The sequence below is a fragment of the Silurus aristotelis genome (assembly GCF_946808225.1).
Source record: "Silurus aristotelis genome assembly, chromosome: 8".
NCBI lineage: Eukaryota > Metazoa > Chordata > Actinopteri > Siluriformes > Siluridae > Silurus > Silurus aristotelis.
In genome coordinates, this window is record NC_139581.1 from 22077492 (window position 1) to 22141371 (window position 63880).

Here is a 63880-nt window from a genome sequence, read left to right on the forward strand (position 1 = left end):
GAACACAGCGCCTTAGACTGCTCGACCATTCTGAAGCCATTTTTTGAACTCTCTTGGCTTGGTGACCATTTCTAGGCCATATGAACACACGCAAATGTAGCAGATGTATTTCGTTCACTGTTTAATTATAAGTTCTGCTGCAGTGTTAAAGAGCTGTGTTTTGGCAGAACAATCTGCAGGGAATTTGTAAGAAACTAACATCACAAATGTAGTGGGCAGGATTTTACCATGGCGCAGAGAGACCCCAACAGATTTCAGGTCCGTCGTCTTATCCACTTAGCCATGATTATGGAAGGTTTTCCATGACCTCTGCACATCCATCAATGAGTCGAATGGTGCTTGCCTGCATCAAAAGGAAACCAATGCCAATCTTTTTGTTTGGTGCACAAAGTAGGCAGGTCATTTGAATCCAGCATTTGTCCTCTTCACCCATGAACTGATCACATCCAGACATTAAAGTAATAGTATTTTTAAATAGGTTTTATTTTTCTCCACTCTGAAGCGATACTCATCCTTATCTGTGATCTCAATCGATGTCCACCTCTCTGCTAATCACATGCAAGCACTACATTCTTACCCTTATTCCCAATAATATAGAATAAAGTTATGTGACATTTATTAAATGTATGATTAAAAATGACTTTGGCCTAACTGTCCTTAGGCTGGCTAAAAATGTGCATATAGGAAGATCTTGAACACAAAATTATGATATCTCGATTGCATCAGATTGCCATGGAGGAATACTTGATCGCAATTTCCTTGTAGAGCTGTATTTTCATCTGTAGGGATATTTTGTTGGTTGTTCTGTTTAATTCAACTTGCAAAATAGTCCAACCAATAAAAAAGATAATGGTTTCAGTCGATTCCCCACTCTGAGCTGGAAATGGGACTGAGGTATGAAACAGGTAACATTTAGCAGATAATTTTTTTTTTTTATCGCTCTCTGGGTTATGTAACCCAACCATTAGGGAGGCACAAGCCAGTGCACTCTTAGTGCCGGTCCCAAGCCCGGATAAATGGGGAGGGTTGCATTAGGAAGGGCATCCAGCGTAAAACAATCGAATATGCGGGTCACGATTAAGAATTTCATACTGGATCGGTCGAGGCCCGGGAGAGGAGAAGGAGAGAAGGAAGACATCTACGGACGGCAGGAAAAGGAGAAGTGTAGGAGAGTGGAGGTTAGGGTTGGTACTTTAAATGTTGGCACTATGACTGGTAAAGAGATAGAGGAAGATAATATGATGGAGAGGAGAAAGGTAGATGTGTTGTGTGTTCAGGAGAACAAGTGGAAAGGGAGTAAGGCCATGAACATTGGAGGTGGGTTTAAACTGTTCTATCATGGTGTGGATGGAAAGAGAAATGGTGTAGGGGTGATTCTAAAGGAAGAGTACAGTAAGAGTGTAGTGGAGGTGAAGAGAGTTTCTGATAGGGTGATGATCGTGAAGGTGGAAGTTGAAGGAATGATGATAAATGTCATCAGTGCTTATGCTCCACAAGTTGGCTGTGAGATGAAGGAGAAGGAAAGATTCTGGAGTGAATTAGATGAAGTGGTAGATGGTGTAACTAGAAATGAAAGATTGGTGATTGGGGCAGACTTTAATGGGCATGTAGGTGAAGGGAACAGAAGTGATGAGGAGGTTATGGGTAGGTATGGCCTTAAGGAGAGGAATGTGGAAGGGCAGATTGTGGTAGGAAGGATGGAAATGGCAGTGCTGAATACATATTTTAAGAAGAAGGAGGGTCATAGGGTGACCTGTGGAGGAAGGTGCACACAGGTGGACACAGGTGGACTATGTTCTGTGTAGGAGATGCAACCTGAAGGAGATTGTAGACTGTAAGCCACGTGTCAAAGTCAAGGCCCGCGGGCCAAATGTTTTCAGCGAGAGCTGAAAAGGTCTGATTATCTTATTAATAAATAAGTCAAAAGGGTGCATTGACCATAAACTACATTTCCCATAATGCATGCCGATCATGTTACCCGTTAAGTGACGGCATCCCACCTCTAGATTGCAGTGTTTCCACATCAGTGCCATTTTCTGAATTAAGAAATACAACAATCCCAAAATGTCCAGGAAGAGAAAAATTGATGCAGATGGAGGCTGTTTCAAGAAAGATGGGAAGGCGAATATATGTTCGTGCTTCAAGGAGAAAAAAAACGGGTGCCTTTTGTGTTATGAGGCAGTGGAGGTTGTCAAAGAGTACAATTTTGACACCAAACACGGAGCGAAGTATGCCAAAGTGAGCCTTTAAGAAAAAAAAAAAATAGTGCAAGAATTAAAAGGCAAATTGCGATTGCAGCAGGATGTGTTCAAGAGAGCCACAACCAAAAAGTAAAAGCTAGCTTTATTGTGGCTGAAGAAATTGCCTGCGCTGCAAAGTCTTTTTCCGAGGGTGCATTTTTGAAGCAGTGCATGCTGAAGGTATGTGAACAGGTGTGTCCCGACCAGATTCAGACTTTTAAAAATGTCAGTTTATCAAGAAACACCATCGTGGATCGAGTTAAGGAACTAGCAGGAAACCTGGCAACACAGCTGGCTGAAGAGACACGCAGCTACATAGCTTTTTCATTAGCTCTTGATGAAAGCACAGACAACATGGATACAGCGCAGCTCTCTATTTTTATTAGAGGCGTCAAGTCGGACCTTTCTGTCACTGAGGAGCTGTTGGATGTAGCTGCCATGCATGGGACCACAACAGGACGGGACATTTTTGATGCGGTGGAGAAGTCCATTAGTAAAAATGCATTGCCCTGGGAAAAGTTGGTGGGTTTAACTACAGACGGTGCACCTGCAATGTGTGGAGGAAAAGCGGGCTTTGTTGGACTAATGAAGGAGAAACTGCAAAAAAGTAACTGTCACACGCCTCTGATAACGTATCATTGCATTATCCATCAAGAAGCTTTGTGTGGGAAGGTGCTGGGGATGAATGATATAGTGACCACAGTCATGAAAACAGTGAACTTCATTCGGGCTTGTGGCCTAAATTATTGTCAGTTTCAGCTGTTCTTGCAGGAGATGGGCTCGGAGCATGGCGACGTGCCGTACCATACAGAAGTACGGTGGCTGAGTAGGAGCAAAGTCCTTAAACGATTTTTTTGAGCTTAGGGAAGATATTGCTCTTGTAGGAACCTTTAAAAATGTGCTTTGTTTCCAATGTTTTATAATGTCAATTTATTCATTTTATTTCTATTTCAAAATGTAATGTTACATGCCACATTGTTTTTTTTGTTCAGATATGGGTTTGTTTTATAGCCAGAAAATTTATTTTTAAAATGTATTATTGTTGGCCAATGACTGTTGACCAAAAGGTTAAAGGTCATAAGAGTTACAACGCGGGAGAGAGCAACGCACATGGCATGAATTATATATATATATATATATATATATATATATATATATATATATATATATATATATATATATATATATATATATATATATATACAGTGGGTACGGAAAGTATTCAGACCCCCTTAAATTTTTCACTCTTTGTTATATTGCAGCCATTTGCTAAAATCATTTAGGTTCATTCTTCTTCCTCATGAATGTACACACAGCACCCCATACTGACAGAAAAACACAGAATTGTTGACATTGTTGCAGATTTATTAAAAGAGAAAAACTGAAATATCACATGGTCCTAAGTATTCAGACCCTTTGCTCAGTATTTAGTAGAAGCCCCCTTTTGATCTAATACAGCCAGGAGTCTTTTTGGGAAAGATGCAACAAGTCTTTCACACCTGGATTTGGGGATCCTCTGCCATTCCTCCTTGCAGGTCCTCTCCAGTTCTGTCAGGTTGGATGGTAAACATTGGTGGACAGCCATTTTTAGGTCTCTCCAGAGATGCTCAATTGGATTTAAGTCAGGGCTCTGGCTGGGCCATTCAAGAACAGTCACGGAGTTGTTGTGAAGCCACTCCTTCGTTATTTTAGCTGTGTGCTTAGGGTCATTGTCTTGTTGAAAGGTAAACCTTCGGCCCAGTCTGAGGTCCAGAGCACTCTGGAGAAGGTTTTTGTCCAGGATATCCCTGTACTTGGCCGCATTCATCTTTCCCTCGATTGCAACCAGTCGTCCTGTCCCTGCAGCTGAAAAACACCCCCACAGCATGATGCTTCCACCACCATGCTTCACTGTTGGGACTGTATTGGACAGGTGATGAGCAGTGCCTGGTTTTCTCCACACATACCGCTTAGAATTAAGGCCAAAAAGTTCTATTTTGGTCTCATCAGACCAGAGAATCTTATTTTTCACCATCTTGGAGTCCTTCAGGTGTTTTTTAGCAAACTCCATGAGGGCTTTCATGTGTCTTACACTGAGGAGAGGCTTCCGTTGGGCCACTCTGCCATAAATCCCCGACTGGTGGAGGGCTGCAGTGATGGTTGACTTTCTACAACTTTCTCCCATCTCCTGACTGCATCTCTGGAGCTCAGCCACAGTGATCTTTGGGTTCTTCTTTACCTCTTTTACCAAGGTTCTTCTCCCCCGATAGCTCAGTTTGGCCAGACGGCCAGCTCTAGGAAGGGTTCTGGTCGTCCCAAACGTCTTCCATTTGAGGATTATGGAGGCCACTGTGCTCTTAGGAACCTTAAGTGCAGCAGAAATCTTTTTGTAACCTTGGCCAGATCTGTGCCTTGCCACAATTCTGTCTCTGAGCTCTTCAGGCAGTTCCTTTGACCTCATGATTCTCATTTGCTCTGACATGCATTGTGATCTGGAGGGTCTTATATAGACAGGTGTGTGGCTTTCCTAATCAAGTCCAATCAGTATAATCAAACACAGCTGGACTCAAATGAAGGTGTAGAACCATCTTAAGGATGATCAGAAGAAATGGAGAGCACCTGAGTTAAATATATGAGTGTCACAGCAAAGGGTCTGAATGTGAAGGACCATGTGATATTTCAGTTTTTCTTTTTTAATAAATCTGCAACAATGTCAACAATTCTGTGTTTTTCTGTCAGTATGGGGTGCTATGTGTACATTCATGAGGAAGAAGAATGAACTTAAATGATTTTAGCAAATGGCTGCAATATAACAAAGAGTGAAAAATTTAAGGGGGTCTGAATACTTTCCGTACCCACTGTATATATATATATATATATATATATATATATATATATATATATATATATATATATATATATATATATATAATTATATTCTTGAAAATATTACGGCCCAAATTGTAACGGAACTGTATTAGTTTTATATCGTTTGAATTCTTTTCAAAGTTAAAGGTTATTTAATGTCACCACCTGATTTTTAGACATTATCTCTGCTATCACGTGTAATCAAGGCCTAGCGGCTATCGCATTAGCAAGGTGTGTGAACAGTGAATGCAGACGGGATCTAGTTGGATCTGGGATTTTTTTTGCGCCTGGATGTGTTGCGGCTGCTGTAAAGATCGCAGGGTTACACTGTGCTTGGATCGGCCTGACTCTTCACGCTAAGGGAATTATTCACTACGCTAACCGTGAGTTGATGCTGTTCGTGGTTCATCTTGGTTTCCTTGATTGGATGTGAGTGGATCTATTTTCTAAGTTTCTGCTTAAAAGGATTTATTAACTCTTCACACTGCGAATGTGCACCAACTGGGCACCAACAACAACATAGTGTATGTGACTGAGTTGATGGTTCATATATATTGCATACAGAACTAAGTTTCCTGATAGACTGTGTAATATTGTGCACTTGGATTTTTGTTGTATTGTTTTTGTATTTCTTTATATGTTTTGAGGGCTTTAATTTTACTTTTCATACCATTTAAATACCAGTATTTTATTTTCTAATTTCTAAATATTTCAACCTCTACTGTTTAATGGTTTCATTTTGTTTGTTTGTTTGTTTTAAACTACAACTACAGCAAACTAAAATAACACTAAAACTTCAGAATAAGGAAAATAAACAAGTTGTTAATTTGCTAATTTGAATTTGTATTCTGGTGTTTCATTCATTGGGGTTCGTTATTATAATAAGAGACTGGTGTAAAAAGAAGAATACTACCGGCCAATTCACCATTCAACTGCCGGGAATCCAGGTTTTCTGAGTTACGTTAAAAATATAAAATTGTAACCTTTTGGGTTAAAAATAGGGTTACACTCTTTTCATGCAGAGTAAAGGAAAACCTTTGTCTGGGTTAGGGTTAGGGTTAGGGATCCAAACTGGCTGTGTGACTTTGCTATGTTGTGTGACATAACTGAGCATCTCGCCCAACTGAATCAGAAGCTGCAGGGACGCAAACAAGTCATCACCCAGATGTCCGACATGATCACAGCTTTCCAGCATAAACTTGATCTGTGGATGTACCAAGTGAAACTGGACAATCTTGCCCACTTTCCTGTTTGTCAGAGCTGCATTTCCTGGTACTTTTTCATGTACTCAGCTAGATACCAAACAGAGCCGGGTAATTAATAAGTTTGATTGGCGCTTCTCTGACTTTAGAGGACAGCACTCAGGCTTTGCCATCTTTGCCAATCCTTTCACCACCGACGTCTGCACTGCACCCCAACATCTTCAGATGGACTTAATAGAGCTTCAAAGCGATAGTGTCCTGAGAGCAAAGTTCCAGGATGCTGCAATCCAGGACTTTTACTGTCAACTCCCCCCTGGTTTGATGCCACAGCTTCGACTTTATGCTGCCCGTGTTCTGTCTATGTTTGGGAGCACCTATCTGTGCGAGCAGATGTTTTCAATCATGAATCTAAACAAGACCAGAAAACACACAGGTAAGCATTTATAAAAACCTAATTCAAATATAATAAAATGTATTTCAACCAAGAACAAGAATATTTAAACTGTGTACAATTTAATGATTGTGCTTGCATTTTGCTTTGTGTTTATTTTTAGAACATGATCAATGGATGAGAATGGTGGAGAGGGGATTCATGTGGTGTGTTAAAGGACAGGCAGCATCTCCTCATCAACTTCACCTTGAAACTTGACCAATATAGTTATGAACTGAGACAACCCTTGTGTTGATATTTTGAGTTTATTACATATACTACGTTATATGTGTAGCGATGTATTTAGTGTTTGAAGGTTTATGTGTTTATGCAGACAAATGTTCACTGTGGGTTTCATAAGATGACAAATTAAAAGTATTTGTTAGCGCAACAAGCAAATATTTATTTTTACATTTATAAGTTGAATAATAAAAATCCAGAGTTACTTAATATTAAGGAGTAGTTGCATTTATTTTACATTACATTCAGCTACATTTATACTGCCTCACAGTTACATCTGGCCCTTTGAGGGCAACCATTGTGCTAATGTGGCCCTTGGTAAAAATGAGTTTGACACCCCTGCTGTAAGGTGTTGGCAGGGGACAGTGTAGCTAGACAGCATCGGATGGTGGTCTGTAGGATGGTTTTGGAGGCAAAGAAGAAGAGGAGGAGAGTGAGGACTGAAAGAAGAATAAGATGGTGGAAACTGAAGGAGGAAGAGTGTAGTGTGAGGTTCAGGGAAGAGGTAAGACAGAGGCTTGGTGGTGGTGAAGAGGTGCTGGATGATTGGGAAACTACTGCAGGAGTGATGAGGGAGGCAGCTAGAAAAGTACTTGGTGTGACATCTGGAAATAGAAAGGAAGACAAAGAGATGTGGTGGTGGAATGAGGAAGTGCAGGAGAGCATAAGGGGAAAGAGGTTGGCAAAACAGAACTGTGATCGACAGGGTGATGAGAAAAGTAGGCAGGAGTAAAAGGGGATGCAGCAGCAGGTTAAGAGGGATGTGTCGAAAGCCAAGGAAAAGGCATATGAGAAGCTGTATGAGAGGTTGAACATTAAGGAAGGAGAAAAGGATTTGTACCGATTGGCCAGGCAGAGGGAAGGATGGGACCTAGCTGGGAAGGATGTACTGCAAGTTAGAGCAATAAAGGATGGAGATGGAAATGTGTTGACTAGTGAGGCGAGTGTGTTTAGAAGGTGGAGGGAGTATTTTGAGCTGATGAATGAGGAAAATGAGAGAGAGAGAGAAGGTTGGATGATGTGTAGTTAGTTAAACAGGAAGTGGATAGAATTAGTAAGGAGGAAGTGAGAGCAGCGATTGAGAGGATGAAGAGTGGAAAGTCGGTTGGACCAGATGACATATCGGTAGAAGCATGGAGATGTTTAGGAGAGATGGCAGTGGAGTTTTTAACCAGATTGTTTAACAGGATTTTGAAAGGTGAGAAGATGCCTGAGGAATGAAGAAAAAGTGTGCTAGTACGGATCTTTATGCATAAAGAAGATGTGCAGTCTTGCAGTAACTACAGGGGAATTAAATTGATCAGTCACACCATGAAGTTATGGGAAAGAGTAGTGGAGGCCAGGCTAAGAGAAGAGGTGACCATCTGTGTGCAACAGTATGATTTCATGCCGAGGAAGAGCACCACAGATGCCTTATTTGCTTTTAGAATGTTGATGGAGAAGTATAGAGAAGGTCAGAAGGAGTTGCATTGTGTATTTGTGGATTTAGAGAAAGCGTACAACAGGGTGCCAAGAGAGGAGTTGTGATATTGTATGAGGAAGTCAGGTGTGTCAGAGAAGTATGTGAGTTTGGTGCAGGACATGTATGAGAACAGTGTGACAGCAGTGAAGTGTGCAGTAGGAACAACAGACTGGTTCAAAGTGAAGGTTGGACTGCATCAAGGATCGGCTCTGAGCCCTTTCCTGTTTGCAGTGGTGTTGGACAGGTTGACGGACGAGGTCAGACAGGAGTCTCCCTGGACTATAATGTTTGCGAATGATATTGTGATTTGTGGTGAGAGTAGTGAGCCGGTTAAGAAGTGCCTGGAGAGGTGGAGGTATGCGCTGGAGAGAAGGGGAATGAAAGTCAGTAAGAGTAAGAGAGAGTACATGTGTGTGAATGAGAGGGAGGGCAGTGAAGTGGTGCGGTTACAGGGAGAAGAGGTGGAGAAGGTGGTGGAGTTCAGGTACCTGGGGTCAACAATGCAAAGTAATGGAGAGTGTGTTAGGGAAGTGAAGAAAAGAGTGCAGGCAGGGTGGAGTGGGTGGGGAAGAGTGACAGGATTGATTTGTGATAGAAGAATATTGACAATTGTCAATGTGACCTCTGCGTTACAATTCAAATGTTTCTATAACTAATGCAGTTCTTCTTCTTCTTCTTCTTCTTCTTCTTCTTCTTCTTCTTCCTCTTATTATTATTATTAGTTTCTTTTACTCCAAGCTTTGATCAACACAATATAGAACTACTGCAACATTTCAGTGGTAACATACAGTATGTTTTTGTAAAGTAAGTGACTAAAAACCTCAAAGGAATTTTCCTGGCACTTTATGAGTTGTGATAAAAAAAGCATCAATTTAATGCAGAGAAGCCCCTTTTTTTAATAACACGGTATTTGGTCCTGTGTATTTGCGTGTGTTTTAATTTTAGAGCATGTTGTATTTAATAAACTCTTTGCATGTTTTTAAGTGCTTTTCATTTTCATGTTTTCTCTATGAAGCATTTACTAAGCGTTTACGAGCACCTGGGCTTTGTTTTGCAACTGATCCTGAAGCAGAACAAGATCACATTCAAGTGAGTTCCCTCAGCTGTCACCAAGTGCCTTGGATCAGCTTCCTCTATCATAACATAAAGCCTAAAAATTTAATATCTTTATATATATTTTTTTTATAGATCATATTTATAACATTGTATATTTTTACATTGTGTACATTGTATTTATCTGCACAGCGTTACTCGTTGTCTCATAGTTTATACAGTGGCAGGTCTTCAGTCCCAATACACCTCTTAATAACATCATTATGATGCCACAGCTACAGAACTATACAGATATGCAGTATAACAGAGCACTTTTTTGTGTTACCTCAGAAATCATTACTTTTTTTGTTTCCTCAGAAATCATTACCTTTTTGTGTTACCACGTAAATCATTACTTTTTTGTTACCTCAGAAATCAGTCCGGTGCTGATCATCATTCCTGAGGTAACAAAAAAAAAAAAAAAACGCTATTAGCACACCGGTTTCTCAAACACAAGGGAATCCACTCTATTTTAATCTCCTGATAGTTATTCACACTGCACCAACACCAAACACACACACACATTCTCTGAACTTGTCTTTTGTTTGTAGTTTTTGCTATTCTGTGTACATTTTCTTTTCTCAATGATTTTTCTCTTTGCTGGGACTGTTCATCTCTCGAGCACTGTAAATAAACTTTCACTTTTCAACAGCACATCTGTGAGTATTGCCATCAATTTTTGGGATTTTTTTTTTTAACCGGTGTGGATGAACCCTTTTTTTTTTCTCCTGTCAACTAACCAAAGACTCATCTCACAGTCCACTTGGGTGATAAACAATATACCGTATTTTTCGGACTATAAGCCGCTACATTTTTCCCCACGTTTTGCACCCCGCGGCTTAAACAACGAAGCGGCTTATTTATGAATTTTTCCCGGTTTCACAAACTTCAAGCCAAAAAACTGTTCATTAAATACAATTTTATACTAATTAATTAAATGAAAACATTCAAGTCAAAAGAGACAAAGCAGGAATAATTTTTATTATTATTATTTATTTATTTGTTTTATTAAAATGAATAAATACAAATGATCAGCCCATATAAAGAATTACATTTGTTTTAAATTAATACAATTAATTATTTATTGAATTATTCTTTCGATAAATACATTTGTTTGCGTCTATAATCTGGTTCTTGGTTCTATATGTTGCTGTTCATGTTTTCATTATTGATAATCGGACTCGATTGCTGCAGCATTTGGTTAACGTATGAAACTCTGTAGACTTCTCAATACACAGAATTAATGCAGAAATATTGGAGATATGAAATGGTCAGTGTGAACTATGATTGTTACCCTGAGCCTGGTGAGAAAGACAGATTATTAGGTCATACAGCATGTGTTTCCTCAAAATTCAGGAGATATCGGAGTTAAAGTGGAAAGACCAATCTTTTGACTTGAAACGTCACTGTTTTCTAAAATGAGGGAAAGAACAGTAATTGTGAGGGTTGCCAGTGTTATTTACTTCAAAGCTCATAATGGTATAATGTCAATGTTATGCCTAATCAGTCTGTGTACCTATAAATAAACAAATTCAATTCAGAACATTCATTTACTTTTCTAATATTTTAAATTGGTTGCTCGAAGCATTTTTGAGGGTTTTAGTGAATCATTAGCTAATGTATCTCCACAGACGAAACCATATTTGAGATGTCATGAAAGTTTTGGCTTCCCCCTCTTTGCTCATCAGTATCATTCATTCATTCATTCATACTTTCTTTCTTTCTTTTTCTTTCTTTCTTTCTTTCTTTCTTTCTTTCTTTCTTTCTTTCTTTCTTTCTTTCTTTCTTTCTTTCTTTCTTTCTTTCTTTCTTTCTCTCTCCCTCCCTCCCTCCCCCTCCATCCATCCTCATCGTCACTTTTCGTCTTTCCCTACCTTTTCTACTGAAGATACTTTCCTAGAGTTTTTTTTGTTTCGTGCACATGTTAATAATTAGCTAAACCTGTTGTCAACAGTTTTTTCTAATATAGTGGCATATGTGAATTTGGTTGGTGGCTTTTCTGTAGACATTTTCCCCCAGAACCTTCTTGTCATGTGGTAGGAACTCTTCCACAGCACAGTACTGGGTAGTGACCTGGTGGTTGAGGACCTCTATTGCATATTACATTAAATAAACAGTATATTTTCCTTAAACAGACCCAGTTTGAAGTTATGTTGTGTTTTAAAGCTAATCACAGCCTCATCCTTAGCCTTTGTAAAGCTATGCAGGTCTAAGCTTAGCAAACTCATTGTTTTGGCTGAGCACAGGATGGAAGTGAGGTCAGGTTTAGCAAGTTGGAATTGTCATCAGCTAAGCCAGTCACAGGCAGGTACACAAATATTTATAAAGGTTAATTTGCTTATAGATAAGCTAAGTATGTACAATCCAGCTAAGTTTTTAGCTATCACACACAGGTCCACACCCATTTAGGTGTCTAGCTACGTAAAGGATCCTGACATGCTAGGTAAGCTTAGCATGTACTAAACAAATCAATGGTCATTTAAAGCTAATTTGCTGTTAATCTAAGCTCTGGGTGCACTTGGAAATGAGGTGGATGTTAACAAGGCTAAACTCGTACAGTTTTAGACCTATTTAACATGTACTTGGTGTTGGTGGTGTTTCAGAGTCAGATGTATTTAAGCAAAACCACAAGGTCAAAGGTCATTAAAGTGTATATTTTTGATTGATTTTATCACCTTTACGTAAACACAGAGCCACAGTGAGAACCACGGCAATGGTGATGATGGCGATGCAGCAACCTCCGAACAGCAGCCACGTGCACGTTGAGTCTGAATGACCTTGTAGTGAGAGAATATATTATATATATATATATATATATATATACAGTGAGGAAAATAAGTATTTGAACACCCTGCTATTTTGCAAGTTCTCCCACTTAGAAATCATGGAGGGGTCTGAAATTGTCATCGTAGGTGCATGTCCACTGTGAGAGACATAATCTAAAAAAAAAAAAACAGAAATCACAAAATATGATTTTTAAACTATTTATTTGTATGATACAGCTGCAAAAAAGTATTTGAACACCTGTCTATCAGCTAGAATTCTGACCCTCAAAGACCTGTTAGTCTGCCTTTAAAATGTCCACCTCCACTACATTTATTATCCTAAATTAGATGCACCTGTTTGAGGTCGTTAGCTGCATAAAGACACCTGTCCACCCCATACAATCAGTAAGAATCCAACTACTAACATGGCCAAGACCAAAGAGCTGTCCAAAGACACTAAAGACAGAATTGTACACCTCCACAAGGCTGGAAAGGGCTACGGGGAAATTGCCAAGCAGCTTGGTGAAAAAAGGTCCACTGTTGGAGCAATCATTCGAAAATGGAAGAAGCTAAACATGACTGTCAATCTCCCTCGGACTGGGGCTCCATGCAAGATCTCACCTCGTGGGGTCTCAATGATCCTAAGGAAGGTGAGAAATCAGCCCAGAACTACATGGGAGGAGCTGGTCAATGACCTGAAAAGAGCTGGGACCACCGTTTCCAAGGTTACTGTTGGTAATACACTAAGACGTCATGGTTTGAAATCATGCATGGCACGGAAGGTTCCCCTGCTTAAACCAGCACATGTCCAGGCACGTCTTAAGTTTGCCAATGACCATTTGGATGATCCAGAGGAGTCATGAGAGAAAGTCATGTGGTCAGATAAGACCAAAATATAACTTTTGGGTCATAATTTCACTAAACGTGTTTGGAGGAAGAAGAATGATGAGTACCATCCCAAGAACACCATCCCTACTGTGAAGCATGGGGGTGGTAGCATCATGCTTTGGGGGTGTTTTTCTGCACATGGGACAGGGCGACTGCACTGTATTAAGGAGAGGATAACCGGGGCCATGTATTGCGAGATTTTGAGGAACAACCTCCTTCCCTCAGTTAGAGCATTGAAGATGGGTCGAGGCTGGGTCTTCCAACATGACAATGACCCGAAGCACACAGCCAGGATAACCAAGGAGTGGCTCTGTAAGAAGCATCTCAAGGTTCTGGCATGGCCTAGCCAGTCTCCAGATCTAAACCCAATAGAGAATCTTTGGAGGGAGCTCAAACTCCTTGTTTCTTAGCGACAGGCCAGAAACCTGACTGATCTAGAGAAGATCTGTGTGGAGGAGTGGGCCAAAATCCCTCCTGCAGTGTGTGCAAACCTGGTAAAAAACTACAGGAAACGTTTGACCTCTGTAATTGCAAACAATGGCTGCTGTACCAAATATTAACATTGACTTTCTCAGGTGTTCAAATACTTATTTGCAGCTGTATCATACAAATAAATAGTTAAAAAATCATACATTTTGATTTCTGGATTTTTTTTTTTAGATTATGTCTCTCACAGTGGACATGCACCTACGATGACAATTTCAGACCCCTCCATGATTTCTAAGTGGGAGAACTTGCAAAATAGCAGGGTGTTCAAATACTTATTTTCCTCACTGTATATATATATATATATATATATATATATATATATATATATATATATATATATATACACACACTGGCGATCAAAATTAGAGAACAATTTATAAACAATTGAACAATTCTGAAATAATGTCATCTTAAATGCTCAACAGTTTAAGGAGTTTTTGTCCTGTCTATAGCATGCTTCCAGAACACCTTTTCCACAAAATACCTGAAGCATTTAAAAAAAAAAAAAACATTATTTTGCAGAAAACACACTGATCAAAATTAGAGAACACTTTTAGATACCTCCCAGTTATTGGTGTTAATCTGGTACCTGGTGCTAATTTCCTTGATTATCTGTTAACCTCTATTTAACTGGCAGCCTAACTTCCAGTTTTACTGACTCTGCAAGATGGTGGGCCGTTCTAAAGTGACTGAAAGCCTCCGGCAGCAGGTTGTCCAGATGAAGGCCAAAGGAATGACCCTATCGCCAGTGTATATAGATACGTATATATATACCTATCACATACAGTACATGTTCCTTTTGTTTCTATGCAGCAAACTCAGTAAAGGACAAAAACACAGTATTGTGTCCATTTTTAATTTTTAATCTTTTTTACCTCCTCATCAACAAGTGGGAACCTTACAGTTTTACATTTTCTTTTAAGGGACATGTGTCAAGTATGCTGTTGTAAAATAAATAAATAAAGTCAAGATTTAGTTAGTATATTCTGAAAAGCGATGGGTTACTGAACATAATCCTGGGTTCTTTGATAACAAAGTAAGGTGTTTCACTATGGGAATCGCTTTGGGCGTAACCAACTACGGAAGCTATTCTTGACAGAAAGGTCGACCTGGGATCAGGCTCCGCCCCACCTTTATTCCTCAGGTTGACCATGACTGGTCCCACGTTCGGTGGCGGAATCTAATGACGGCCCGCACGATGAACAGTTAAGCAGAAGCCAGCTGAACACTGGATGTGATGAGAGAGCTTAATGTAGTCCCTTACGGGAAAAAAGCGCAAATGATATTAGAAGGGGTCGACCTGAGGAATAACGGTGGGGCGGAGCCTGATCTCAGGTCCACCTGTCTGTCAAGGAGCTTTCGTAGTTGGTCACGCCCAGAGCGATTCCCATAGAAAAACACAGAGCGAAGTTAGAAAAAGAACCCATTTTAGTGTTATGAAACACTACATTAACACTGATTTGTTTGGGTTGCAGATCAGCGTGTTAGTAAAAAGCTCATATTTGTTCAAATAGTTGCTTCACAGCTGAGGATGCAGTCTGACTTTCAGAGAGTTCTTCACTTTGGTTCTTTTTCAGGTCACAGACAATTTGAATTAATGTATCTTGCTTCTTAAAAGATTTCCAAAAAAAATCTGTGTGATCATGTGATCTGTGAGACCAACACTGGCACTTTTCCCAACAACTTCACAAACCTAAGACATAGCAGTTAGTCAGAAGCAGATCATCACATTCTTTTAAACACAGAGAACTAATAGGCAGATCACACAGAAGGCGTAGATTAGTTTGATTATATTGTAAATTATTTGGTGAACATGCACTAGACGGACATAATCAGTGCAGTAGGCTAAAGTGTTTGCATTTAGGTGCAGTGACGTCAAGACGCTCTTTTAGACACACATCCAGACATAGCAACAAAAATTCATACATAATGAAGCTAATTACTAATTGTTACTAATTAAATAATGTCATGTACAGTCCCTGTAAAACTTTATACACTTTTAATTTGGTAAATATCAACATAAAACTCACCTTTGAATTTTCTCTTTTCTTCATCTAATAATTACAGTTCAGACTTTAATAGCAGTTCTTCTGAAGACAAAGAGACAAAGTCATGGTTGTGCTGCTTGTAATCTGCTTCCTGCTCTCTTTCCTCATGAAAGATTTGGTTAATGGCTTCAGTGACAGTGACAGTAATATATATATATATATATATTTTAATATAAATAGGAAATTATTTATAACATTACTATTTCATAATTTCATAATTTTTGTTCATAGAGATTGTATGTTATTTGTAAATGTAATAAAGAGGGAGTTTTAAGGTTAAGGTTGCCCTTCATATGAGAACAATCGTATACCTTAATTTCAATTGTACCTTAAAAGGCACTGAACAGTATAATCTAGCGTACCAGTTTAGATTCATTTATTGTTAGAGACTCAAAGCATTTTTTATACGTGGCTCGGAACAAGGGCTTCTGCTAAATGCTGCAAATGTAAATGTAAATGTTTTAAATAATCTTTTCACATCTACATACAGCATTCTTTAATATGGCAATATAAGTTTTATATTGGAAAAAATCAACACTAGCTAAGTAAATTGCAAACTCACGATACAATCAGTTTAAAACTCTGTTGGGAGGAAAAATTTTGCACTTTTTTTAACAAAGAGGTAAAACAGGGAAATGTAACACACTATATCTAACAGGAAGTAATTAAAGAGTGGCCTACAGTGGATTTGGTTATGAGGGTCATTCTGAAACTCTGCTTTCTATGATTTACACCTCTGTGGAATGTTTCATTGCCTTTATGGCCGAGTGGTGGGATGAGATGGTGGATGAACCTGGGAAAAGTGAATTTTAGGGTCCCACACCAGTGTACAATTTTACTAATGACAAGGATAAAGAGTGAGAACATGTGATAGGAATGGACCAAGCAGAATAAAAAATAAAAGTTTCTTATTTTCTAGTTTTTTTCTTCAAGATAAACCTTTATTTGTCCCACAGTTCGGAAATTTCCAAAAAGTGGTGCATAACGAAAGAAAGAAGAGTAAATAAAATTTCATAAATTTTTTTTTTTTTTTTTATGTATGTAAAAACATGCTAGTTTTATAGGTGTTTTTGTAGGAAGCATTATTCATACAGGGTTGTTCAAAAATAATTAACCGATTTCATTACACAATATTCAATAAAAGTAATTTAATAAAATTTATAAAAGTAATAACTCCAGCCAAGTCACAAGTATTATATTCACAATTAACTTCTATTTTCTGTCATATATATATACATACAGTACAGACCAAAAGTTTGGACACACCTTCTCATTCAAAGAGTTTTCTTTCTTTTCATGACTATGAAAATTGTAGAGTCACACTGAAGGCATCAAGGGCTATTTGACCAAGAAGGAGAGTGATGGGGTGCTGCGCCAGATGACCTGGCCTCCACAGTCACCGGACCCGAACCCAATCGAGATGGTTTAGGGGTGAGCTGGACCAAGCATCTCTCGGGGAACTCCTTCAAGACTATTGGAAGTCCATTTCAGGTGACTACCTCTTGAAGCTCATCAAGAGAATGCCAAGAGTGTGCAAAGCAGTAATCAAAGCAAAAGGTGGCTACTTTGAAGAACCTAGAATATGACATTTTTCAGTTGTTTCACATTTTTTTGTTATGTATATAATTCCATATATAATTCCACGTGTTAATTCATAGTTTTGATGCCTTCAGTGTGAATCTACAAAAAGCAGTTAAGCATGTCCCATAAAACATCGTTGACCAGGGCCTGGAACACAGCAGGAGCGTTGGTCAGGCCGAACGGCATTACCAAGTATTCATAATGTCCGGAAGGAGTGTTAAACACAGGCTTCCACTCATTTCCCTCCCGAATACGAACAAGATGGTAGGCATTTCTCAAGTCCAGCTTCGTGAAGATAGAGGACCCCTGGAGGAGTTCAAATGCAGAAGCCATGAGTGGTAGGGGATAGCGATTCTCGACAGTAATGGTGTTAAGTCCCCAATAGCCTATACTTGGGTGTAGGGTTTTGTCTTTCTTCTCCAAGAAGAAGAACCCAGCCCCAGCAGGGAAGGAGGAAGGGTAAATAATCCTGGCAGAAAGAGACACCTGAATATACTGGTGCATGGCCTCCTGCTCGAGTCCAGACAGATGGTACAAACGTCCACGGGGAGGAGAGGTTCCAGGCAACAGGTCGATAGCACATTCATAAGGCCAGTGTGGTGGAAGGGAGGATGCTTTGACCTTGCTGAAGACGGCCCCCAGGTCATGGTAGACCACCAGGATGGAGCTGAGATCAGGTTGAGGCTCCTGACGTGGCGGGACAGGTGAAGGATTACCGCCAATTCGTGGGTCTGGTCTCTAATGCAGATCTTTACTTTGAGAAGTGGTTTGGAGGAAACAGGCAGTGGTTGGCTCGACATGGGCTCCTCCCTCAACGGCGATCCCTGATTTTTGCTGGGCACCAGGCCGCCATGTGCCCTGGTTCCCCACAATAGGGGCAGAGTCCCCCTCCTTCTGTGTGAGGCGGCGCCCTATCTCCGTAGGCTGAGGTGAAGTCAGGGGTTCTGGACAAGGGGCTGTTCGTGGAGGGGTCTTCTGACAAGCAGGGAACTAAGGACCATGCTTAAAGTGTTGGAACTGCCTTTCAACGCGCTGCTCCCGAATCCTCCGGTCAATCCTGGTGGCCAGAGTGATTAGACCATCTAAGTCAACTGGTAACTCCCGGGCAGCCAGCTCATCCTTCACCCCTGTAGCAAGGCCTTGCAGGAAGGTGTCGTACAACGCGAAACGATCCCAACCGCTGTCGACGGCGTCTGTGCGGAAATCCACAGCGCATTCGGCAACCAAGTGACTACCCTGGGTAGCTGAGAGAAGAGACCGTGCAGCAACTGTGGAGTGGAAGTATTGAAGGTCTTACGGAGCTCCTCCGAGAAGGCGGACTGAAGAAGAACAGAAGGCGGACTGGCTCTCCCACTCGGCAGTCGCCCATCGCAGGGCCTTAACGGTCAGCAAGGATATCACATATGCCACCTCGGCTTTCTCGGTCAGGGATTAAGAAGGCTGGAGCTGGAAGATGACATTGCACTGTGTGAGGAAGGAGCGCAAGTTCCGGGTTCCCCAAAGAAACGTGCAGGCGGGGCTAGGTGAGGCTCTCCAGGGGTAGCCGTAGCTAGGACTGGTTGCGATTGTGGAACTGTCAATGGCTGCTGTGAGGTGATCTCAGTCGGCATAGCCGCCGCAGCTGGGGTGGTGAACCGGTCCAGGCGTTGCATGAGCTCCCGAAGTGCTGAGGCCAGATCCTGAAGTTGTTGGCCGTGGGAAGCCGATACCTGAGCTAGGGTGTTTAGAGTAACCCGGCGAATAGACAAAGAACAAATCCAAAACAACTGCAAATCCCAACAAACGATACAGGAAACAAAAACCCAACAAAAGTCCCAAAAAACATCAAATAAGTCCAAGCATGCAGCAAAGAAATTCAGGCAAAAACACAGAACAAAGATAATCAAAACCAAAAGGCAGAGCAGGGAAACAAAACTGAGACACAAGCCAAAAAAACATCCAAAAAACAAGCAGGCAATCTGGGAAAAAGGGCAGGAGTAATATCAGAAAATATCTGGGAAGAACAAAAATATAATCCGGCAGAGAGGGAGAGTTCATAGAGTCCTTAAATACAGGGCAGCGTGGGAAAACCTCAAAATAGCCGCTGACCGGGAAGTGCACGTTGCAAAACTGAAAGTGCGTGCCACGAACCCGGAAGACTGTGACAGTATCATAAAGATATAAACTCTTAAATACTAACTAAAGGACAAAGAAATACATGTGATTTGGACTCCTGCTCTGGGCTTTTCACATCAACTCCTCAGATGTCAGTCCTGTAGATAAACGTGTTCTCGGTTTGCAGAAATGCAGGAACACTGGAGTCTTCACACACAATTGTTTATTACCATTAAATTCTACAAGAGAAAGAATTGAATCAGTATTCTTCTATTCTAGAAGAATAAATTCTTCATGCTTATATAATATTTTTGGTAGAACATTTAGCGAGAACAAATGAGAAGGTGCAAAGATGGAAAAGGACCATTAGCATATATTTGCATCACATCACTGCACTTCAGCATTTATATGAATATTAAATCAACACCAAATAGCATTAAAGTTCATAATTCATCAAAATCCGAATCTATAATATATTATATTATATATTAAATATAGTGGTATTTTAACCCTGTGATCTGATATTTACTGGAATGGAAAGGAACCTAAATAATGCTAATGTGCTAATTGATGCTAATAATGCTAATTTATTAAACAATGCTAATGTACAAAATAACACTAAACTGCTAAATAATGCTAATGTGCTGAATAACGCTAATCATGACATTAGTTTCAGTGTTTATCTAAAACAGATTTTATACTCACTCCACTGTCTGTAGTTTGTAACATTTATCATCCTTCAGAGCAGAAAGACACTTTATTCCTAAATCTCCTATTTTATTCCGAGTCAGATTCAGATATCGCAGGTGTGAGGGGTTTGATCTCAGAGCTGAAGCGAGAGCAGCACAGCCTTCGTCTGATACTCCACAATCCTGCAACCTGCATATACACAATGAAATACACACTTCACTCTCTTAGTTTATGAACCGAAATATTTTGTGTTTTCAAATGTGTGCAGTTAAAGGGTGGGTGGGTGTTTAGGAAGGTATGTGATTACAGCAGGAATATAAACAATAGATTGCGTGTGGGTGTATGAGAGAGCCTTTTTTTTTTACTTTTTACAATCCTTTATTAGACATGTCATGTTATGTCCTAATGGGAGCAGCTGAAAGAATAATAAGAAGAATACAGTTAAAAGATGTGGGTAGGTGTGATTATTTAGCCAAACTCTGGTGCAAAGTAGAATTCTTTCTCTTTTACTGAACAAAGAGCTTCTCCACAAACACCACACAGCCTCAAACATCTTTAGAAAGTATCTTAAAAGTAAAAATTAACAACATTCCTGGATTTTGTAAGCCTGGAGAAGATTCTGTTTCCATGACAGTCAACATTTTGAGCCAATTTGTTTTTCCTGCCCAGGTATATGGTCAGTTTCGCTTGAACAAAAATAAAATTAATTAGTTGGCACCTGTTACTACTGACTCACTTAAATACAAGCATAAAACAGTGAAGATAAAAAGTCACATTAAAAAACCTTAAAATACGTTTTAAAAGCAAAAACAGTGACTGTAACCTGGAGCAGTGAATTAAATCAAGAAAAACAGTTTCTTTCTGTGAACAGAACGGACAGTCCTGTAAAACATCAGGGTTTAACATACAAATAAAAGAGTTCACAGAGATGATACAATGTAAAATCCTCCACTGGAGGTTGGCAGCTTTTTTAGTTAACGGTGGTTTGTACAGCATCTCCACTCTGGTTTAATATCATCATCCAGCACTGCTCCAAAGTCCACTGTCTAGACAAAAAAACTAATTGCACTGTTTATGCAGAATGTAGAGACAATGTTCTCATGTCGCCCCACATTTCCAATCACTAACACACACTCCTCTATACTCGCCCCGCATACCGTGCCGGCGAGTCAAACTCTCCTACAGCCTTGTGTTTGGAGAAGGCATGTTTCTCCTGCACGCTACTCACACACACACACACACACACACACACACACACACACACACACACACACACACACACACACACACACACACACACACACACACAGAGAGTTATTCTGAAATGTATTACGGAAAATATTTGCCAAAAAAATTGCCAACAAGCCAACCACTCTCTCACTCTTGATGTCACCCAAATGAGGATAGGTTCCCCTTTTTGAGTTTGGTTCCTCTCAAGGTTTCTTCCTCATTACATCTAAGGGAGTTTTTCCTTGCCACAGTCGCCGCGGCTGCTCATCAGGGATAAATGCACACCGTTCACCTTAACTGTTGATTTCTGTAAAGCTGCTTTGAGACAATGTCTGTTGTGAAAAGCGCTATAAAAATAATCTTGACTTGACTCTACACAATGTAAAATCCTTCACTGGAGGTTGGCAGCTTTTTTAGTTAACGGTGGTTTGTACAGTGTCTCCACTCTGGTTTAATATCATCATGCAGCACTGCTCCAAAGTCCACTGTGACTTTATTGGGTTAACAAAGATTTTTCCGGGTCCGGTTCAGCCGAGCAGGGCTTCTCCTGGTCAGGTTTTGCTGAGCAGGACTTTTCTAGGCCCAGTTTAGCCGAGCAGGGCTTCTCCTCAACCGGTTCGGCCGGGCAGGACTTCTCCCAGTCCGGTTTAGACAAGCAGGAGTTTCTCTGAGGTGGGTACGTCACTAATGGAGCTCTGGGCTGCAGTCTGAGTTTGGGGATCACCCTTAATAGGCCATGGTGCCCTGTGTTAAAGTGTGGTATTTTCATGTAAAAACAGGAGTCCATATTCTTTGAACTGACCAACGTGGTCTGCCTTTATTATACAGTCTGCAAAACACAGTGTCCTAACCAAGACTCACTTCTTCTCTCACCCTCCGCCTCCCCGCCTAGCATGGCCCTTGTTCGCCCCCTAGTGGCAGGTATAACCTGAACAGACATTACAATAATTCCATATTGTTACATCCTTTCTCTTTTAGAAAGTTTTCTTTTCCCTGAAACACATTTGCAAACAGTAAATGCAAATAGAAATTTACTTTCCAATGTACAAAAAGTTTTTTTTTTTTCCTTTTTTTACATAAATGCCATTACCCAACATAACAAAATGGCTTTAACATCTCAAAACTTTACATTCCATTTTTTTTTTTTTTTTCTCTTTTTTTTTTTTTTTTTTAAACGTCACTGAAATGCCAGTTCAAGTAGTAAAGTCCTTGTAGCGTTGAGGCTGACGAACAACTCTACCACATCTGGTCATCTTCATCACATCACTGCTACAGTTATCGCTCTGAGTTTGAGGGCACTGCTGGGATATTACAGTGTCTGTATGGGTACCCGGAGTGTTTACTGTCTCTATATCAACCACCTCCGTTTGAGGAACAACATGGGCGCGTCTGAGGTGTCTACGGTTCCTCCTGAGAACTGCACCCGAATCCATTTCAACCTCGTATGATCTAGAGTCCACCGGTCTTTTCACCTTGCCCAGCTTCCATTTGGTGTGCGGCTCAAATAGCTGCACTCTGACCGTGTCACCTGATCGTAGGGCATCTAGATCCCTGGCTGATCGGTTGTAGTATGTACATTGATGCTGTTGGTTGCTAAACAGTGCCTGCTCCACTTGAACCACTTGAGGCTGAAGAAGGCTGTTTTTCGCCGGCAACAGAGACCTCGTTCGACGGTTCAGCAATCTTTGAGCTGGGCTGCTCTCCAGTCCTTGTGATGGTGTGTTACGATGGTCCAAGAGCGCGAGATAGGGGTCTTGTCCAGAAGCTTTGGCTTTGTATAACAGTCTCTTTGCCGTTTTAACGGCAGACTCTGCCTTGCCGTTACTCTGTGGGTAACCTGGTGATGAGGTTTTGTGGTCAAATTCCCACCGTTGGCTGAATCTTTGGAGCTCTTGAGATGAATATTGAGGTCCATTGTCTGAGACTACTGTGTTGGGAATGCCGTATCTAGCAAAATGTGCTTTTAGCTTCTTTATCACCGTAGTGGCTTTTGTGTCTGGCAAAAAGTCTATTTCCCAAAAATTGGAATAGTAGTCGACTGTTGCAAGGTAGTTTTTGTTATCAAAATGAAATAGGTCAACACCTACTTTGGCCCATGGCCTGCTTGGCACATCGTGTGGGATGAGCGTTTCTCTGTGCTGTTTGTCATCCACTGACCTGCAGATGTCACAGCAAGCTATGTGTGTCTTTATGTGGTCGTTCATACCAATCCAGTAGACACATTCTCTGGCCCTTCGTAGACATCCTTCTGCCCCGAGATGTGAGGAGTGCAGGCGGGTGATGTCTTTCTGCAGTGATAATGGAATAACAGCACGTTCACCCCGAAACACAATGCCGTCCTGATAACTTAATTCCTCCTGGAATGAGAAGTAAGGTTTGATTTCCTGAGGCATGGCCCTTTTGTCCGATGGCCAACCCTGGTTCATTAGTCGGATCACAGTTTGTAGAGTTTTGTCATCTTTTGTAGCTGTCCTGATCTGGCTTAAACTGTCACCAGAAATGGGTAAGTGTTGTACCATATTAACCGTCTCTAATTCAGCTTCTACAGAGCTCCGAGATGTGCATTCTGGGAGATATGCTCTGCTTAAGGTGTCTGCCAGTAACATGTCTTTGCCAGGAACATACACTACAGTCAGGTCATATTTCTGAATACGTAGCATCATTCTCTGAAGTCTCTTGGGCGCGCTCAAAAGAGGTTTTCTAACTATGGACTCCAACGGCTTATGGTCAGATTGCACAGTAACTTTGCGACCATACGTGTACTGATGAAACTTCTCTACACTGAACACCATAGCTAGAAACTCTTTCTCAATCTGGGCATAACCCCGCTCAGTCTGTGTGAGTGCTCTGCTTGCAAAGGCGATGGGCTTACCCTTTTGCATGAGTGCAGCTCCCAAACCTGTGTCCGATGCATCACATTGCACTACGAGGTCCTCCTCTGGGCAGTAGTACTTCAAAACAGGAGCATATACAATAGTCTTTTTTAATTTCACATAAGCATTCTCATGTTGCTCCGACCAGTCCCAGTCTGTGTCTTTGTGTGTCAACTGCCGCAACACTTCACACTGGTCTGAAAGGTGTGGGCAAAACTTAGCCAAGTAGTTTACCATACCTAAGAGTCTCTGTACTGCTTTCAAATCTGTAGGTCCCGGCATGCGTTCAATAGCAAGGACCTTGTCTGGATCCACTTTCAGTCCATTTGCTGTCAGGCGGTGCCCAATGTATGTACACTCCCTCTTCCTCAGCTTGAACTTGTCTGGGTTCAGCTTGATGTTCTTTTGTCTGCACCGCTCCAGGAACAATTTCAGCTTCGCATCATGGTCTCCCTCTGCCACCTTCTGCGTCTCCCCCTGACCTGTAATGAGCACATCATCCGCAATAATGTATAGGCCCGGTAACCTGTCCAGTGCTTGGGTCAGTTTTCGCTGGAAAACGTCCGGTGCCGGACTTATTCCCATGGGCATCCTTAGCCATCTGAAGCGGCCAAACGGGGTGGAGAACGTAGTCAGATAACTGGATTTCTCTTCAAGCTTGACATGCCAAAACCCGCTTTTGACGTCACACACTGTGAACACTTTAGCTTTAGACATATCGGGTAGTACATCCTCAATGGTTTGTAGTGGGAAGTGACTGCGCTTGAGTGCCTTGTTGAGGGGCTTTGGATCAATGCACACTCTAGGTTTACCGTTTTGCTTTTGCACCACCACCATGCTACTGATCCAGTCCGTGCTGCAGTCTACTGGTGTGATAATACCTCTGTGCTCAAGGTCCCGAAGCTCCTCTTTCAGCGGTTTCATCAGGGCGACCGGAACACGCCGCTTTGGAAGTTGCACAGGTTTCACACTCTCATCTACTTCCATTTTGTATTCCCCTTCCAGACAACCGTCTCCTGTGAACACATCTGCAAAATCTGTCTTTATTTGTTCTATTGTCCATTGTCCTTTTGTGTCTCTCACTGTTGTCACAATGCTGTCAATAGCCATAATGTTTTCATAGTGTACTTTTATGAGTTTCATGGCCTCACTGGCTCTCTTACCAATCAGTGGTACATTACAACCTCTGTCCACAACCTGAAACTCTAGCTGGTACAGTTTTTTGTTTCTAGGGTGTCTTAATTTCACTTTACATCTACCCAGTGGCTTCACTTGGCTTCCATTGTACATCACTAACACAGAATTTGTGTCCTCAAGCTTAGCATCTGTGTTCAGCATGTTAATAGGCAAAACATTACATGTAGCTCCACAATCGATCTGAAATTTTATAATATCTTTCCCTAGGAGCATGCCTGCAAATAACTGGGAGTCATTACTTTTGTTAGAGTCAACAGCATTCACATTTTCACTTTCTGCTACATCTCTAACACACAGTATGTCCTCATATTTACTTTCACATTCAGTAACCTTATGCACAGATTTCATCTTCTTTGGTTTAATGTGGGCTTTACACTTAACCGCAAAGTGGTTTTCCTTACCACACTTTTTGCATTTCTTCCCAAATGCTGGACATTTCTGTTTGCTCCTCTCATGTGTCTTGCCGCAAAACTTGCAATCCACGGTGCTTTCTTTCTGCTGTAGGCGCGAAGCTCCTTGCACTGCGTGAACTTCTTCCACTGTGTGTCCCGCTATGGCCTTGCAGTTTTCCCACGACCACTCAGCAGCTCTGCAAAGTTGAACGCAAATGTCCAATGTCATGTCTTTCTCCCGTAACAGTCTCTCTCGCATGTTGCTGCTGTCAATCCCACATACGATCCTGTCCCGAATGAGTGAGTCTCTCAATGTCCCAAAGTTGCATGTTTTTGCTAGCACTTGAGTTCAGTAACATAGCCATCTATGGATTCACTGGGACCTTGATTTCTTGTGAAGAATTTGTACCGCTCCACTGTCTCGTTCACTTTAGGACTGCAGTAGTTATTAAACTTTTCAACGACATCCTTAATTGTCCAGTTCGACTGCGCTGTGTCTCCCATTAAGGTATCCAGTAGCTCTCTGCCACTCTCACCGACCAGATAACTGAAAAGCCTGACCTTTTTCTTCTCGTCGTCCTCGGCAACAGTTAACCCAATGTAGAGTTCAAACTCGTCTCTCCAAGACTTCCACGTTTTAGACAGGTTACTGGAGTCCAGACACAACGTCCGTGGAGGTCTAAGTCCGTCCATGTCGTTAGCGTTAGCTTGTTTAATCCGATGCTGATCCACGCTACACGTTAGCACTTAACCGTTTTCGGACTTCGCTAGCGCCTCTGCAACGAACCACTCAGACTTGGGCAAAAATCCACTTACGCTGCCACCATGTTAAAGTGTGGTATTTTCATGTAAAAACAGGAGTCCATATTCTTTGAACTGACCAACGTGGTCTGCCTTTATTATACAGTCTGCAAAACACAGTGTCCTAACCGAGACTCACTTCTTCTCTCACCCTCCGCCTCCCCGCCTAGCATGGCCCTTGTTCGCCCCCTAGTGGCAGGTATAACCTGAACAGACATTACAATAATTCCATATTGTTACACCCTGCAGTAGCAGTTGCAGTTTCCATGCTTTGGAGATCCTCCTGAAGCTAGTGTCACCCTCTCTGTCCAACTCTTTGGCTACTGACTCTGGGAGCTTAAGCAGGTCCTTGAGGAAGCTCCCCTCCACTTCATGTGCTCCTGATCTCTCACTGCTATACAGCTTTGAATAGAAGCTGACTGTCTGCTGGCGAATTTCAGAAGGCTCTGACACGAGATCCCCTAATTCTGTTCGCACAGCATGCAAAATCTTTCCTGTCCATTCTTTTGTTCTAAACTGAAAAATAACTTAGAACGAGCATCCATCTCAGTGCCTCTTGTCCAACAGGTCATTCATTTTGGCTTTTTTATTTTTGAGGGCTTCAATATGCCCTTGATTTCCTGTGGCCTCCAAATGCTGGAGTTGCACTGTCTCTATCTTTAGAGTTTTTAGAGATCTTGCAATGTCACTTGTGACATCGAGAGTGCACTGTTGACAAAAAACATTTATTTGTGCTTTTGTTAAATCCCACCAAGTCAAGTCAAGAAGATTTTATTGTCATTTCAACCATATATACACTCACCGGCCACTTTATTAGGTACACCTTACTAGTACCGGGTTGGACCCCCTTTTGCCTTTAGAACTGCCTTAATCCTTCGTGGCATAGATTCAACAAGGTACTTGAAACATTCCTCAAAGATTTTGGTCTATATTGACATGATAGCATCACACAGTTGCTGCAGATTTGTCGGCTGCACATTCATGCTGCAAATCTCCCGTTCCACCACATCCCAAAGGTGCTCTATCGGATTGAAATCTGGTGACTGTGGAGGCCATTTAAGTACAGTAAACTCATTGTCATGTTTAGTCCCAACCATCAGAAGATGGGTAGACTGTGGTCATAAAGGGATGGACATGGTCAGCATGGTAATGGTCAAGTTCAGTCCCAGCCTTTAGAAGATGGGTACACTGTGGTCAAAAAGGGATGGACATGGTCAGCAACAATACTGCCGCTCACTGGATATTTTTTCATTTTCGGACCATTCTCTGTAAACCCTAAAGATGGTTGTATGTGAAAATCCCAGTAGATCAGCAGTTTCTGAAATACTTAGACCAGCCCGTCGGACACCAACAACCATGCCAAGTTCAAAGTAACTTAAATCACCTTTCTTTCCCATTCTGACGCTCGGGTTTGAACTGCAGCAGATCATCTTGACCATGTCTACATACCTAAATGCATTGAGTTGCTGCCATGTGATTGGCTGATTAGAAATTTGCGTTAATGAGCAGTTGAACAGGTGTACTTAATAAAGTGGCCGGTGAGTGTAGCTAACGCAATACACAGTGAAATGAAACAACGTTCCTCCAGAACCCTGATGCTACATTAAACAACAATTACAGAAACAGAAAACAGACGGCTAAGGACTAGTAAGTGTCCTTGCCACATATATTGCATGTGTGCAACCTGGTGTAAACAGTGCAAAGGCAACACAAGACAGTTCAAGACAACACGGCAGTTTAAGACAACACAAGACAGCTCCGCCAGTAAACCTGTTGTAACGAGACAAAGTAAACAGTAGCCAAAATGTAAACAAAATGTTGTGCAAAAGAGCAATATAGCAGCAGTTCAGAAAAGATGTGTAAAAAAAAAAGGCATGTAAACAGTTTATAGTAATGAAGTGATGTAACTTGAGTGGTACTGAAGTCATGGGTGTGCGAAGTGAGAACGAGTGTGTGTTGAGTCCGGGTTGTACAGATCAGTCACACATGTGTGTGTGTGTGTGTGTGTGTGTGTGTGTGTGTGTGTGAGAGAGAGAGTTCAGTTTAGTTCATTTCAGTTCAGTTCTTGGTTAGGAAGCCTGATGGCTTGAGGAAAGAAGCTGTTACACAGTCTGGAATGCTTCGGAACCGCTTTCCTGAAGGCAGGAGGGTGAAGAGTGTGTGTGATGGGTGTGTGGGGTCGTCCACAATGCTGTTGGCTTTGCGGATGCAGCATGTGGTGTAAATGTCCATGATAGAGGGGAGAGAGACTCCGATGATTTTCTCAGCTGTCCTCACTCTCCTCTGTAGGGTCTTGAGAGCCGAGACGGTGCAGTTCCCAAACCAGGAAGTGATGCTCTCACTGGTCCCTCTGTAGAACGTCGTCAGGATGGGGGGGAGAGAGATGGGCTTTCCTCAGCCTTCTCAGGAAGTAGAGACCCTGCTGGTGCTCTTGACGATCTCCACGGAGGATCAGTGAAGAATGGTCACTCTGTGTTCTCCTGAAGTCAACAACCATCTCTTTAGTTTTGTCAACGTTTAGAGACAGGTTGTTGGCTCCACAACAACAGGGTGTTAACTGTTGCACCTCCTCTCTGTATGCTGACTCATCGTTTTTGCTGATGATGCCCACCACAGTCGTGTCATCCGCAAACTTAATGATGTGATTTGAGCTGTGCATTGCTACACAGTCATAAGTCAGCAGAGTGAACAGCAGTGGACTCAGCACACAGCCCTGAGGTGCTACAGTGCTCAGTGTGGTGGTGCTGGAGATGATGTTTCCGATCCGGAGTGACTAAGGTCTCAAAGTCAGGAAGTCCAGGATCCAATTACAGAAGAGAAGTGTTCAGGCCCAGTAGGTTCAGCTTCTCAATCAGGTGCTGAGGGATGATCGTGTTGAATGCTGAGCTGAAGTCTATGAAAAGCATCCGTACATAAGAGTCCTTGTTGTCCAGGTGGGTGAGGGCCAGATGAAGGGTCGTGTAGATGGCATCGTCCGTGGACTAGTTTGGATGTTACGCGAACTGCATGGGGTCCAGTGCGGGTGGAAGCTGGGTCTTGATGTGCCTCATGACGAGCCTCTCAAAGCACTTCATTACGATGGATGTGAGCACGACGGGACGATAGTCATTGAGGCAGGAGACAATAGACTTGATAGTCGTCGTCTTGAGGCATGTGGGAACAATGGCGCTGCTCAGGGAGATGTTGAAGATGTCGGTGAAGACATCCGCTAGCTGTTGTGCACATTCCCTAAACACTCTGCCAAGAATGTTGTATGGTGCAGCAGACTTCTGTGGGTTAACTCTGCATAGAGTTTTCCTCACTTCAGCTGTGGTTAGACAGAGCACCTGGTCACTGGGAGGTGCTGCACCTTGTTGTTCTGCACCTTAAACTGGGCATAGAAGTCGTTCAGTGCATCTGGGAGGGAGGCATCACGGTCACAAATCAGGTGATGTCGTCTTCTAGTTTGTGATCACCTGGATGCCCTGCCACATGCGCCGGGTGTCTCCGATGTCCTAGAAGTGACTATGATTTCTCTTGCCGTGTGTGAGCTTCGCCTCTCTGATGGCACGGGACAGTTTGGCCCTTGATGTCTTTAAGGCCATCTTGTCCCCTGCTCTGAAGGGGAAGTCTCTTTTTTTTTTAGCAGCGCACGCACCTTGGCGGTCATCCATGGCTTCTGATTAGAGCGTGTAGTAAAGGTCTTGGGGGTGGTCACGTCATCAATGCACTTGCCGATCTAGCTGGTCACTGTTGACGTGTACTTCTCCAAGTTGATGAAATCGCAGTTGGTTGCAGCTTCCCTGAACATGTCCCAGTCAGTGCATTCAAAGCAGTCCTGGAGAGCAGACATGGATCCTGCTAGCCAGGTTCTTACCTGCTTTCGAGCTGGTCTTGAACGCCTGATGAGTGGTCTGTATGGTGGTATCAGCAAAACAGAAATGTGGTCTGAGTACCCAAGGTGGGGGCGGGGCTTTGCCCAGTATGCGCCCCGGATGTTTGTGTAAACAACATCCATCGTGTTTTCTCCTCTGGTTGAAAAGTCCACATTCTTATGAAATTTAGGAAGCACAGTCCTGAGATTTGCATGGTTGAAATCTCCGGTGACAATAAAAAATCTGTCAGGGTGTGTGTTTTGTAGTTCGCTAATGGTCCCGTAGAGTACACTGAGCGCTTCTTTAGCATTAGCGCTAGGTGGTATGTACACTCCGAACACAATAGCGGTGGTAAATTCACGGGGTAAATTAAAAGGTCTACATCTCACAACCATAAACTCCAACAGCGATGAGCAGTAACTGGAAATAAGGACAGAGTTATTACACCATTCTGTGTTAATGTAAACACACAGACCGCGGCTAGCCCGTCCAGCTGATTGGTGGTGTCAGGAACTCTGTTGCTCCTTCTCACTATTAGAGAATGTGTGTTATTGAGGAGCAGGTCATGTGACTCTCAGAGAGATGATCTTACCCCAGTTTTTCCAGTTTACAGTGACAATTCTCCAGTACAGCAGAGAGAAACTTCACTCCTGAGTCTCCTACTTTATTCATATACAGATTCAGTTCTCTCAGGTGTGGGGGGTTTGATCTCAGAGCTGAAGCAAGAGCAGCACAGCCTTCATCTGATACTCCACAATACTGCAACCTGCAGATACACAAAAACACACACTTCACTCTCTTTGTTTCTACACATTACACATCCTTTGTGTAATTTGAAATATGTGTTTGTGTGTGTGTGTGTGTGTGTGTGTGTGTGTGTGTGTGTGAGTGAAAGAGAGAGAGAGAGAGAGAGAGAGAGAGAGAGAGAGAGAGAGAGAGAGAGAAATAGAGTGTGTGTGTTTGTGTGAGAGTTTGAGTGTTTGTGAGATAGAGACAGAGAGAGAGAGAGAGAGAGAGAGAGAGAGAGAGAGAGTGTGTGTGTGTGTGTGTGTGTGTGTAAGAGAGAAAACAGGACATGTATGTAGTTTGTGTTACTGAAAATGACAGTTTCACAGTCATTTCAGACACATTGCAGTGGTTTTAAGTCACGTTTTGTGCTGCAGCTTTACACATACACTGGAGATCAAAATTAGAGAACAATTTATAAACAATTGAACAATTCTGAGATAATGGAGAAAGACTGAACCCAAAGTGTGTAAAGAAGTCAGTGAAAAGGTAGTGGAAGTGTCATGGTTTGGGGCATGTTTTCTGCAGCAGGAGTTGGGCCTCTTATACAGCTACATGGCAGAGTGAATGCAAATGTTTATTAAAACCTTCTTCAACAATATTTGGTTCCTTCCCTGCGTTCATCACCCAATCAGCCCACAGTGTTCATGCAGGACAACGCTCCATGTCACACAGCAAAATGGGTAAAGCAGTTACTTGAAACTGAAAACATTGAAATAATGACATGGCCTGCCCAGAGTCCTGATCTCAACCCAATAGAGAACCTCTGGAAAATCATTGGAGACAAAGTTATGGCCAAGAAACCCACTACAGTCACCGAACTGTGGAGGAGACTGGAAGAAAAGTGGACCAAAATCACACCAGAGCAGTGTGAGAGACTAGTGATGTCCTGTGGCCGCAGGTGTGCTGAAGTCATTCAGAGCAGAGGCCTGTACACTTCCTACTAATTGCTGACTGTTGTAACCTTCAGAAAATTTTGTTGTAATCTTTTTCCATGCTACAGTCATTGTTCTCTAATTTTGATCAGTGTGTTTTCTGCAAAATAATGTTTTTTTTTTTTTATGCCTTAGTTATTTTGTGGAAAAGGTGTTCTGGTAGCATGGTATGGACAGGACAAAAACTCCTTCAACTGTTAAACAGTGAAGATGACATTATTTCAGAATTGTTCAATTGTTTATAAATTGTTCTCTAATTTTGATCTCCAGTTTACGTATATCGTACTCAAAGCCTCTGTGACAAATCATCAGTGTGCAGTAAAAAGGAACAAACTTCCTCCTCAGAACATTGATGCTGAAACGAAAAGTTCTGCTTCAGTCTCATTGTTAAAGAATGTACGTTACTGAGGAGCAGGTCATGTAACTTTTAGAGAGACGATCTTACCCCAGTTTCTCCAGTTTACATTGAGGATTCTCCAGTACAGAAGAGAGACACTTCACTCCTGAGTCTCCTACATTATTCCAAGACAGATTCTCTCAGGTGTGAGGGGTTTAATCTCAGAGCTGAAGCGAGAGCAGCACAGCCTTCATCTGATACTCCACAACACACCAACCTGCAGATACACAATTACATACACTTCACTCTCTCAGTTTCTACACATTAAACATACTTTGTGTGTTTTGAAATGATTGGTGTGTGTGTGTGAGAGAGAGAGAAAGGATCATTCAGTTTTGTCATTTTCTATTTTAAATAATTTTTTAATAGTTTAGTCCCCTCTAGTTCTACAATTTTTGCTCCAACTATCAGGAAATATCTCATGAAGTGGCTTCAGTATTTACATGTGCGATCGATCGATAGATACAAAAAATCAAATGACCAGTAGGCAGTGTAATGTGTATTACAGCTCATAGGCACAGCGGGGGATTAGAATGTATGAATGTAGAGGAAAAAACAGAACTAAATATAGGATTTTTTTACTCTTAGAAAAGCTTAAAAATTTGCAGTTCAACAAAGAAGTTGTAAAAGAACATAAGATGAATAAGAGCAGCAGCGCAAACACACGTCGCTCTGAAAAACAGAAAATGGAACTGGGAAGTCCAGAGCAATGCAAGCTGGCACACACTTCAGAATTCTGCAGATGGAGCAGAGGGGAATCTCTGACAATGAAAAATAATATGGTAAGACGTCTCCCTTCTCTTGTTCAATCACAAGATAATATTAAACCTGACTAATGATTATTGCTGTGAATGAGATTCCTGTCATTATGTGTACAAGAGGTGTCAAGGTATTGCTGGTTTCTGTTCAAAGTCATGAATCAGGTTCTTTCTCTCTGTGTAACTGGATTTTTATTCACACATGGATCTAATTCTCAGTGCATTAATGATTAGTGGAAGTGAAAAGTTTTATCACTGATAGATTTGTTCTGGATGTTGTACTGCTACAGCAAATTTCACCTGAAAAACAACACTGTATACAACAATTCACTGCAGCTTTAGAGAGTTCTTGTGTCTCTTAGAGAGATGATCTTACCCCAGATCTTGCACTTTACACTCAGGATTCTCCAGTAGAGTAGAGAGACGCTTCATGTCCAATGCTCTCATATAATCACCAGACAGTTTCAGCGTATTGACAGTCAGATGCAGTTCTCTCAGATTGGAGGTTTCTGAGTTGAGAACTGAGGTCAGAGCTTTTCCACTTTTCCATGTAATTTCACTGCACCAGATACTGAACGAAATAAAAAATAATGAACAGTAATGCAAAAGATCAAACAAGTCCTTAAAGCTCACTTTCAACATCACACACATCAGTTGAACACAATGATTAAATGGTGGAATAATAATAATTGACAGTCGGAGCTGTTCAGATTTGGCTTGGCGAGAGTTTCAGTTAAGGAACATCATGAAGTGTCCTGCAGAGTTCGATTCATCTCTATAGCCGTTTAATTTGTTCTCAACACTGTATCAGTAGAACAATTTCATTCAGCTTCATTTACATTGCTTTTCTGGATGCTGCAATCACAGGCATTACTCTCACAAGAATCTCGTCTCTGATCTTATCTGGAGTGATGTATTTATTCAGGTCAAATTCCTCCAGATCCTGTGCTGATGTCAGTAACACAAATGCCAGAGCAGACCACTGTGAAGGAGAAAGTTCATTTTGTGCTCCAGATTTCAGATACTGCTGGATTTCCTCCACTAGAGAATCATCACCCAGTTCATTCAGACAGTGGAACAGATTGATGGATTTCTCTGCAGAAAGATCTTCACTGATCTTCTTCTTGATGTACTGAACTGTTTCCATTTTGTTTTGGGAGCTACGTTCTGTCTGTGTTACTAAGGAATGTAGAAGTTTCTGATTGAATTTGAGTGAGAGACCCAGAAGAAAGCGGAGGAAAAGATCCAGATGTCCAGTCTGACTTTTTAAAGCATGATCTACAGCACACCAATGTACAACTGAAAGTTTCCTACAGACCTGATGCTGTTCAAGAACATTTCTCTGTTCCTTCATGGCGGTCAGGTGCACATACAGAGCTGCAAGATGTTCCTGAATGCTCAGATGAACAAAGCAGTACACTTTACTCTGGAGAAGCCCAAACTCCTCTCTGAAGATCTGCGTACACACACCTGAATACACTGCTGCTTCTGTCACATCAATGCCACACTCTCTCAGGTCTTCCTCATAGAAGATCAGGTTTTGTTTCTTCAGCTGCTGGAAAGCCAGTTTCCCCAGTTTGAGAAGCATTTCTTCATCGCTCTCCTGCTTCTGTAGGTACTTCTCTCTTATGATGTTGGTCTGAATGATGAGGAAGTGTGTGTACATTCGAGTCAGAGTCTTGGGGATCTCTCCACTCTCTGCTTCACCCAACATTCTCTCTAGAACTGCAGCTGAAATCCAGCAGAACACTGGGATGTGGCACATGATGTAGAGGCTTCTTAATGACTTCAGGTGTGTGATGATCTTACTGGCCAGGTTCTGATCACTGATCCCCTTCCTGAAGTACTCCTCCTTCTGAGGGTTATTGAACCCTCGTATCTCTGTGACTCGATGGACACACTCAAAGGGGATTTGATCAGCTGCTGCTGGTCGGGAGGTGATCCAGATGAGAGCACAGGGAAGCAGGTTCCCTTTGATCAGGTTCATCAGCAGCACATGCACTGGTGCTGATTCAGTTACATCACACACTCTCACTGTCTTCTGGAAATCCAGAGGAAAACGACACTCATCCAAACCATCAAAAATAAACAAAATCTTTTCTAACCTGAAAATGTCTATTTCTTTCATCTCCTTAAAGAACACACGAAGGAGCTCTATCAGACTCAGTTTCTGCTCCTTCATCAAATTCAGCTCTCTGAAAGGAAGTGGGAATATGAGGTGGATGTCCTGATTAGTTTTCCCTTCAGTCCAGTCCAGAACAAACTTCTGCACAGAGACTGTTTTTCCAATTCCAGCTACTCCCTTTGTCAGAACACTCCTGATGGGTTTTTCATCTTGTTCAGATAAGAAATTTGTCAGAACGTCCCTGATGCTTTTCTTTTGTTTAGATAAAAGCTTTTTTAGAACGTTCCTGATGGGTTCTTCATCTTGTTCAGATAAGAGCTTAGTCAGAACTCTCCTAATGGCTTCTTCATCTTGTTCAGATAAGAGCTCCGTCATAATGTTCCTGATGAATTTGTCTTGTTCAGGTAGGGGTTTAAAGAGGTCACTGCATTTGATTGGTGTGTCCTCAGTTGGTTTCCTCCTGGATGCTGCCTCGATCTGTTTCACCTCATGTTCTTTATTGACATCTCCACTGTCTCCCTCTGTGATGTAAAGTTCTGTGTAGATCTCATTCAGGAGTGTTCGGTTTTCCTGCTTTAGCATCACTCCATTCAAACACTGAAACCTCTTCATTAGATTGAATTTGAACTTCTTCTGGAATTCATCTACAGCACTGGATTCTGGGTCGTGTCTGTGACAGGGTGAAGTAGGAAGACATGGTTAGACATGTTCTCCAATGATTAGAGTAGAAGTTCACATTTTTCCTGCTAGATAGACCTTTATAAATGTTCTCACTGTGGGTTTACTTTATTCTACTAGAGGTTCACTCTGTAGTTACTAACAGCAAAGAGCTTTAGAATAGCAGTGTGTCAGTGTCATGGTGTTGGTTTTGATCGTACCCTGTAACTGTGAGGATGTTCTTCTCTCTTCTGTCTCCTGCCTTCTGTAGAACACTGGGAACAAAAACAATAAGTGTTAAAGATCTCAACTTTCCTCACTTTAATACTGGAGTTTAAACTTGAACACAGAGCTGAATACAACTTCAACATTGTGCACCTGGAGAATTAAATGTGCTCCTGTTTCCATTTCTTACTTTTTCCTACTTTTCTATTCTTCCTACACTCTCCTCCAAAAATATTGGAACAGGAAGTCCAGTTCTTTGGGTTTTTTTATTTGGATTTTAGAGTAAAAGATGAAAATGAAACAATAGTTTCGTATTCCAGCTTTCTGTTCCTGATCTTTACATCTAGATGTGTTACATCACTTAGAACACTGCACCGAACCTTTGAAAGTTGAAGCTTTGAAATGAAAGCTGAAATTTTGATCTCTCGTCTCACATCATCTTCTGTTGAAGATTTCCACCTACTCACATGGTTTTGGGAAGTGGGAGTTTAGGTTTAGGAAAATGCTGATTTTCATTCTGAATCAATTCTGTAATGTCAGTGATGTGATTTATGGTAAATAGTCACCTGTGTTTATTTTCTATTCATTTTACAGAAATACTCATCGCTTTTCATTCACACGCCAAGTAACAGTGACCTCAATGCTGCCTGTATTTTACCACTAAACAACAATCATCTTCCTTTACACTTAATACTAATTTATGCATTTTATTGTCTGATATTTTTTTTTACATTTTTATTTAATATAAGAACTCTTTATTTCCCCTGCTGTACACATGAATTATTTGATCTCCTGATGATTTTGTAAATTTACCCACTTACAAAGAAATTAACATTCTAGAATTTTGATGAAGGTTTATTTTAACAGAGACAGAAAAAAAATCCAGAAATAAACATTAAAAGGAAGGTTATAAATTAATTTGTATTTGATGGAGTGAAATAAATATTTGATCTCCTACCAAACAGAAGAATTCAGACTCCCACACACCCAAATTAGTCCTCTACCTTTAAGAAAGTTCTCCTAACATCAACTCATTATGTGTATAAAAGACACTCGTCAAAGAATCAACCACTTCTATTTAAACCTCTCAACCACCATGGGCAAGAAAAAAAGCTGTCAAAGGTCGTCAGGGACAAGATCGTAGACCAGTACAAGGCTAGAATGGTCTAAAAGACCATCAGATTGTTGCCTTGGCCGTATGTTTTTGGACATTGTTATGCTGGAAGACCCACCCATCTTCAGTGTTCTGGCTGAGGCCAGGAGGTTCTCATCCAAGATTGTACAGTGCATGGCCTTGTTCATGTGGTGAAGTCTTCCTGTACACTGAGCAGAGAAACAGCCCCGAAGCATAAGGTATCCTCCTCCATGTTTGACAGTGGGTATGGTGTTCTTGGGGTCATATTCAGCATTTCTCTGCCTCCAAACACAGTGATTCAAGTTAATGCCAAAGAGCTATATTTTGTGTTACCAATGGTTCCCTTTCAGGAACTCGAGCTGCGTCGAAAACGGTTTGGGAACGCCTTGCGTTGTTCACACTCTGAATCACGTGTGAAATAAAGCCAATAGGCAATTCGTGACGTCATCGGCGGGCGACGTTGCGTAAATCATGAAGATACAAAATAGGTGAGCGATGGTAGCATCATCAGCTTATTTTGTTCAGGTAAGTGCTTTGTGTGTGAATCTGTGCAGCCATGAGCTTTAAATGCAAACAGAATACCGACTGTGTGTTCCTTCTTGCCCTGCTTTATTCGGTGGGATACACTCAGCCAATGTGTTGTTTGCTTAGCTTAGAAGTATGCTTAGTCAGCTCTCAAGGGAGTAAACTGTTAACATTTTTAGCTGTGTAGCTTTGCACTCCCGCAGATCGCTCTCGACCTAGCAGAAGGCATGGAGACGGATGAGTCCTCTACAGCCTCTCCTGCTTGGCCGAGCTCCCTTTTCCTGGGAATGCACTCGCTTTGGTGGGTCCTTCTTCAGGCGCGTGTAACGCGAAGCTCCGTATTTCTTCCTCCAAGAAGGGAGAATTTTCGGATGCTTCTCCACAGACGTTGGGCTGAAGCAATGCTTTCCCAGCAAGCTGGATGAGGGTTTCCCGTGGCACAGCCTCTGCCCTGGGGCCTACCGTTTTTTCCCGACCTACACACTGAGGTGTCTAGGTCCTGGGAGACCCCATATGTGGCCCGTACCTTTGCCCCGCATTCGTTTTACGCAAATATAGTAGGGTTCAGGGAGTGCGGCTATGGGGAGATGCCCAGGGTTGAAGAGACACTAGCTGGCTAGCTCTCCCCAGGTGATGCATCGCTGGAGGCTTCAGCTCTTATATTCTAGTAGGTAGGCTTAAGGGGCGGCAGGTCAGGCCAGGGGTGGCTTCCACACGATGAGTGTGTTGCAGGCATATTAGGCTGACCTGCTATGAGAGATGGACGAGGGATTCAGCTCTGGGGCTAACCATTTAGGCGTTACGTCATGCTGCAACCTAACCCTCAGGGCCACCAAGGTACGGCGCGGCCATAGATCGGTCCTTGTAAACTTTATTAGCCACAGAAAGGCTTCTGTGGCTCACCCTGTAAGTGGAGATTTCCAACAGGGACAGGGCTTTCCTTCTGAATGCTCTGGTGGCTCCTCCTAGCCTGTTCAGGCGACGCTGTAGGTAAGGGCGATCCCTGACAGGTTCAAGGGACCACGGCGGTGTTTCAGTGGTACTTCCCTGCCGCTCTCATGGGGCACGGCTGGGCAGTGGGAAGCCCGAGAGCAGAGCATTGCCAACCGAACTCCGTCAGGGGGCCCAAGGGGTTCGGGTAAGCCCAAATAGATGGGGTCGGCCAACCTGAGGGTGGTCTTCTCCTCGAACAAATGAGCAGGGGTGCAGCGGCCCTGACATCCAAAATGCCCTATTTCGGGAAGGGCGGTTTACACCTCATTATACGGTGCCCATACCTCCTCGACACCACCAGGAGGCCAGACTGTTAGCTCTCCCACAAGATGTGCCTCAGAGCGCAGTCTCCCTCCATCGGGTGACTCCTTTCTTCCCCAATGGGGCTGGAGGGGACCCGAGCCTGCTTGGGAAGCATTCACAGCTGCAGGGGATTTCCCCAGCTGTTCTGAGGTCAAAAGCCAGTCTCTTAATCGGGGAGATCAGACTTCCAGGCAGATGGGGAGGCCAGGCTGTAATCTCTCCCACTAGATGTGCCTCAGCCTGCAGCCTCCCTCCTGCAGGTGTCTCCCTCCATTTTCAGGTGACTCCTTTCTTCCCCAATGACCCGAGCCTGCTTGGGAAGCATTCACAGCTGCAGGGGATTTCCCCAGCTGTTCTGAGGTCAAAAGCCAGTCTCTCAATCGGGGAGATCAGACTTCCGGGCAGATGGGGAGGCCAGGCTGTAATCTCTCCCACTAGATGTGCCTCAGCCTGCAGCCTTCCTCCTGCAGGTGTCTCCCTCCATTTTCTGGTGACTCCTTTCTTCCCCAATGGGGATGGAGGGGACCCGAGCCTGCTTGGGAAGCATTCACAGCTGCAGGGGATTTCCCCAGCTGTTCTGAGGTCAAAAGCCAGTCTCTCAATCGGGGAGATCAGACTTCCAGGCAGATGGGGAGGCCAGGCTGTAATCTCTCCCACTAGATGTGCCTCAGCCTGCAGCCTCCCTCCTGCAGGTGTCTCCCTCCATTTCTGCCTGAAAGATCGCTGCGGATGGAGGAGATCTGCCGCCTTTTTGGAGGCCCGAACGGCTGCAGGGCATTGCTCCAGCCACTCTGGGATGGTCAGAGACCAGGAAGTGTGCACCCTCCTAATTAAAGGGGCCATCGAGGTGGTTCCTTCCTTGGTCAGAGAGTCGGGCTACTACAGCCAGTACTTCGTTGTTCCGAAGAAGGATGGCGGAATGCAGTTGATCCTGGATCTGCGCTCCTTGAACCGTTTACTCATGAGGCTCATGTTCAGGATGCTCACTCTCAGGGAGATTGTGTCTCGGATCAAGTCCAAGGACTGGTTTGTCATGATAGATCTAAGGGACGCCTATTTCCACAAAGCCATCCTTCCTACTCACAAGAGGTGCCTGAGGTTTGCTTTTGGGGCGAAGCTTACCAATATCGGTTTCTCCATGGGCGTAAATTTCATTTAACAGTAGGGGGGACAATAAATATAAAATTTCATGAGCAATTTTTGAAGGGGGACACAAATAATACAGTCAAATTGTACTTACAGTATAAAGATATGACCACACAGTGAAAAACTTTGTTTCTATCATTATTCTTGTAGCACGGAGACTGCGTCAATTACAATAGTAATTCAAAGTGCCTTACGTAAATAAAGTAAAACTATCATAAAAAAATAATCACAACAATAAAAACAAGGAATTGAAAAACGTTTACCATTTTATTTACAAATTAAGACACAAGAACAGAATAGAAATTGATTATACAAAAAAATACAGTGGGGTCAGTTCAGACGTAGCACAGTGCTCATTTAGTAAATGCAGATATAAACAATATGCTAATTGTGTGTTAATGTTAAGTTAACATTATGCCAAGTCGTCCCAAATAAAACACTGAATGGGAAACAGCTTTGTTGTGTTAGTGTCAGTGCACTATGCTACAAGCTATTGTAAACAAGCTAACGTTCACTAGATAAGTCATATTTTAATCGCTAATAGAGCAGATTCATGGAAAATTAGATCAGTAATCAGCATTTTTGCCGCAATTAATTTATGAATGAGTCTGCATCAACTACATTAAAGAGAATCGCTTTATTTAAAGTGAATAAAATACCCTAGTTAATGGAGTTGAACATTAATTGACCCGCAGACACACACCTGACTCGTGTGTGTGTAGAGAAGGTGAGATGAACTGCGAACGCAGGCAGCGGGTCAAACCACTGTGAGGAAGGAAAGGGGGGACTCAACTGTTTCTAAATGCAATTTTTGCGTTTTTCTTTCCTACTTACACAATTATTTTAGGTATACATACATATATTTTACATATAATAGAGAATTTTTTTTATAATTTTTTTTTTTTTTGGGGTGGGGGGGGTACATGTTCCCCCCGGGATTTATGCCCACGGGTTCCTTCCATTTGGCCTAGCATTCTCACCCCACATCTTCACTAAGTGCATGAATGTGGCTCTAGCCCTGCTACGGTTTCAGGGCATCCACATTCTAAACTATCAACAATTGGTTGGTATTAGCTCGATCAGAGCTTCAGGCAGTCTGGCATCGAGATGTCAGTCTCGCCCACATGAAGGAATTGGGGTTAAGATTAAATGCAAAGAAGAGTGTGCTTTCTTCAGTACAGAGAACCACCTTCTTGGGTGAAGTGTGGGACTCAACCATGTTACACAATTGTCTCCTGCCCAGATCGAAGTCATCCTCACTGCAGTCAAGAGAGTAAAAGCAGGGCAGTCACTGACTGTGAGGCAGTTCCAGAGGCTGTGAGGCTCATGGTGGCAGCATCCAGTGTGATTTGACTTGGCCTCCTCCATTTGAGATTTTTCCAGTGGTGGCTCAGAGACAGAGGATTCTCCCGAAAGAGCAATTTTTCCCGTACTATCAAAGCCTCGAGGGACCTCCTTAGGAAATTCCTCCCAGGAGGGATCTCCTCTTTACCCCCGCCCAGAGTTATGGAAGCTGTGGCCCCTGGAGTGGGGGAGGGGGGCCGTTCCTACTGAGGTAGTAGAGACCATTCTCCATTCCAGAGCTCCCTCCACGAGGAGGTTGTATGCCGCTAAATGGCATCTGGTCACCACATGCTGCGAGTGCCACCAGGTGGACCCAGTTAACTGCCCAGTTGGTTCTGGAGTTCCTGCAGGAACAGTTTGCTGCAGGGTCCCTCCGCTATTGCGGCTTATTGTACTTCGCCAGTGGAGCAGTCACTGGGGAAGCACCCCCTTATGACATGTTTCCTACGCGGCACCCAGAGGCTGAGGCCCAGGACACGACCCAGAGTGCCTGTGTGGGACTTGGCCGTTGTGCTGGCGTCTCTATCTGAGCCCCACCTTCAAGCCCTTGGCCGAGGTGGCCCTTAGGTATCTGTCGCTTTAGACTGCTTTTCTCCTGGCAATTTCCTCCCTTAAGAGGGTAGGGGAACTACAGGTTCTTTCCGTAGCCCCATCTCTCCTGGGGGGTATTCCAGAAAGCTTGGTTAACTTACCATTTGATAAATCCTAACCTCTGGGTTGATTTACCCCAAACAGGCATACCATGAGTATGTCGGTTCCAAAACACCTGAGAAGAGTTAGTTTAATCAACCTCCAACTGGTTACCCAGAGGTAATGCGCATGCACGGTGCATATATAAAGACATTTTCAATGGATCGCCGAATTTCACGAGTCACCATGGAAACTCAAAGCGGAAAAAAGAGAGTGGTGTAGTTCACAGAGGCGGAGTTGGAGGTTTTAATGCCCTCTTATGAGGAGTTTAGGCCAATAATATTAAAAAGAAGCAATACAGCTGCATCGGCTAAAGCAAGAGAGTTGGCTTGGCAAAAAATAACGGACAGAGTAAATGCGTGAGTGTATTAAATTACAAATTTGGTATTGGCTCCCGTTTTATTATAATGCAAAATAATGAAGTATGACTTATACATCCTTTTGAATATTATATCACTATGAAAGCGTTTACTTTTCCTGCCATTTATTTCTTTAGTTTAAAATAATAATGTATATTCCTTATTTAATAAGGTGTAATCCTTCTGGAGCATATATATATATATATATATATATATATATATATATATATATATATATATATGTGTGTGTGTGTGTGTGTGTGTGTGTGTGTGTGTGTGTGTGTGTGTGTGTGTGTGTGTGTAAAGCAATATAAAAATAAAAAAAAACATTTTATTGAATTTTACTTTTATTGTTTTTCAGGAAATAAAGAAATAAACTGCCTGGCGGACCAGTGCAAAAAAATTAATAAAAGTAATTTTGACAGATCCTGTCTCTCAAAATTCTTCCGTCTCTGTTGGCCTCTAAAATCTGTAGGTGTTCCTCTGGGCCATCTTCCTCAATACAAGGAGGGTGGCTCTCTCCTCTTATAGTGGCAATATTGTGAAGCACAACACAAGCCACTATAATGTCGCATGCCCTCTCTGGACTAACCCGGAGCCCACGCAGACACTGAAACCGAGAATTGAGGATCCCTATAGTCATCTCCACCTTGGCCCGTGTTCGGCTGTGAGCCAGGTTAAACCGTGTCTCTGGTCCCGGCTCAGGTTCAGGGTAGGGTGTCATTAAATAGGGCAGACAAGGGTATCCTCTGTCCCCCAGCAAGTAACCATTGTACTGTCCTGTAATGATTGAAGTGTACAACACAAATATAGTAAAAAGGAAAAAAAATAACCAATTGTATAAAGTAAAACATACCCTGCTGAAATGTCTGGCATAATGATGACTCGCGGAAAATTCTGGCATCATGCACAGATCCTGGCCATTTTGCCTCGACATTGGTAATGATTTGGGTTGCCTCACATATTACCTAGTTAGTGGAAAAAGTAATGACTTAAATGATTTTAAGAAGGGAAAAATGTGTGTGTGTCAGACATACTGTACGAACAGCTCTACAAGGCTCTACACACAGTTGCCTTTCCCACATGCTCTGAATCGCCCACACGGTTTGTCACATTTGCGATATGAGGTTTTAAAAGACGTCATAAATAAACTAACAAATCTTTTGAAAAACGATAACGCTCTTTTAAATATTCATTAGGGTATGCAAACACATCAATACGCGGTCTTATAACCTTCTCCCGACGAACAAAACCTCGTATAATTTGTGCTTTTACGTCCACAGGATCCTCATCAAAAGGGCACGCCGAAGTTACACTGAAACATAACCTGCTCCCGAGCAGGTTATCTTCAGAGAGTCAGTTGCTATGGTTACATACATACCCAGAAAGTTACCTCCGTTTTTGGAACCGAAAGTTGAGGTTATCCACGAACTTACCCTTAAACATACCCAGGTATGTCACATAACCTGCTTTCTGGAATACCCCCCTGGAGTTTGCCCCTGGCATGGCCAGTGCTATCCTTTACCCTAAACCAGGGTATGTGCCTAAGTTGCCTGCGGCTCCCTCACGACCTGTCGTTTTGCAGGCATTCTGCACTCTTACTTTCCTAGCCCCTAACCTGGAAAAGCTAAATCAACTGTGTTTGAGCACTGGACACTAACCTCCACAGGACGAGTCTGTGTAGGAAGTCGGAGCAGCTATTCATCTGCTATAGCCCTTAGAAGAAAAGGTTTTCTGGCTAATGTGCAGACACTCAGCAGATGGATTGTGGATGCAATTTATTCGTGTTATGAGTCCTCTGGTCTTCCCACTCCTTTTGGAGTCAAGGCTCATTCCACCTGGGGTATGGCGGCCTCTACGGCCTGGTCCGCTGGAATTTCACTCCAGGACTTTGTAACGCTGCGGGCTGATCCACCCCGCTGACCTTTTGTCAGGTTTTACGACCTCGACATCAGAGCCACTCCCGGCTCCTCTGTCCTGCATGCAGGTTGTGCTCAGACACACTAGACAGAGACTGGTCAGTATGGCGTGGTTGGACACTCGTTCCCAAAGCGTTTTTGACGCAGTTCGAGTTCCTGAAAGGTAACGTCACTAGGTCACGTATGTAACCCTAGTTCCCTGAGGGAATGAGAGCTGCGTCAACGGGCCATACTCCCTGAATCCATGCAGCACTTACCTTTTTCAGAAGCTAATGTCGCTACCATAGCTCACCCATTTTGTAGCTTCCTGGTTTACGTGACGTCACCCGCTGATGACATCAAGACTAGCATATTGGCCGGATGTCACACGTGATTCAGAGCATGAACAACGCAAAGGCGTTCCCAAAGCATTTTTGACGCAGTTCTCATACCCTTAGGAAACTAGGGTTACATACGCAACCTAGTGACGTTTTCTTGGTGACTGTGGTTCAGCTCCTTTGAGATCATTAACAAGCTCCTCCGTGTAATTCTGTGCTGATCCCTTACCATTCTCAGAATTATCCTCCCCCCTTGAGATGAGATTTTGCATGGAGCTCCAGATGGAGGGTGACTGACTTCTCTTGTATTTCTTCCATTTCTTCCGAATTATCCCACCAGCAGTGGTCTCTTTCTCACCAAGATTCATGCTGATGGTCTTGTAGCCCATTCCAGCCTTGTGCAGGTCTGCAATCTCATTCCTGACATTCTTTGACAGCTCTCTCTCTCTCTCTCTCTCTCTCTCTCTCTCTCTCTCTATATATATATATATATATATATATATATATATATATACATATATATATATATATATATATATATATATATATATATATATATATATATATATATATATATATATATATATATATCACTGAATTTGAGGGTGGGGTTGAACTTGGTAGGTATCTTCAGCACTATGAGCTGAGGCTCTGCTTTTCTGTTCTTCACTGGACACCAGTTGTGGGTGTCTGTGATTGTGTGCATCAGTCAGTCAGGGTGCCTCACCCCCAAAAATGCTGCCTGCAGCTTTAATTATCATTAGTTTTTATTAGATATTGATTCCTATAGGGTTTTTTATTGTTTATATTAGCATTTTAGACATTACCTTTAATTCATTGTGACTTTAGTAAATATTTACACTTTAATTTAAAACATTTACTGAAAATTTTTTTTTAGAATCACTAAATACCAAGTAACTATAATATAAATCTAAACAGCTGCTAATGATGGTGTAGTGCAGCCATTAACTGTGACTTTAACTATGGGAATTATGGGATGTTACCTGTGTACAGGTGAGGAGATTCCAGTTCTAAAGGTCCAAGGTTCCCTCATAGACGCATCACTCTTCATGGAGACACAGCTGGGTTCTGGTGAGTGTGATTTCTGTAGTGTACCGTAGAAAATTAGAGACATGGACATGAGACAGAATTTCATTGTTACAAAAAAAAATAAAATCTGTCTTGTAATTGTCATGTCTCTCACGTGTCCTTTTTTTTCCACTGCTGTTTCTCTGTGTTGATTTATGTGGGTATACAGTGATGTGAAAAACTATTTTTTTTGCATGTTTGTCACACTTTAATGTTTTAGATCATCAAACTAATTTAAATATTAGTAAAAGATAAAATCCAGAACTACATGGCCCTGTGTCAAAAAGTGCAGCCCCAGACCATCTGTCAGGGTGATGACGCGGAAGCGGAAGTAACTCAATCATTGTTTATTTAACTCAAAATAGACACACAAGTCATGCAGAGCCACAAACTGAAAGCTATCTGCTCGGGACGAGTAATCCAACAAGGAAAGCAAAATCCAGAAACGAAAATAAACTCCACTGGCTAAGAGTAATCCACAAAGGAGAAGGAGTCAGGAGACGGAACCAGCGGGGAATGCTGGCGGTCGAGGATTCAGGAGATCACCAGCATGACATTCAAGAACCGACAGCCTGTGACTCGAGAACATGAGTTTATATAGCTAAAGCCTTAACGAGTCACAGCTGTCGGGAATCAAAGCCTTCAGCGGCAGAGCAAGGGCAGCGTGACAGCTACCGAGGGGGGCATGGCAGGTGGATCCCTGACATTACCCCCCCTCTAGCCAGGTGGGCCAGGGCACTCCGAGGAAGGCCTCTCCAACCGCCCAAGGCGAAGCGGCGTCCTCTGTGGAGCTCAGGAACGGAGCGACCCATCATGGAGATCGCGGCACGTTCCGCAAGTGGGTTCGGCTGCCAATCCATGACCAATGACCGGTCTCGTCCAATGTTGGATAAGTTTCCATTCACAAACTATACCTACCTTTTCCGGTTTGTCTGAATTTTGTCATTGTGTTTTCGGATTTGTAAATTTGTTTTCGGATTTGTTGTTTTGTTTTCGGATTTGTTAATGTGTTTTGCACTTCTCGGCCACCGTATAATAGTGTTATTAAATGTTGTATCCAATACGTTTTAGTTGTTTTATATGAGCACGAGTAACTTACTGGCACTAATGTGAACGATGAACCTGAGGTCTAAAGAGAGTGGTTGAGAGCGGTTCTTGCTGATGTTCATAACAGAGAATGTCTGCTCACACAAATATGTGGAGCCAAACAGCCTCAGCATCTTCTTTGTAAATGTTTGAATCTCTGTAAACCTGCCTTAAACCAGCTGTTGATAAAAGCTCCTAAGAGAAAGCTGTTGGTATCTGCTGCTCCACTCCAGTTACAGTTAATGCGGAGCATCATCAGCCCATGGAGAAGGGAGAAGGATAAGCAACATCTCCTTTTCAATAGCTGTGATGTCTGTTGCGCACCTCCTCGTTTGCACACTGATGTGGTCCTGTAAAAAACTGTTTATTACCTCCTGCAGTGCTGAGAAATGTGTGGTATCGGGTTCCGTCTGTGACAAGTGTTTTTGAAAAAGTTGCAGCTTGGCTCAGAAAACTTTGATGTGTGCAAACAACTGGATAACCACTGCATCTTGCCCTTCAAGGCTCATGTTTAGCACTTTCTGATTCTTTATTATATCAACTAGAAGTGCCAAATCCACCAGCCATATAGAATCTAATAGTTCCGCCATTTGTTGTCTCTTTTTGGCCAAGAAACGTCTGATTTTCCCCTAATAGAGAAAAGACACTGCAGTGCAAATGCCCTACTGAGGCACCACACACCATTGTGATGTACTACATCTCCATAATCAGCCTGGATATCAAGCAGGAACTGGCGGTAATCAACAGCTGAACAAAGAGAAACTAATAAATCTGTTCCTCTTGTTTGGTCCTTAAGTCTCTGTCGGTCAAGTAGCTCCTCAGTTACATTCATGTCATCATCAACACCTCAGTAACTGAGCAATTCTCTCTTTTCTACAGTGTTACGAGGCAGAGAAACATTAGCAAACTCTTTCAAACACAAATGTTCTCTGCCTTTTTCATGACCATTACCTGTATTTCATTGTGACTTTAATAAATACTTTAATAAATACTTAATAAATTTCACCTAAAGCAGGGTGTCCACACTTTTTTCTAAGAGGGTCAGATTGTGAATGTGAAAATGCCTGTGTCACCATGTTGCCCGACATCATTTTACTTACAATTAACTAAATCTGCGATTTTTCTTAAATGACTTTTAAAGTTTCATTTTAAACATAAATATTAGTTATTTCAATAGAAACTGACTCCATAATGCAGATATGAACAGTTCATTAGTAAAATACTAGAACATGGCAGGTTACCCGTCTTTTGAGGGTGAGATCACATGATCTGTCCCCTGATCAGAAATCTCCATTTTTCAATGCAATGAGTCCTGAAGACACCGATCTGTTCTGCAGGAATTAATCAAATTCCTAGAAAACACAAAAACAAAGATGCAGTTAAAACTGGGGGGAAATTCTTTCTAAAACCAGCTGATCCTCGTGATGTCTTACTGAGTCTTACATATTTTTCTAACATCTTCATCTGAACACAGACTGACAGGAGGTGTGCAGTAAACACAACACCAATAAACACTAATCAATGTTTATAAATATAAATGAAAAATAGAACAAATTTAGCTTCTGTATCTTCTGTATTTCTATATTTTCGACATCTAGTCCATTAAAGTGCAGAAAGAAGAAGGAATAAAAAAAGGAGCATTTTGTGGAATAATATTCCACAAAATGCTCCTTTTTTATTCCTTCTTCTGTCCATGACGAGTGGAACTATTAATATGAGACTCCAACAAATGAAGAAGGTGAATGATTCCCTCAGGAGAAAAAGCCTATCTATCCTGAAGTAATCTATCGTGCTGTGATAAAGGATCCAGTGGATCCTGTAACATCTCTGCCTATATTAAAATAACTACAAACACCTGTGCATTCTCCAAGAACCTTTTACTTCCTTTCTTTACTCACAACATAACTCTTTATTCTCATCTGTTCCAGCACCCTCTAACGACGGACTCTGGTAACAACCACACCAATCCCAATACATGACAGATCCCGCATTCCGCACTGAATTCGGAAAGCTCATATCTTCATGAACATATCTGCTCCACACTTCATGTATTACCTCCGCTTAGAAAGCCATGATATGCTCCTGTTTACGGAAAATCATCCTGAGCCATGACAACAACTCTAGGATCAGTTTGGAACAGCCAAACGATCCCGGCTAAAACTTTTGGCCTCCATTTCGGCTGCTGTGCCGCAGTTTCCCTGCGGTCTTTCCACAAACTCCATTACATAGAAAACACAAACGCATTATTCCGATAGAAAGTCGTTTCTAGAAAAAAAACTCACCCACTTTTCTTCAGCACTGCTTGTTGTTGGACATGAATCTCACCGCTTCTGGCTGCTGTTGAAGATCCTTGTAGTTTTTTAACCCCTCCTCCAAATGGAGTCAAGCCTGAGAAACACTTTCACTTTCGGAAAACTGATTCGACTCTTTGAACCGACTCTCTGAACCGTCGAGTTGGAAACAGAACTATTCCCACTCCAAGTCCAGTTCACTTTAATGAGCAAGACATAGAAGGGAAAGTGCTGTCAGTAATAACAGCATGTAGTGGAGGAGAGGAAAATAATTCTTTTTCTCCCTTTAGAAACTGCTCCATCATGAACTCAATACGGTGTCCTACTGGTGCTGAATGCGAATGTGGGTCCTGAAGAAGGTTCTCTATCAAGGGCTCCTCACCACTTGCACACTAAAACATGCCGGGTATTTTTTTTTTAACCCACACCGCTTGAGTGAGGTAAAAACGCCTTCACGTGTACACACTGACGTGGAAAACACGAAGAAAGAACGGTACATAGCGTGGGACCGCACAGCAAAGAGAATCGGTACGTCGGTGCTGATTCGCGGAAATGATTCGACTCCCCAACGCCGCGATGAAAGCCGTGGAAAGCCGAGTGACGTGGACGAAATAAAATAGTGGTATTATTTCTGTACCTAAAGGTACATTTGCCAAGAAAGAACCCTGTAAGGTACAGGAAATGATCCTTAAGGTGACATATGTGGACCTTTGTTTAAATTTAAAGGTACAAAATCAGTTCTGACAGCAACGTGTACATAATTATACTTTCATCAAGCCTAAGGTAGAGGAAATTACGCAGCAAATCACAGATCACAAAACCTTAATATGAATGGAGACTTTGTTTATTGAAGTATAAAAGGCTACTGGTAAATTTCCATCTAATTCTTGGTAAATTAGATGTATAAGTTTCATTAATAACAGCTGGGATTTTATATAGTCTTTACATTACTTTGTTTTAATGGAAATTATAACTGGATAGATTTAAAATATCATATCATTATAGGATCATGATATAGTTTATTCAAGTACCAAGAGTATAGGCCTTTAAAATATGTGAGAAAAAAAATTTGAACAGGACCTTAAAAAATATATATATATCAGAATCAGAGTCCCCTGGTGGTCTAGTGGTTAAGATGCAGCGCTCCCACCGCTGCGACCCGGGTTCGATTCCCGGTCAGGGAACCATCCCCAGCCACTCTTAGTGCCGGTCCCAAGCCCGGATAAATTGGGGAGGGTTGCGTTAGGAAGGGCATCCAGCGTAAAACATGTGCCAAATCAAACGTGCGGAGGATCCGCTGTGGCGACCCCTAACGGGAGAAGCCGAAAAGAAAGTTAGTTAGAATCAGGTTTATTGGCCAAGTGTGTTGACACACACAAAGAATTTGGTTTCAGATGTTTGTGACTACTATAGACAGTGTTGGTAATATATGGGGATATATTGATATTAAATTGGTTTTGACAATTTTGTGTGAACAGCAGATTTACCAAAAAAGTTATTTACAGATATTACTTTCCCATTAATATTTTGATAAAACACTGACTGTGTTCCACAGTAACAGAAGCTTTTAACTGCAGCTGCATGACGCAAATAATTTACATGTGGGACTTTTCTACCTTATTGCAGGTTGCACAAATTAATTGTCAGAAAACGTCAGTTTGTTCTTCTTTGTCTTGTTATTCCAGGGATGGACCGATTCAAAAACTAATTGAAGCTGGTATACAAGTTCCCGAAGAGGATACCAGGAAATTCAGGGGTAAGTAACCGGATCTTGACATTTCTGTTCATGCTACTGTTAATTTTAGCTATTAATTAAAGCCCCAGCAGACTTGTGCTGTGTAACCCATTTTTTCCCGCGTTGCGCAGTCTGTTGTGGAATGAGCTCAGAGTATGAGGGAATCCTGAAATCTCCAAAACTGTTCAAATTAACATGCTTTAAATCAGCAACAAAATGATCCCATAAGTGTTGTTTCTTTACTCAAATATCGCAAAAAACTTGTTTAGCCAATGCGCATGTGCAGTTTTAAGTGCTCGTCTCAGTACAGAACACTGTTAGTAACCGGAACATTAGTGCAGCTTCTGTGAAATGATCATTTTATACTTTATTTATTCATAAATAATAACCACACTGTAGTTGGCTTATCTTTGGATAACCATTTTCTATAGTTTATATGCAAGTAAAAAGAGAATGAGATCATTGTAGTATTAACGCCAGTACTAGTTGAAGTCACCAGTCTACAGCACAACCCCAGTCTAATCCTTCCACTCATCCAAGGTAAGAACAGCAATTATGAGGGTGTCGTTTTGGCCAAGGTGATCAACAACATAAAAACAAATCGATTTGAACATATATATATATATATATACTTTCCGTGGGCTCACCACCTGCTGGAGGGACCGTAACGGACGGTGCTGTAAGGATTGGGCAGCAGTCGAAGGCGGGGGCCTGCTTAGACTGCTGCCCCCGTGACCCGAATTACGGATAAGCGGGAGAAAATGAATGAATGAATAATATATATATATATATATATATATATATATATATATATATATATATATATATATATATATATATATATATATATATATATATATATACACACTAGCTGAAAGTACCCGTGCTTCGCTACGGAAGGCAGAACGCTAAGCAATATGGCAATAAGCAGTAAGCACTGAGCAGGACTGGATGATCAAAGATCAGAACGTAACGTCAACAAATAACGTACTACCCCTTTGTAGTACCGATACAGGGTAAACTACTTTGAAAATAATTTTTATCATGCATCTAACATGTAATAAGAAACAATGTAGTAAGTTTCATGAGGATCCGTACTGTTATTTCGAAGAGTTTACAATGCGTGAGAAATCACGTTTTTTGCGAGTTAGCCGCGATCCAGGGCGAATTTTTCAAAACCCTTTCTTAGTGAGCACCTAAGACCCAGGAGGAAGGTATTTTCCAAATTTCATTGCAATCTGTGCAGTGGTTTTTGAGATTTCGTGATGAGTAAATGAGTCAGTCAGTGGTATTTGAGCTTTATATATATCGCGAGTTAGCCGCGATCCAGGGCGAATTTTTCAAAACCCTTTCTTAGTGAGCACCTAAGACCCAGGAGGAAGGTATGTTCCAAATTTCATTGCAATCCGTGCAGTGGTTTTTGAGATTTCATGATGAGTGGTGAGTCAGTGGTATTTGAGCATGCATATATATATATATGCATATATATATATATATATATATATGCATATATGCATATATATGTTAGATTTTTATCATGCCCATAACGAAACTTAATTCATGGAGAGATTTTCCATACGACATGTGAATGCTTCGTAGTGCCTTTCTGAATTCAGGGAAGGAGAAATACACAGCACACAGAATGTAGCAATGTTTCCTCTCTTCAGTTTATTGCAGGTGGCAGACACGTATTTATACACACAGGATGATACAGTCCACGCACACACACACACGAACACGCACACACAAAAGGCTGACCTAAAGTGTTTTCCTGTTTAGACAAGAGGATATACCAGCCAGAGATTTGTGAGCCCAGATAAGACTCTCTGTTTACCTTACCGACTAACATCGTAAATATCCTATAGACACTGAACGGACAAAGAAATGTGTGTGAGATAGTGTGAAAACACTAACAATATATATATATATATATATATATATATATATATATATATATATTTGTTAGTGTTTTCACACTATCTCACACACATTTCATATATTTGTTAGTGTTTTCACACTATCTCACACACATTTCTTTGTCCGTTCAGTGTCTATAGGATAGATATATATATATATATACACTGTGAAAAATGATTTACAGTTTTAGTCAGGTGAACAAGTAAAATCATGTCGTGTCAACTTGCAGTGCCTCAATACACAGCTGGATGAGTTCTAACAACCTCGACTTGATGGGAAATGACAAACTTTAAATAACAAGCTCATATAACAACAAATCATAGGTTCTATCAATTTTCTGTGTAATGCGCATGTGCCAGAAACTCTACATCATTATAACGTACTATTTTAACGAAGTTAAAAACAGCACTGGAAGTTGCTGATTATGCCAGAAAAGGTATAGTTTAAAGTAGGTAAGCTAGGGCGTGTAGAGGCGCCGGAAACTTGCTTTGTTTAGCGTTAGGTTAGTGGTTTATACTGAGTTAGTTGGGTTGGTTTTATTGTGTTATTTCCTTTAACGCCACTCCCCGCCCCTCTCTCCTGTGGGATTATTTATTATGTTTTCGGTTTTGATTAAGTTGTGTAAATATTGTATATACGTTATAATTTCCTTTTGTTACTAATTGGTCGAATAAATTATTTGTATTATATTTGGTTTACGTGTCCTTTTCACCTGCCTATCCACAGAATGATCACAGTATGAATGTTACAGCTTCAAACCCTAGACTAACAAAAAGAAGTCGTAACACTCTAAATCACAAATTATTTAAAGTGGACATTGTTAGTGTTAAGATGCTTCTCACACTGGATCACACACATTACTTTGTCTGTTCAGTGTCTATAGAATATTTACACTGTATACAGGGAGTCTTTATCTGGGCTCACATGTCCGGCTAGTATATCCTCTTGTCTAAACAGGAAACCGCTTTAGGTTAGGCTTTATTTCCAATGTGTATATATACCTGTCTGTTGCCTGCAATAAACCGAAGAAGAACATTGCTCCAGTCTGTGTGCTGTGTGATTCTCCCCTGATATCAGAAAAGGCACCACAGGCATCGCAGTTCATATGGAAAACCTCCCCAAATATTAAGTTTTGTTTGGGCATGTAATATAAGCATATAAGCAAACCAACAAACTGACAAGCAAAAATAAATTGGCAATTTGGAACAGCAATTCTCACTTACAGCCATAGCACTCTGACCTTCGATGAGGAAATTCACACGGTACCTGACGATGGACTGGTGAAACGACCATGAGTAGCTAAAGGAATTAACAAAAAAGTAAGAATTGGAATTGCAGAAAGGATTTACCTAAAGGAAGCGACAGTGACGGTGGTGGCGGGACATTTAAAAGAGATGAGAGTATCTGACCTGATAAAAGCGATAACAGAGAGGATTGGTCAGGGGAAGATTCTTGCTGTGCGACCTAAGCAAAACAAGGAGTATGAGGTCACCCTAGAACAAGAAGAAGACACAGCATTTCTCTTGGAGGGTCTGGTGATCCATGGTACCAACTGTGAGGTAAAAAGACTACAAAATAGAGACTATATGGTCTCATTTATGCATCTGCCTGTCTACATTGCGGATGATGAAATTGTTAAAAAGTTGGCGGAATGGGGGGTTTTCCCTATATCAAAGATAAAAAGGAGAGTGTATCCGGGCACCAACATCGAGGATGGGACGAGATTTGTAAAAACGCGGTTCCCAAAAGAAGTTGCCTTTCTACCATACAGTACGAAGATGGAAACGGCAGAAGGCCCACAGTACTTCCGGGTTATGCACAGCCATCAGGTGAAGAACTGCCCGGGCTTTAAGTGCTTTAAGTGTGAGGAGAGAGGGTATTTTGCGAGGGACTGCAATGCAGTAACGTGCCCGGATTGCAATCTGCCTCCGAATAGGTGTGAGTGTTGGATGGGAAATGAGGAGGAGGATGACCAGCAGGTGGATGGGTAGGTGCATGAACTGGACGGTGAGTGGCGAGAGGAGGATGTACCACCACCAGAAGGGGGAACAAAAGTGGACGAGGACGTGGAAAAAAAACTAAAGGAGAATGACAACCAGGACGATCTCTTACAGCAGGACAGGGGAATCTGGACCGAACTGATGCTGACTGAAAGTTTGCGAGACGCTTTGAACAGGGTGGAGAAGAAGGACCAAGGAAAAAGAGACATCAGTAGACATACAACAGGACGGAGAACCCTGGACTCAAATGGAGTTGATGGACAGCCTGGAGAATGAGGTTGACATTTTGGAAAATGAGAACATTAACACTAAAAGAGAAAGTTTTGGTTCTTAACGTCTTAATGATTTCTAAACTATGGTACATTTTATACACATCATCTATGCCGTTGTGGGTAGAAAAAAGGCTGAAAAAATGTTTTTTAGATTTTTTTTTTATGGGAAGGGAAGCCCGCAACGATTGCATACAACACTTTAATAGGAGCAACAGAGAAGGGAGGACTGGGGTTAATGGATGTGAAACAAAGAAAAAAACAGTGAGGGTGAAAATGATAAAAAAAAAAAAAAAAAAAAAAAAAAAAAATACATGGATGAAGAAAAAAAGGCAGCATGGAAAGCAACAATGGGTTTTTTCTTAAATAAGTGTAGCAACTTCAATCTTGGAGACAACATACTGTGGATGAGAACAAAGAATTGGATGACAGAGGGGTTGCCAGGCTTTTATAAAGAACTGTTGAGGGTCTGGGGCAAATTTTTAACTCATGTACATTTTAATCCAAAAGGAAGAGAGAACATTTTAAATCAGCCTTTATTCTTAAACAATGGCATTTTAAATCAGGGGAAAGAGATATTCTTTAAGTGGGATGGTGGGATGTGGGTATTTTGAAAGTAAGAGATGTTTTATATGAATTCAAAGAGGGGTTTTTACCATTACAATACATTGTAGACATAATGGAGGAGGCAAAGGAGGATTTTAGCAGACAAGAAATAGAAAATAAATTTGATGTAATCAGGAACTCTATACCTCAAGAATGGCTAGAAAGAATTAAAAGCATGGAAGAGGGCAAAGAAGAAAAAGATGTGAATGTGACTCTTGGGGAAAAATTGTTTGCTTTTAAAACATGTTCTGTGAAAATGTTGTATTGCCTTTTTAGAGATGCTGTTTTTAAGAGACCTGTTGCAAATGTATATTGGTTGCGCACGTTTAAAGGTTTAAAAGAAGACAGCATATGGACGAATATGAAGGGGAAACTCATACAGACAAAGTTGCAGGACTTAGAATACTTTATCAGACATAAGGCTATTTTTACAGATGCAATTTTAAATAGAATTGGAATGGAACAGTCCGCTTCATGCAAAGTTTGTAATGATCATGCTGAGGGATTTTTACACTTTTTTTTATACTGTAAAGAATTAGGAGGATTTTAATAGGAAATGTAAAAGAAAGATTTTACAGTTAAGAGGGGAAGATGATGACATGTAATGGAATAAGGTTGTTGAGCTTTGAGAAGAAAAGAAAAAAACAAAACGCTTCTGAATTTACTGGTGATGAAGAGTGCAATATGGGAAAGACGGGTGGTAGCAAAGAGAGAAAAATTTTTAATGGATGCCTGGTTTGTTTTTAAAAGGAAATTTGATAGGTATGTTGAATGCCTGTTTTATTATTTTAAAGAAGATGGAAATTTGGATGATTTTTACAAAGTTTTTACACAGGAAGTCACCAATGTTTTAGAAGTTTCAGGTTTAAGAATATCATTTTAACAAAATGAAAAGAATGTAAAAATGATTGTGTTTTTATGCTATGTGAGGTTGAAAACATTTTAACCTGATGTATTATCACCTGGAAAATGGTATTGTTGTATATTGTTTGTATTGAAAACTCTCAATAAAATAAAAAAAAAAAAAAAAAAAAAAAAAAAAAAGATCGCTCGATCTCGTCTGATCTCGGAAGCTAAGCAGGGTCGGGCCTGGTTAGTACTTGGATGGGAGACCGCCTGGGAATACCCTATAGCGGCAACCTATAACCAATAGCCAACTCTACCCATATTCCAGGAGCTCCTTGGTGCATTATCGTCCACTAGAAGCACAACATCTCCCAACTGAACTTGATGCCATCTTTTACGCGTATACAAGTCCTCTTTAGTGAATGTTCCAGGAGGTAATGTCAAATTTGTTTTCAATAGGAGATGATTAGGTGTTAAAACTTCTTAATCTTTAGGATCAGAAGAAGCTCTTGTTACAGGTCGATTGTTAAGTATGGACTCCACAAAAGAATGTAAGAAGACCTTCTTCATCCAAATGCTGACCTTGCTAAACAATAGCATTTAGAATTTTCCTTATTGAGCGAATAAGTCTCTCCCAGATTCCTCCATGGTGCGAACCAGTAGGTGGATTGAAAGTCCATTTTATCTTCCTTTGAAGAAGAACGTCGTTGATTTGATTTTGGTTCCAATTTTGTATTGCCTCTCGTAATTCACGTTCAGCTCCGACAAGATTTGTCCCATTATCTGATCGTATTTCAGCCACTTGTCCACGTCGTGCAATGAAGCGTCTTAATGCATGAATAAATGGATCTGTATCTAATGATGCAGTCATTTCAATGTGAACAGCTCTAATGGCAAGACAAATAAAGATAACCCTGTAGAGTGACTCTTCCCCGTTTTATCTCAAAAGGGACCAAAACAATCTACTCCAACATGAGTAAAGGGTGGTTTATCTGGTAGAACTCGATCTGGTGGTAAATCTGCCATTCGTTGATGTCCTGCAGTTCCATGGAACCTCCTACATACTACACATTTTGATAGAATTCTTTTTATGGTTGCAGCAGCTCCAGTGATCCAATAGTGTTGTCGAAGGCTAGCCAGCATGTAATTTCGTCCACTATGTCCAACTTGTTTATGGATGTGGTGCAAAATCAGGTTAGAAATGTCCATATCCTTAGTCAGTACGATTGGATGCTTAGCTTCCTCAGGAATTTCTGCATTACTAAAGACCACAAACTCTTATAATACCAGACTGAAGTATGGGATTGAGATTGTAAAGAGAACTACTTCTTTTGACTATTCCATTCTTTTGCAAACTTGCCAACTAATCAGAAAATGTTCACCTTTGACACAGTTGTATGATTTCCAATTCTTCCAATGAAAAAAAAAAACCTTGTGTCCAATAGTTGTAAACTTCTGTATTCCTTTATCAACAGTTGTCATCTGCTGATATGGATCAATGGCCTGCGGCTGGTTTCGCTCTCTGACACGATCCAACAGTATTGTCTTCAAGCGAAGAATCCATGCAACAGCCTTTCGTAGTCTCATCCAAGAAGAAAAGTAATTAAAGAAGCGTGATAAGAGTCTGATTCTTCCTTGACTTCTATCCGATTTACTATAACACTTCCTTTAATAGCAGGATCATTAAAACTGATTCCTGAAAGGGCATCTTAAGCTCTCTCATCCATATGTTGTTAATGCGACTAGCAACTGTGGCAGCTGTAAGTTCCAAGCGAGGAATGGTAATGGATTTTAATGGCGTAACTCTTGCCTTGCTTGCTAAAAAGTATTGAATGAGTCAAATTATTGGCGTTGTGAATCAAAAGGTAGGACACCACACCGAATCCTTGCTCACTTGCGTCTGAAAAGTGGTGCATTTGACCAGATGTTACTTCACCAAATCCATCAGGCTTTATACACCTTTTGACCTTGAAACTTTCCAACTGATGCAGGTCATCTAGCTACTTTCTCCAACGTTGAATTTACTCCAGAGGAATAACATCGTCCCATCCAATTTCTTTTCTGCATAGATGTAGGATTATCTTTGGCGATAGAATCACAGGTGAGAGGAATCCTAGAGGGTCATAAATGGAACTAATGACAGAAAGAATTCCCCTTCTGGTAAAAGGTTGTTCACTGAATACCACCTTAAATTGAAAGGCTCAGCACACCATTGTACTCCCAGGGCTCTTTCTAGTGGTAATACGTCATGATCCAAATCCAGGTCCTTTACCTTGCTCTCTCTGTCCTTTTCAGGTATAGCACTCAATACAGCATGACTGTTACTTATCCACTTAGTTAAGTGAAATCCTCCTTTAGCACACAATCAGTGAGGTTCTTGTACAGGTGCACAGCATCAGATTCAGATGTTACAGAGACAAGGCAGTCATCCACATAAGAATTATTAAACACAACAACATTTGTCTTGTCATATAGGTCCTTTTGATCTGTTGCACATTTTTCTAATGCAAAGTTTGAGCAACTCGGTGAAGATGTAGCTCCAAATAAATGTACCACCATTCTGTATTCCTCCAAACTGTTGTTTATGTTACCTTCAGGCCACCAAAGAAATCTTAAAAGATCACGGTCTTCTGGGTGGACTTCTGGGTGGACTTCTGGGTGGACTTCTGGGTGGACTTCTGGGTGGACTTCTGGGTGGACTTCTGGGTGGACTTCTGGGTGGACTTCTGGGTGGACTTTCACCATCAGGGCCATCAGGGCAACAGTTTCTAGTCTGAATCGTACAAGTACGCTAACTAGTGAACGAGATTACTATTCAAACATGTAACTTGATAAGAAACTCCACAATCAAACACAATCCTTATTTTGTGTTTTTTAGGATGGCATACACCATGATGTGGTATATACCAAAGATGTCCATCACACCTTTCCAACTCAGCCATGGGTACTTTTTCTGCATAACCCTTACTGATGACATCTTCTGAAAGGTAGGATTCACATTAAACCTTACACACATGTACAGCACACTGCTCCACAATCTTACGGTTCATTGGCATGATTACATGATTACATGGATTTGGAAGCATGAGTTGAAATCCCTTGTGCAGCATGAGCTTGAGATGTTCCATAAGCAGTCAAAGTTTGTGATATAACTGGCTCAGTATCTAAAGGAATAAATGCTTCCACATCAATATGATGAGAACCGGATTTAATTCTGTTAGCAGAGGTATATGATCCCAGTTTTGCATTTTAATACACTTTTACTCTAGCCACTGACTCAGCCAGTTTGCTTTCCAACTCCAGATTTTCATCTTGCTTTCCTCAGTTGCTCTTCTTGCTCCCCCAATGCATGTTTCCTGTGTTACATTTGTTGAGCAGCTAATAATGCAGCCAGTTCTGCTTCAGCCTTAAGACGTGTAGATGACAGAAGAGCTGCTGGATCGAGATCCATGGGACATTACTCCAGAAGAACCTTTTTTAGCTTGTATTTAAAACACTGTCATTTGGTTGAACATTGTCGTTACAATCACCAGACTCAGTTTGTAAAGGCTTGTATTGAATATCACATGTTGTAGAAACAACAGAAGTAGATAACTCTGGCATACATGTCCTTTGTGATACAATGACTGGTTCATGAGTGTTATAATCAGTTGCATATTTTTCAACATTGAGCTCAATTGAGATGCATTGTCATCACATTTCATTAATTCCTTCATGGACACAAACATACTCTTCACTTTGTTTACTTTAGCCTTTTGATCCTTTTGTAGCGACTCAATTTTTGCTGCCAAGGCCTTAGCCGTGAGCTTAGGCTCTCGCTTGCCACCATCAGCATTTTGCTCGATATCTTAGAGTTCATCAACACAACACTGTGAACCCAATTCCAAACAGCGCTGTCTTCGAGCACACAGAGCAACAACCAATGAATCCATGCAGTAAGACCACAGTCCTGAGCTCATAAGCAAAGGCACCACAATCCAATTCCAATCCAAAGTAACAGCAGCATATAGCAGTGTCTTCCACAGCAACAGCAAACACAGTTTACAATAATTGAAATCGCGGACATACCTCAATTGCTGTTATCATGCGATAAGTATTTGTGGTGATGAGTCTCCTTATACAAACACAGGTGAGCAGATGAAGCTATTTCCAATTGCGTCCACACTTCCAAGCCGAGCCGTTTCTGTTGACTTATGTATAGCGGCAACCTATAACCGCTGAGGGGTGAAGTATCAGGAAGAAGCGTTGCTGACGCGTTCCACTTGTTCTTTGATCCGATTTATTGATGAGACGTTCATGTTGTACAGACAGACGATAAAACAAACTCATAAACAAAAAAGCATACAATGATGCAAAAAATTAAAGACACACTTGTTGATTGATTATGCTGAAGTTCATGCAAAGCCACATTAAAATAGATCAATGAAGTTTACGTTCAACAGAAAGTAAGCCTTCCCGCTTACTTCCCCTCTCTTCCCATACACACTACCAAACAGGAAATGGAGTAAGATACTTATGCAGTTGAACCCAGTTAAAGACCATGACCCGGAAATGCATTTCCAAAAATACAAAATAAAAGTCAAACATATAGCGCACTTACATTACATGCGTTGAATAATTCTTTGAGAAATCTCAAAGACAGTGGCAAAAATCAGTATTGATTGGTCGTAATCTTCGGGTCTCAGGTGGCACTGCATTAAAAACAGGCATGATTGTGTAATGGAATTCACTACACTGGCTCAAAAATACATACAGAAAATATTTTTCTCATTGAACACATTGATTAACATTGCATATACAAATGCAGATTAAAACTTTACCATGCAAATAAAAAGCCACATGTGAACGTGATCCAGAAACCAGAAAAAGGGAAACCATGGATGCCATGTCTACCAGACTAAAGAGTAGAGCAACCATTTAATTTATCATCAGCGCTCAGTTTAAACGCCTGCATCTCTGATGGCATGGATGGCAGTGGTGCCTATGGAATGGGCAGCTTTCACATGTGGAAAGGCAACATCAATGTCTAAAGCTATTTCCCAGTTTTAGAGCTACAGTACATATGCTTTCATCCAGATGACGTCTTTATCAAGGAAGGCAATGCATATTTTAACAAAACAATGCTAAACCACATACTGCATCTATTAAAACACCATGGCGTTGTAGTAGAAGGGTCTGTGGGCTGAACTAGCCTTCCTGCCAGTCGCAATTGGGACAACATTCCTCTTCCAAAAATCCAGCGACTGGTCTCCTTAGCTCCCAGACATATACAGATTGTTGTTAAAAGAAGAAAGGATGGTACAAAGTAATACATTTGGCCCAGTTCATTTCAACATTTGTGAGACATATTGCAGTCATCACATTCCAAATTACCTTATATTTTTTATATATTTGATGTGTTTCATAAATCACCATACATTCAGTACAGCTGAAACAGTCTAACAGTCTAGTTATAGCTATATTTTCTATTGAGTCGGTATATGCCTTCATATCATTGGATTCTGTTTTTATTTACATTTTAAATAGCATCACAATAAAAAAATTAATTGGGGTTATACAATGCAAACTCATTCAATCTTTTTTACTTTAAGCACAAACAACAACAGATTATTTTGAATAAATGTAAAAAGGTAAAAAGAGCAGAACAAGACATAGCTTCGCTATAGAACTGTTAAGAGCTTCAGGCCATGTTTGGAAATGTGTATATTTACGTGGGTCAATTGCCTCACCTGATGCATTCATTTAAACCTATAAAGTCAAAACTCCTATAAAACCCATTTATTATGAGAAAAAATATTGAAGAGGATATTTAGTTCCTTTAAACATATTAAGTTCAACTTGAACAATTCTCAAAAATGATTTGAAAAGACTGAACTTGAAATGGAAGTTTGTTTCAGTCTTTAATTACTTGGAAGTTTTAGTTCAGTTGTTAAGACGTTGGACTTAGAAGGTTATGAGTTCAAAGGCCAAGTGCCACCAGGCTGCTACAGCTGGGCCTCTAAACAAAAACCTAAACCTTAAATAGAAGTGAGATCATTTTGTGCCGCTCTAGATTAGGGCATCTCCCAAAATATTCCATTAATCTTAAAAACTTTTTTTACTGCAACCATAAGATGGCCGTTTGACATCTACACATACAATATACAAAGTTATTAGTTACAACTTAAGTATTGGAAGGCAAACATAGACATTCATGCTGCATGTTGAATGTCCTTTCATCTCATTTTGAGACAAACCCTATAGCCAAATCTAGACATGAATAGTATAAATCACTTTATGAAGAAGTTAAAATATTAGTAATCAGTTATTTCGGTTGCGGGCAGGGGCGTAGATTACGCGGGGGACACGGGGACACATGTCCCCCGCACTTTTTATAAAAAGTAAATTCGTCCCCCTCACTTTTTTAGTGGAGTGTGTGTTCGCGACATGTTGAGGTTTTAATGGAGCAACGTATATAAATGCAGAGTGATTTAAAATTCAAAGAGACAATATAGTCTATACATGACGTTCACGTATCCATGGCAATCAGTCACTCACTTGTCACGTCATCATCACGCGCCCTAGTACTGTAGCTCGAGTCGCTTAAAGCTCAAAGCGGCAAAAAACGTCAAGCAGTGTAAGTTGCATATGGTATCCGAATTGTGTTGCACAATGTTTAGTAGCTCTGCCAGTTGCTCTTGTTGAACAATTAGCAAGATTGAAAGGTTTTAAAGGATTTTAAGGAAAAATAGCTGCTTGGACAAACGTTCACTTTTTTCTGTGTATTTTCCTTAAACTCTTTTATAACGTCTTTTGTTTTAACAAGTGTGTTATCAAAACCCTTCAAATAAGAATAAAGATAATGTTGAACTGAGATTTTACAGCATGTTTATCTCTGTGTGTAACGGTATGTACACGGAAAGACGAGGACACGAATAGTAACATTAAAGATGTGATTTTAATAATAAGGAGCAGGTAAATCACATACATACAACGTAGTAAAGACGATAACCGACAATGAGTGAAGACAGTG

General features: G+C 41.4%; 1 protein-coding gene and 1 long non-coding RNA gene across 4 annotated transcripts; both read right to left on the bottom strand.

Moving 5' to 3' along the window:
- Positions 1-18178: 18178 nt before the first annotated feature.
- On the bottom strand, positions 18179-46130 carry LOC310730328 (NLR family CARD domain-containing protein 3-like). 3 transcript variants are annotated; one of them, XM_083549207.1, is made up of 7 exons: positions 46034-46130; positions 36295-36348; positions 34131-36086; positions 33668-33862; positions 31008-31181; positions 20084-20257; positions 18179-19617 (listed from the first exon to the last, which is right to left on the bottom strand). In XM_083549207.1, exons 1-7 carry the CDS (start codon positions 46099-46101, stop codon positions 19611-19613), a joined length of 2628 nt encoding a protein of 875 aa, XP_083405333.1. In that variant the 5' UTR covers positions 46102-46130; the 3' UTR covers positions 18179-19610. The 3 variants fall into 3 exon arrangements, 1 of the variants encoding a protein (XP_083405333.1); XR_014534808.1 differs by lacking the exons at positions 18179-19617; positions 31008-31181 and adding an exon at positions 32582-32750 and having other exon boundaries at positions 20169-20257; XR_014534809.1 differs by lacking the exons at positions 18179-19617; positions 20084-20257 and adding an exon at positions 32582-32750 and having other exon boundaries at positions 31058-31181.
- Positions 43123-43792, bottom strand: LOC310730329. The gene is made up of 2 exons (XR_014534810.1): positions 43650-43792; positions 43123-43573 (listed from the first exon to the last, which is right to left on the bottom strand). It is a non-coding gene; the product is annotated as an uncharacterized lncRNA (long non-coding RNA).
- Positions 46131-63880: the final 17750 nt, after the last annotated feature.

Coding starts and splice junctions, on each gene's coding strand:
- LOC310730328 (XM_083549207.1), bottom strand. CDS start 46,101: ATGAAGAGTGATGCGTCTATGAGGGAACCTTGGACCTTTAGAACTGGA. Junction 36,349..46,033: donor ATCTCCTCACCTGTACACAG/GTAACATCCCAT, acceptor TTTTGTTCCCAG/TGTTCTACAGAAGGCAGGAG. Junction 31,182..33,667: donor TGTAAAGTGCAAGATCTGGG/GTAAGATCATCT, acceptor GTGTATCTGCAG/GTTGCAGTATTGTGGAGTAT.